Genomic DNA, 72,089 nt, shown 5'->3' with positions numbered 1-72,089 from the left:
GAGGAGAACGTGATGGATCATCCATTCAGCACTTCTGGTCGAAGATTGTTCCCAATGCTGCAGCTGTTACTTTTGCATGGCTGTGCTGGGCTCCTCCATCATTGAGGATGGGGATATTTGTGGAGCTTCCTTCTCCAGTGAGTTGTTTCATTGTCCACAATCTCTCACGACGGGATGTGACAGGATTGCAGAACTTCAATCTGATCAGTTTGGTGTGGGATTGCTTAGTTCTGTCTATAATTTGCTGATTTTGCTGTTTGGCATGCCAGTAGTCCTATTTTAAAGCATTGCCAGGTTGTCACCTCATTTTCAGGTATGCCTGGTGCTGTTCTCTTGCATTCTTCATTGAACCAGGGTTTATCCCCTGGCTTGATGGCATTGGCAGAGTGGAGGATAGGCCTGGCCATAATGTTATTATTGTGTTCGAGTACAATTCTGATGCTGCTGCTAATGGCCCACAGCGCCTCATGGATGCCAAGTCTTGAGTTCCTTGATCTGATTGAAATCTATCCAATTTAGCAAGGTTGTAGTGCCACACAACACGATGGAGATCATTGTCAAAGTGAAGGCAGTAGTGCGTCTCCACATTGACTGTGCTGTGGTCATTCTTACTGATACTGTCATGGGCAGATGCATTAGTGGCATGTAGGTTGGTGAGGATGAGTTAAAACATGTTTTTGCCCATGTTGATTCCCTCACTACCTGCCGCAGAACCAGTCCAGTATCATTTAGGCATCGGCCAGCTCGGTCAGTAACGGTGGTACTGAGGCACTCTTGCTGATGGGCATTGAAGCGCCGCATCCAGAGTTCATTCTGCACCATTGCCACACTCAGCGCTTCCTCCAAGTGATGCTCAACATGGGGGAACAGTGATTCATCAGCTGAGGGAGAGTGGTTCATGCTAAGCAGCAGGAGGTTTCCTTGTGTATCTATAACTTGATGCTGCAAGACTTTATGGAATTCGGAGTCGAAGTTGAGAACTCCCAGGACATCTCCCCACCAACCACCCACCCCCCCACCACCACCCCCCCCCCCCCCACCCGACCATATAACAATATGCCGCCACTTCTGCTGGTTCCATTCTGCAGGTGGGGAGGGATGTATCCAAGGATGGAGATGGTGGAATCACGGATAATATCTGGTAGATAGAATACCATGAGGATGACAATGTCAGGCTGTTGCTTGACTAGTCTGTGAGAAAGCACTCCCGTTTTGGCACCAGATGTTAGTGAGGATGACTTAGCAGGGTCGACAGTTATGCAATTGTTTCCAGTGTCTTGTCCAGTGCCTGGTGATCCATACGGTTTCAATCAATGTTTGTATCAATTGAGCGCTTTGTTTCAACTGAGTGGATTGCTAGGCCATTTCAGACAACATTTAAATGTCAACCACATTTCTGTGGGACTGGAGTCATATGTAGGCCGGGCCAGGTAAGGATGCCAGGTTTCTTCCAGGAAGGACATTAGTAAACCAGATGGGTTTTTACAACAACGGACAATGGATTCATGGTCATCATTAGACTTTTAACTACAGGTATTTGTGGAATTCAAATTTCATCATCCACCCTGGACTATCCCCAGTGCATTAATCTGGTTCTCTATGTCAAGAATCGAGTGACAATACCACTACTCCATCACATCCCCTAAAGGCACACAGGTAGAAGCAAAGTACTGCAGATGCAGGAAATCTGAAAGAAAAACAGGAAATAATGGTGACCATGAAACCATTCTCGATTGTAAAAAAACACCGCCCCTCCCCCCCTGCCCCCCATTTCACTGGAAGAAAATATGTTGTTATTATCTTTCCTGGCCTACACGTGACTCCTGACTCACATCAATGTTGTTCACTCTTAAAAAATCCCCCTGAAAATGGTCAAGTAGGCCTTGCCAGTGACTCAAGAACATCCCAAGAATGAATTGTAAACAGACAGGGAAGCACACACAGAAATGCTCACATATACACACACACTCCACACTTGAAAACACACAGACTGAAGCCAAATACGGGAAATCTGAAACAAAAACGAAAGATGATTGAAAAAAAAACAACAGTAGGTCTAACAGCATCTGTGGAGAGAAGTGCTAATCAGAATTAACGTTTCGAGTTCATATGGCTTGTCTTCAGATCCCTGCAGAAGAATCATATGTTATCGAAGCATTAACTCTTTTTTTGTTCTCTCGACAGAAGCTGTTAGACCTGCTGAGCTTTTCCAGCATTTTCTGTTTTTGTTGCATTAAAATCTCTCTCTCACTCTCACACTCATGCAAACAGAAAAACAAATATATACATGCAGACAAAGGGACACAGGCATGCACTCACACACGAACACGCCCTCTCGCCCACATACACAAACATGTTGACTGGAATATAAATAATAACAGATAGATGCAAACACACTTTCAGGCATACACACTTGAATGCTGGCACACAGAAACACATGCAACCACATACACGGAAACACACATATATACGCACAGACACACTCACACAGCACTCTATCTGGATCCCTCTCACACACTATCGATCAATGACACACAGTCTTTCCCAGACACGAACTCATCAGAGTCTCTGATGAAAGATTGAATGAGAGTCCCCAAAAGTGGTTGCGGGTCTTTCTTTTGAGTGAACCAGCACACTGGTTTTGTATCTGGCCTCAATGTGGCGTTTATAGACTGTTTCTGTCTGAATTTGCAGAGGCCACAATGTCGTGTGTCGGTAACTATACTGGGTACCGGGAGAGTAAGCCCGTATTTTCAACGTGTCAACAGTGAATGTCACAGCACATACATGCTGTTCCAGGAGAGATTGCTAATACTTACAGGGGCTGCCTGGGAATTCGTCAGTATTTACAGGTATTCTCTGGAGACTGTGTCAGTATTTGCAGGGGTTCAATGTGGAGCGTGTTAGAATTTACTGGTGGTCACCTGAGATTGTGTCATTAGTTGCAGGGGCTTCTGGGGAGTTTGTCAGCTATTACAGCATGACCTGGGTTGTTTGTCAGTGTTAAAGTTGGGTCTCCGAGACCGTCCCTATTAGCTGCGTTCCCAGGGGAATTTGTCAGCACTCACAGCGAGTAGTTGTGTTATGCTTATAGGGTCTAACCAGGGACTGTGTCAGCTTTCAAATCCGGTCCCTCTGGCGTGTGTCAGCGTTTGCAGCTGGCCCGCGGGAATTGTGGAATTATTTAGTGCATTTACAAAGTTAACCTGTCAACATTCACAGGGTATCCCCAGAGATAGTTAACCTTTCAAAATTCACAGCGTATCCCCATAGATTATATCAGCATTTGAGCGGTGTGTGAAGAGAATGTATGTACCTTACGGGGGTCTCTGAGAGTGTGCTAGTATTTATAGGGTGTCTGTAGTAGTGCGCCTGTAGTTATAGGTTTTCTCTCCGTTATAACGTGAAGTTGACATGTGTCAGGTGGACCAAATCCATTCGGGAAACTTGGCCGCGCTATCACAAACTGTTTTCATTTTGTCTTTATTACGAGATGCGTGCAGTGAATTCAGAAATAACATACCCAACAAAACCTTCAGAGATTTTACATAATAAATTGAAGTGCTTATTCACAAAATATAACAAATTTCAAGCACATAACGAGACTACAATTAATTTCCACTCTAAAAACTCCAAAATTCGAAATTAGCCCGACCCAGAAATGCACTTCCTGTAAGGGAACAGTCCAGGATGGATTTTAGATTGAAAACAGAACCAGCAAGTGAGCAGAATATTCACTTTATATTGGAGTTCCAAACGGCCATTACCCAAATTCACTTTCCTTGTATACAGGTTGATGTACAAATGCTGAGGACTTAATTACAGCTACTTCACACTCGGCTGCTGGATATCACATGGCATCCTGACGCCCTTTCATCCTCCTTTATATATGTTGCCCTCTTTGAATATGTGAATTACATTTTTCCCAGATGACTTTGAATCTGTATGTTCCTCTTTTATGCGTTCACGGGATGTGGGCTTCGCTGACTTGACCAGCATTTATTTCCCATCAATAGGTACTCATGAGAAGATTGTGGTGAGCTGCCTTCTTTACCCGCTGCATCCAAGAGGCGTAGGCACTGCCACAGTGGTTTTACGAAGGGAGTATCAGGATTTTTAACCAGCGAAAGTAAAGGTGCTGTTGTCCCGATTTGTCTGCTTTCCTTGCCGTTCTAGATGTTTGTGATCATGGGCTTCGATGGCGCTGAATAAGAAGCATGGTGAAGTACTGCAGTCCATCTTTTAGATGAAACACAATGAGGCTCTTGTGCGACGGTGGTAGAGGGAGTGGATGTTGTGGATGAAATGCCAATCAAGTGGCTGTTTAATCCTGGACGGTGTCAAAATTATTGAGCATTGTGGGAGCTGCACTCATCCACGCAAGTGTGGAGTTTTGCATCATACTTCTGAGTTGTGCCTTGTAGATGGCGGACAAGCTTTGGGGAATCAGGAAGTTAGTTAATTGTTTCACGGTATCTAGCCCTATCTATTCTAATCCCATTTTCCAGTACTTGGCACGTATGCCATGGCGTTTCAAGTGCTCATCTGAATGCTTCCAAAATAATCTGAAGGCCCCTATCTCCACTACCCCCTCAGCCATTGTGTCTCAGATGCAAATCCCCTTCCTGATAAACAGAAACCCTCAAATCCCAGCAAATCCTCCTGTCCCTTAATTAAATTCAATGCCCCCTGGCTATTGACACTCCTGCTACGGGGATCATTTTAATCTTATCTACTCTATTTCCATCGTAATTTTGTATACATCTATCAGATCAACCTTATCTCACCTCTCTTCAAACCTGAAACGCTGCAGCCCAGGTAACATCATGGCAAATTTCCTTTGCACTCTCTACAATGCAATACATGCTTCCTATTTTATGGCGACCAGCATAACAGCACTCCAGATGTGGTCTGACTATCATTTGACACAGTACCAACATTACCTCTCTGCTCTTACATGTGATGGTTTGGCTAATAAATGCAAGTATCCCTTATGCCTTCTTAATCACCTTATTGGCATGTGCTGCAGCCTTCAGGGAAATGTGGACATGCACACCAAGTTCCCACTGATCGTCCTTAATTCCTAGGCACCTATCATTCATTCTGAATTCTCTCACTGTGTTCGCCCTCCCAAAATGCCTCACCTTACACTTCTCAGAATTAGATTCCATTTGTCACCGCTCTTCCGATCTTACCAGTCCATCTATATTGTCCTGTAATCTAAGTTTTTCCTCTTCTCTATTTGCAGCACCACCTATTTTCGTGTCATCTGCGACCTTACTGATCATGTCTCTTTTATTCACCTCTAAGTCATTAATTGACACTGGAAACAGCAAAGGCCCCAGCGCGAATTCCTATAGTAAACCACAAGTTCCGTCTTTCTATCTCTATATCTCTCGATTTGCCTCGTTTCTACCTTTCTATCTCTCTGCCTTTATCCTTCGCTTTCTCTCACCATCCCCAACCATTACCTCTCCTTCTTTCTGTCTCCCCCTGTCTCTTTCACTCTCCCTCTCTTCTATCTGTTTCACAGTCATTGTCTCGACCTGTCTGCCTATCTCTCTCTCTGTCTCTTCCATCTTTCTCCCTCCCCCTACCCCTGCATTTGTTTTTAACAACCAACAAACATGATGTTGCCGTGATGCATCATGGTGGTGGACTGTTCGTACAGGTCAACTAGAGGGGATGGATGGTGAGGGTGTGTTTCTTTCCCTGCGCACCCACCCGCCAATCCTGCTGGAAATATTAAAGTAAATGAGAGATTTCTGCAAACTCTGAGTGATTCACTTCCCCCAATGACTGCCCTTTCAGACACTGCATCTAGGAATAAAAACCAGAAAAACCTAGAAACTCTCAGATATTAAGTTTTTCGCATGATTAATTGAATTGAAGAATTGTAGTAAAGGTATATTTCAACACATTCTTCAACTGTTCCCTGAACTTAGTTCGGGTCACGGAATAAATGGCGGTGTCTGTGCAGGAACACAGGAGCTAAAGCATGAAGGGCAAATCTTGAACATAAAGAATACGGAAGTACAGAATATTGCTCCAAATGATGCATCCTCCTACGTATAGAATAAACCATTAACATTGATCGTAGCATGATGAAATTGGCCGGGATAACAAACAGCAAAATGACGGATTTCCTTTGGCTCTCCATCTCTGCATCTCTGGGATTCTTCCCGCTGCTGTGACCCTGGAACCTCCTGCGGCCTTTGCTGGTCACTGAAATGTGTCTGACGCCTAAAATGTTGAGCTGCTGAAACAAGACAAATGGGACCCCGGGGTTACAAATGTTGTGTAAGAATTGAATTATGATCCAAACGAGAGATTGTATTAAGATAGATTGTTACGCCACAAAATCAAGGGGTGCTCATCAGCTGGTACCCACCCAGTAACATGACATAGAAGAAACTGTTTTTCAAACAGTTCATCACAGTCTCTGTTTCCAGCATCACAGCTGCTGTTTTCTCATTGACATTTTTATCTTTCATCTTCTGGCAGAAAAGGGCAACAATCGGTCAAAGGTGCAAGTGATGGTGAAACATGCAGAACAGTCAGTGGCTGCATAAAGCAGCATGTCCTGAATGTTACAAATGTGGATGGACATCAGGAAATAAACCTGATTCCAATAAAAACAGTTGGAATGTCTCTCAATATCAGATCGAATATAATGACCAGTCAATCGGCCACTGCCACAAGTAACACAATTGGAGAAACCGCAATCGTTCCTGAGTTCACTGTGGAAAGAAAAATAAGCCAGGAAATTATACATCAAGCTGGCAACATGTTAATCAGTTTGATTCAGGAGTTACTGAGATGTATTAAGGTACTTGTGATATATTTCTGTAAAGAGGCCTGAAAGAAATAACGGGATGGTCTTTGATGCAGTGGAAGGAATCAGAGCTTAAATAACAAAAACACTTGGTCAGAGAGAGGCGAGGCATGAATGACGGGGGCGACAGAGGTGATGGGGCTAACCAGGATTGACAGTGGATCCACGGTTTAAGGAGGGGACCCGAGTGTTGGGTGAAGTAAGTAGTGGCTGTAACCTGTGTGGGCAGGAGCCAAGCGTGACGGGTGTGCGACCAGTAGATTGTAAACGTGGGATAAATTCTCCTACTTTCCCAGATTTGCTAGATGTTTTCTGACACTGAATGTTTTAAACCCCACACCCTCCCACCACCAACCACACCCCCCCTCCCTCCTCCGCCACGCCCCCAGTTCTGTGTTTTTTAAGAACAGGTTCAAAGCAGACTTTCTTGTAAATATAAATTTCAAATGAAGGAATAAACATTTATTTTCAGACAAAAACCGAAATGTTTAAGAACATAGGAAATGCGAACAGGAGTAGACCATTCGGCCCCTCGAATTTTCTCCAAATTTCAATAAGGGTTTGACTGATCTTCTTGTGTTTCGATTTCCACATTCCCATATAACCCGCTCGCTTAACAAGAATCTATCGAGTCCAGCATTAAATGTTTTCAATGACTCCGCATCCATCATTTTCTGAGGCAAAGGATTCCAAAGTCGCACAACCTTTTGAGTGAATAAAAAATCCCCTCAACTCTGTCTTAAAAGTCCGAACCCTAATTTGAAAACCGTGCTCCCTAGTTCTGGGATCACCCAGAAGAGAAAACGTCCTTTTGATGTCCACCTGGTCCAGGCCGTTCAGGGTCATGTATCCTTCAATAAGATCACCCTTCCCTCTTCTAAACTTCAGTGGAAATAAAGCCAGTCTGCCCAATCTCTCCTTATAAGACAACCCACTCATCCCATGTATCAGTCCAGTAAGCTTTCTTTTAAACACATCAAAAGCATCAGCATCCTTCCTCAGATAAGGAGACCAAAACTCCACACAGTAATTGTGATGCAATCTCAACAATTCCTTGTATACCATAACCATATCATCCTTATTTTTATCTTCAGTTCCTCTCTTTTTGAAGAAAATAATTCTATTAGCCTTCCTAATTACTTGCCTTACCTACATACTAACGTTTTATGACATGTACTGGAACACATAGATCCCTCTGCATCTCAGGATTATGCAGCCGTTTAAATGCAACAAACACTTATTACTCCAACACACAGACACTCACATAAGAACTCTGATTTCCAGAAATGTAACATGCATTTTGATTATTGGAAGTTTAGAACAGAAACAGGTCACACCTTTGCACTACATGTGGTAATGGTTGAAAATTTTGCAGGCCTGAAGTTTCTAGATGAAAATGAGGGATTTTTTTTTGAATTGTCGACAGAAGTGTGCTTGTCCTTCTGCAATAAAGACATTTAGTAGTAAATAAAACGTATCAAACCTTTTCACTGCCTGAACTGGCTGCTGAACACTGTTCTTTTTCTCCCTCCATTGGAATCTCTTGCCTCGGTGTCTTTTTTCCTTTGTACAAGTTACTGACTTCCGGACATTCACACAAAATGTCAGCTATCACTTGCCCATTACCAAGTTTTTTTTTTCATCATTAACAGTCTTGCTGCACTCTGGCCATGGTGCCAGATTCCCATTCGATGCTCATGAACATTCCCGTTATGAACAACTTCTGAACAACTCCTGAACACTCCCAATATTTACCCGGGAATGTGACGTAACCGTAACACGGGTGAGGGGACGGGGAGCCGCAAGTGATGGGACAGCCAGTAATGACAGGAGCAAGCTGGATTAGCACTGTCCCCACACCAACAGTACTCACACACAGGAAACCAGACTGTCCAAGAGACAGCAAAGAGGACTCTTCCCTTCGTGTGGGACTGACACAGACACACACATGTGCGCACACACACATACATGCACGAGCGCACACACACACACACTCATCCACACACACACACAGGCACAAAGGCGCAAGTACACATGTCCGCACAAACACACACAGGCACAAGTACACACACAAACGCACACACATGCACACATTCACAGGCACAGAAACACACTCAGGCACACACACACATTCAAGGAATTGCACAGACACACAGATTCCAATCACACCAATGTAAGAAAAGCAACCTCAAACACAAACAAACAGACACATACAAAACGCACACGACACACACACACAACACACGCAAAATCAAACACAGTCATGCAACAAAAAAAAACACAGACACACACATAAACGGAGGCGATAGCGTCGTGGTGCTTTCAATGGACTGGTAATCCAGGGACCGAGGCTATTGCTCTGGGGGCCCAGTTTCGAACTTGAACTCAAGAAATACCTGTAATTAAAAGTCTAATGATGACCATAAAGCCATTTTCGCTTGTCAGAAAAGCAGCACAATCCTCGCTCAGTTCTCTGGATGTAAATATACTGCCCTGACCTTAACTTGGGCTTCATGTGACTTCAGACCCACAGCAATGTAGCTGATTCTTAAAAATGCCTGCTTGTAAAGGGAAATTAAGGCTGGCAAGTGATGCCCAGAACCCATGATGGAATAAAAAAAAGACATACACACAGGGCATCACATGCTGAAATGCTCACATATTCAAATGCACTCATACACATAAAACATACTCTCCTCCCTCTCTCACACACTCATACACGCAGAAACAGATATATGATAGCACACAGGTATGAGACTCACAGGCATGCACTTACACACGAACACACACTCTCGCCCACATTCTCAAGCATACACATTAGAAAGCTCATAAAAACAGAAAGAAGCACGAAGGCCTCCTTGCACACACATTTTCACAAATATGCACCTGAACGCAGGCACACAGACAAGGATGCAACCACATACATACATGTAAACATACTTCTTATTCATACTCACACATTCACCCATGGGCTCCCTCTCTCTAACACATAAACTCTCACACATTCACACTGTCTCTCTCACACACAGATTTATTAGTCACTGGTGACAGATTGAATAGTGGACACCTCCGCCACAGGTGGGTTGACGCTCACGAACACTCGAGGAGTATACATTGCTTGACTAGGTGCCAGTGTAGGTCACTGAACACATGATGATGAGGAAACAGGCCTTGCTGTGAGTTAGGAAATGAACAGAAGAGGTTTGGTGACGTCAGGTTTTTGGAGGTTGGAATGTGGGAGGCCAGCCAGGAAAGTGGGGGGATAGTCAAGTCTCTACATAACACAGGTATGCATGAGGGTCCCAGGAGTGGATGAGTTGACATAGCGGTGAATTCAGCTGTTATTGCAGAAGCGGACTTAGGCTTTCTTAGTGACGGTCTGAATATATGATAATAAGCTGGTGAACAGTCTGTTTCAGCCTGAAGTAGTTACAGGGAGAGGTATGAAGTTGACAGTAGGGAACAGAGTTTGGTGTGGCACAGAAAACAGAACCCTAGTCATCCCAATAGTTATTTAGAATGACAGATGTTTGAGATATTCCATGTTGGGAGGGTGAACATGGACATACAATACAGGAAAAATTGTGACAATGTATGAAGCGTGGATGGACAGAGAGACCTCAATATTTGTGAACAGAACTCAGCAGTTGACAGCATAGGGTAACAAAGCTGTTCATGAAGCATGTGAAATCCTGGGCTTTTTAAATACAGGCAGAGAGTAAATAATACAGGAAGTTATGGCGAACCTGAATCAAGGCCCACCTGGCATTTTCTGTGAAGAATTGGATTCCACACTTGAGGAACGGTGTGAAGACACTGAAGGGGTACAGAAGAGATTTCCTAGACTTGTTCCTGGGACGAGGGACATTACAGTTATGTGGATAGGCTGCAAGAGCTGGGCTTGCTCTTCATAGGGTAGAGGATATTGAGAGAAAGCTGGATGGAGGCATTTACATTATGAGGGGTTAGATAAATTAAATAGCGGTAACCTATGTCAGATCCTGAGGGTTCCATAAGCAGGGGACATATATTTAAGCCGACTGATAAAAATAAAGGGAATGAGATGGAAACATATGTTTGGCTTAGGGGGTAGTTTGGATTTAGAATGCACTGTCTGAGACAATTGGGGTTACAATGTAACTAGCATAGTTGATGAAGGGGAGCCAGTGGATGTGGTTTATTTGGGCTTTCAGAAGGCTTTTGACAAAGTCTCCCATAAGCGATTGGCACGTAAATTTAAAGCGCATGGGATTGGGGTTAGTGCATTGAGATGGATAGAAAACTGGTTGGCAGACAGGAAACAAAGAGTAGGAAGAAACAATTATTTTTCCGAATGGCAGGCAGCGACTAGTGGGGTACTGCAGGGATCAGTGCTGTGACCCCAGTTATTAACAATATATATTAATGCTTTAGGTGAGGGAGTTAAATGTAATATCTCCAAGTTTGCAGTTGACACAAAGCTGGGTGGGAGGGTGAGCTGTGAGGAGGATGCTGGGATCCTTCAGTGTGATTTGGATAAGCTGAGTGAGTGGGCAAATGCATGGCAGATGCAGTATAATGTGGGTAAATGTGAGGTTATCCATTTTGGTAGCAAAAACTGGAAGGCAGATTACTATCTGAATGGCTATAAATTGAGAGAGAGGAAAGTACAACGAGACCTACGTGTCCTTGTGCACCATTCGCAGCAGGCAGTAAAGAAAGCAAATTATATGTTGGCCTTTATAGCCAGAGGATTCGAGTACAGGAACAGGGATGTCTTGCTGCAATTGTACAGGGCCTTGATGAGACCACACCTGAAATATTGTGTGCAGTTTGGTCTCCTTATCTGAGGAAGGCTGTACTTGCTACAGAGGGAGTGCCTGATTCCTGGGATGGCGGGACTGACATATGAGGAGGGATTGAGTCGATAAGGATTGTGCTCGTTGGGGTTCAGACCAGTGAGGGGGATCTCATATAAACCTATAAAATTCTAACAGCACTAGGCAGGGTAGATGCAGGAAGGATGTTTCCGATGGTGGGGGAGCCCAGAACCAGTGGCCAAAGTATGAGAATATGGGGCAGACCATTAAGGACTGAGATGAGGAGAAATTTCTTCACCCAGAGAGTGGTGACCCTGTGGAATTCGTTACCACAAAACGTAGTTGGGACCAAAACATTGTACGCTTTCAAGAAGGAGTTAGATATAGCTCTTGGGGCGAAAGTGCTCAAAGGGTAATGGAGAAAGTGGGAGCAGGCTATTCAGTTGTATGATCAGCCATGATCATAATGAACGGTGGAGCAGCATCGAGGTGCCTAAAGGCCTACTCCTGCTCCTAGTTTCTAGGCTTCTATGACGAAATTGTCCTATGTCCTCATAGAGAGTGAAGAGACTGGGCCTGGATTCATAAGAGTTTCAAATAATGAGATATGACCTTATTGAAGTGCACAAAATTCTCCCAGGGCTCAATAGGCCAGATGCAGAAAGATGTTTGCCCTGGCTACGTGGGTGACGGGCAGGGTAGAATCAGAGGAAACAGTCTCCGAATAAGAGGTGGGGCATTTATGACTTAGATAAGAGGGAATTTCTTTGTTCGGAGGGTAATGAGTCTTTGGAATTCTCCACTCCAGAAGTCCATGGAGGCTCATTGAGTATGTTCAATCAATCGACAGGTTTTTCAATATTAGTGGTATCAAGGCATATGGGGATAGTGCGGGAAAATGGTGCTGAGGTAGAAGATTAGACATGATCTCGTTGAATGACGGAGCAGCTCCAAGGGGGCGAATGACCTACTTCTGCTCCCTGTCTTCCATTGGATTGGCCCACGGTTTTGCTCGGCAAGATATTGGAGAGGTTTTCCATTGCCTTATGAAGGCGGCTGAGTGGGAAACTCTCCTGCTCTTACTGCCTGCCAGTAGAGCATAAAGTCCTGAAGTGGGACAGGAACCTACAGCTTCTGGCTCAGAGGCAGGTACGCTCCCCACTGAGTTTCTGTCAGCCAAGGAAACGGCCCTGTGTGTGAGTGTGCGTGACTTCTAGCTTGTGTAAGTGAGTCGCACTGCAATGCGGACTGATAACCTTCAAATGGTTTTAAGTGTAATTTCCGCTTGAGAAGATGATGGTGAGCGGCCTTCATTCAATGCTATTGTCCAGGCAGACACACAGTGTTGTTAGGAAGGGGTTCCACTAAACATATACACATGAATTAGGAACAGGAGCGGGCTGTTCAGCACCATGAGCCTGCTTGGCTATTCAATAAGATCATGGCTGATTTAACCATAACCTCAACTCCACCTTCACAACTACCCCTGATAACATTTGCTTCACATTGTCAAGAATATATCCACCTCTGCTTTAAAAAATATTCAATGGCGCTGCCTCCACTGCTCTCCGGGGCAGAGAGTTCCAAAAACTAACAACCAACTTAGAGAACAAAATTCTCCTCATTTCTGTTGGAAATAGCAGATGTCTTATTTTTATACTGTGTACACTAGTTCCATTCTCTCCCACAGGGGGAAACACCCTCGCAGCATCCATCCTGTAAAATCCCCTCCAGATCTTAAATGTTTCTATAAGATCACCTCTGATTCTTCTTATCTCCAATGGATACAGACCCAACCTCCCCAAACTTTCCTCATAAGGTGACCCCCCCCATCCCAGATCTCACTCGAGTGAACATTCCCTGAACTGCTTCTAAAAAGGATTTATATCAGTTCTTAAACAATGGTTTCATATATCCTATCATTATTTTATACATCATGTTATTTTATAATTCATATCATGTTACATATCATATATTCTTTCCTAAATTAAAGTTGGGACTACAATTCAAATGTACATCTTTGCCTATAAAACAATATGGGACAATGTGAATCCTCCTCCAGAAACCCAAGCCCTTTCTTTCTCCAAGTGAGGTACAGACCATGAGTTAAGCTAAATGCCTGGGCAATTTTATCAATCACAGTGGGCGCCAAATCTATAAACACGGCTCTCGGAAAATGTTGACTCGCCCCCGTCTCACTGAAGAAGGTGTTGAAGGAGTCGTCTCCTCCCCTGTTGCTCCTGCAACTGCGCATTTTCCCGTCAGGTTTTATCCGGTGCTCCAGGCTGTACAGCTCCCAGCAAACGTTGCCGATCTGCACACCGGCCTGGCCAATGTGGAGTGAAAGACACTGGCGCTGCAGTGGAGAGAACATTTGATTTTTTACCTGGGTTATTGTGGGCAGTGCTTGATCAGCTCAGTGGGAGGCTGATAGGGAAATGATGCACAGATGCTCATTTACTGCCTGTCCGCTCCACCAATACTGATCCGCGGACAGTTTGTGCCCACCACCACGTTAAATGGCCTGTCACACTCCGTCCCTTGCTCTGCCCTTCCAGACCCCCACTAACTGTACACTGCCCCCTTGCCCTGCCTGTGAACGAGGTCACTCTCATCTTTGGTCGCACTTACCCGCGTGCTGTGTAGTCAGTGCGTTTCTCCATATTCCTATGCCGGGTTCACTCATTCTGTGCCCTAACCCGTTTATCATTCACGGCCTCACTCTCCCTGTACTTTGTACATCATGGATCTGCATCTTTCTCACTCTCTGTACCTCAAAGCTTCCTTATAGGAAGATAAAACTTAGGAGCTGGAGTCGGCCATTTCGACTCTTCGAGCCTGCTCCTCCCATTTAAAAGATCATGCCCGGTATGTATGTGGCCTCAACCCCACCTTCCTGTCCACCTCTCCCCATAATCCCCCAGTCTTCTCCATCAAGAATTCATCTTGAATAAATTCAATGACGCAGACTCCGTGGCTTTCCGAGAAAGAGTATTGGTTTCCTGAACTATTCTGAGGCCCCATGCATTCCATCAGTCCTCCGCATCATTCAGAATCGCAAGCAGCCTTCACTCCTCCCAATACCTCATCAGTCGATGCACCACCCCATCTTTACCTCGGTTCCCACATCATTCAGTTTCTTATTTAAATCATTCGTCGGATGAGGGTTTTGCTGTCTAGGCCAGCATGTGTTGCCCATCCCTTATTGCCTCTTGAGGAGCTGCAGTCCATGTGGTGTATGTACATGCACACTGCTGTTAGGGAGGGAGTTCCAGGATTTTGATCCAGAGAAAGTGAAGGCACGGCCGATATATTTCAAAGTCAGGACAGTGAGTGGCTTGGAGGGGAACTTCCGGCTGGTGGTGATGCCATGTGTCTGCTTTCTTTGCCCTTCTATGTGGTAGCGGTCACAGGTTTTGCTGGTGCTGACTAAGCAGCCTTGGTGAGTTCCTGCAGTGCATCCTGTAGATGGTACGCACTGCTGCCACAGTGTGTCACTGGTGGAGGGATTGAATTTTTATCGATGGGGTGCCAATCCCGCAGGCTGCTTTGTCCCACATGGTGTCAAGCTTCTTCAATGAAGTTGGAGCTGCAAATGTCCAGACCAGTGGATAGTATTCCTTCACAATCTTAACTTGTGTCTTGCACTTGCTGGTCAGACTTTATGGAGCCAGGAAGTGGGTTGCTCTCTGCAGAAGCCCTGCCTCTGGCCTGCTCTTGTTGCCACAGTATTTATATGGCTGGCGCAATTCAGTTTCAGGTCAATGGTGACCCCTGGGATGTTGATAGTGGGGGAAGTTGTGTTTAATTCTGTGGACCACACTTCAGGAAGGGTGTGAAGGTCGCAGAGGGAGAAAGCAGAAAAGAGTCATCAGAATGGTTCCAGGGATGTGGAGCTTCAGTTGCGTGGCTAGATTGGAGAAATTTGAACTGTTCTCCTTGGATCCTGAACATTGTGGATCATTAGTTCAGGCCACTGGATTACTACTGCAGTAACATAACCGCATGCGACTGTACAACAAAAAGGTTTCACTTTCATTGTCACTCCTTCCATTACCTCTCATCATTTACAGCCTCAGGCGCACTAGCTGCCCTTCCTCTTCATTCCATCCCACCCAATCTCTTTTGGACTCTCCTGGGCTGTGAGGCATGCGGTCCTGAAGGAGAGAGGGAACAGGGAATGAGGCGCAAGCGTATTGCCAGCAACTGGTGCTGCAAGCAGGCGTGCTGGCTGAAGCCCGGCAGGGGGTGGTGTGTCACACAAGCCCACAAGGCCGAGCTGGGCATGTCCATGGAGTGGACATACACCATCTTGCTGAACTGCTCTTGTTGCGTATGGAGAAATCACCGCCCTCATTCCTCCCGTGGGACAGGAACCCTAGGTCACGCCCACTCTTACGCCCACGGCTTCCTATTGGTCGCAGGCGATAATCCTCACAGTCTGCTCGAATCTTATTGGCTTCTGAGCGAATGAGGGGCAAAAAATCCAGCAATCAATCACTGATGCATCCAAGCAACCAGGGTTGTAATCAATGATAATCCAACACATACGGAAATAGGAATTAGGAACAGGAGCCTGGCCTTCGTGCCTGCTCCTGCCATTCAATAATAATCTCATTGTGGCCTCAACTCTACATTCCTGCCTCCCTCCGATAACCTTTGACTCCCTTGTTAGTCAAGAATCTATCTACCTCTGACTTAAACATATTCAATGATCCAGGCTCCACCGCTCACGGGGGAAGAGAATTCCACAGACTAACCGCCCTCTGAAAGAAAAGGAAATCTCCTCATCTCCATCTCAAATCTGAGATCTCTGAGTTATTAACTGTGCCCCCTTGTTCTAGTGTCTCCCACAAGGGGAAACAACCTCAACATTCACTTTGCCAATACCCCTCTAAATCATACATGTTTCAATAAGATCACCAAGTGTTCTTCTAAACTCCAATGGATACAGTCCCAAACTGACAAACCTTACCTCATAAAGTAACCCGACATCGCAGTAATCAGTCAAACATACCTCCTCTGAACTGCTACAAATGCAATTATATACTTTCCTAAATAACGAGACCAAAACTGTGCACATTGCCCCAGATGTGGTCTCACCAACGCTATGTACAATTTTATCAAGTTATCCCAGCTCTTATATTCCATTGTCCTTGAGTTAAACTGTGACATGCCATGTTCTCCTAATCATTTGCTATAAACCCATCACATTCCATCTGCGACACTCCTACACCCATCACATCCCCGTAGTGACATTCCTACACCCATCACATCCCCGTAGTGATATTCCTACACCCATCACTTCTCCTTAGTGACACTCCTACACCCATCACATCCCCGTAGTGACATTCCTACACCCATCACATCCCCGTAGTGACATTCCTACACCCATCACTTCTCCTTAGTGACACTCCTACACCCATCGCCTCCCATCAGTGACACTCCTACACACATCACATCCCTGTAGTGACATTCCGGTACCCATCACAACCCCTCAGTGGCAATCCTACAGCCATCACTTCACCTTAGTGACACTCCTGCACCCATCACATCCCCTCAGTGACACTCCTACACCCATCACATCCCATCAGTGACACTCCTACACCCATCACATCCCCTCAGTGACACTCCTACACCCATCACATCCCATCAGTGACACTCCTACACCCATCACATCCCATCAGTGACACTCCTACACCCATCACATCCCATCAGTGACACTCCTACACCCATCACATCCCATCAGTGACACTCCTACACCCATCACATCCCATCAGTGACACTCCTACACCCATCACATCCCATCAGTGACACTCCTACACCCATCACATCCCCTCAGTGACACTCCTACACCCATCACATCCCATCAGTGACACTCCTACACCCATCACATCCCATCAGTGACACTCCTACACCCATCACATCCCATCAGTGACACTCCTACACCCATCACATCCCATCAGTGACACTCCTACACCCATCACATCCCATCAGTGACACTCCTACACCCATCACATCCCATCAGTGACACTCCTACACCCATCACATCCCATCAGTGACACTCCTACACCATTCACATCCCATCAGTGACACTCCTACATCCATCACATCCCATCAGTGACACTCCTACACCCATCACATCCCATCAGTGACACTCCTACACCCATCACATCCAATCAGTGACACTCCTACACCATTCACATCCCATCAGTGACACTCCTACACCCATCACATCTCATCGGTGACATTCCTACACCCATCACAATCCATCAGTGGCACTGCTACACTGATAACATCCCATCAGTGATACTCCTGCACCCAGCAAATTCCATCAGTTCACTCCTACACCCATCACATCCCATCAGTCACACCCTGCACCCACCATGTCCTTTAGGTTAACCAGCGCTCTCTATAGGATTTTGATCTGCAAACATTGACCACACTCTTGACTACATGTCAAAAAATACCTTATTGGGGTTATGCTTGAAAGGAAGAAGGGAGCCCATTGTTGGCAGTTGGTGTGAGCTCAGCAACTCGATTCTGGTTTGAACAATGTTTGCTTGACGAAGCACATCATATGACTGAGGACTGTTTCTTCATTGAGACATATAAGGGACTTATAAATGCTGCTTCACCCATCATTATTGTGTGTCAAGACAGTCCCGACATGACACTAATCCCCACTGAACTATTTTCATAAAAGCAAGATACAAAATTTAACCACTCAACAAGCCCAAGATTTCCACTAACTGTTCCTACCATACAGGGATGTAGAACTTAATGCTCCCATTCCTCTTTTTCCAAGGATTACATAGGTAACTCAGCACCAGAAATAGTCTATCTGGCCCCTCTGCTCCTTGCCAGTATTCCTGTCGCAAACCAGCCTCCTCCCACCACCGCTTCATCTCTCCGTATCCCCATATCCTTATATTATTTTCTCCCTCGTGTGTTCATACAATTACCCCACCCCTTCCTTCAATGCATCAACACTATTCAGCTCAACCACTCCCTATGGTACTGAGTTCCACATTCGCACCACTCTCTGGGTTAAGACGTTTCTTCTGAATTCCTCAATTGAACATAATAGTGAGTATGTGATATTGATGGCCTCCTAATGTTCTGGTCTATTTACCTCACCAACCCCTCTCTCCCCACGACATAAGTGTAAACATCTTCCCTAAGTCTACCCTGATGATCATCTAGTTGTCGTTTTATGGTGTCAACCATCAATCTTTGTGTTTCCCAACTCATTGAGAATTTCCAGGAAGACTGCCGTGAAATATATGACAGCATGAACAACCTTGCAGAATGTGCAAGCAAATGGCAAATCAAGTTAACTATGGATCTGGATAGAATATTGCAACAGGAAGGCGCAACCACTCCTTCACAAATAAGACTCGTAAACGGTGTAGAGTAAAGGAATCTCGGGTGACAGATTCCCAAAATATTAACAGCTATAATACGAAGACAGAGGGTAGCAGTTGAAGGATGCTTTTCTGAAGCAAGAGTTGTGACTAGTGTTTTTTCCGCAGGAATCAGTGCTGGGACCTTTGCTGTTTGTAGCGTACATAAATAACTTGGAGGAAAATGTAACTGTGCAAATAAGGAAGTTGGCAGAAGACCCTAAGTTTGGAGGAGTTGCAGATAGTGAAGAGGATTGTCAAAGGATACAACGCCATATAAATCGCTTGGAGACTTGGGCGGAGAAATGGCAGATGGAGTTTAATCCGGACAAATGCGAGGTAGTGCATTTTAGAAGGTCTAATATAGGTATGAATTATGCAGTAAATGGCAGAACCCTTAAATGCATCGACGGGTAGAGGGATCTGGGTGTACAGGTGCACAGGTCACTGAAAGTGGCAACACAGGTATATAAGTTAGTCTGGAAAGCATATGGCATTCTTGCATTCATCGGTAGGGGTATTGAGTATAAAAGTCATGCTGCAGTTATATCGAAACCTGGTTAGGCCACACTTGGAATACTGCGTGCAATTCTGGTCGCCATTTACCAGAAGGGTATGGAAGTGTTGGAGAGGGTGCAGAGGATGCTTACCAGGATGCTGCCTGGTCTGTATGTTATTAGCTATGAGGAGAGGATGGAGAAACTCGGATTGTTCTCACTAGAGCGACGGAGATTGAGGGGCGACTTCATAGAAGTTTACAATATTATGCTTGATATGGACACACTAGATAATCAGAAGCTTTTTCCCAGGGTGGAAGATTCAATTACTAGGGGACATAAATTTAAGGTGAGAGGAGAAAACTTTAGAGGATATGTGCAAGGCAAGTTTTTTTTGCAGAGGGTAGTGAGTGTCTGGAATTCGCTGCCAGAGGAGGTCGTGGAAGCAGGTACGATAGTGGTGTTTAAGAGGCTGCTTGACAAATACATGAATAGGATGTGAAAAGAGGGGTACGGACCCCGGAAATGCAAAATGCTTTAGTTTGGCAGGCAATATGATCGGCGCAGGCTTGGAGGGCCGAAGAGCCCGTTCCTGTTCTGTACTTTTCTTTGTTCTTTGTATAATCACAAAAAAGCTTTGCAGTTGATTTTGAGACAAGTACAAATGAAAAGTAGAGTAGGTGTTTAGAAATTATATAGAACCTGGGTTAGGCCTCACTGGAGTACTGTGCACAATTCCGGTTTCCACAACACACTTGGAACACTGGGCACAGGTCTGTGCTCCATATCACACTCGGAATATGAAGCACCGTTGTGGTGGTCTTCATATCGCACTTGGAATAATGTGCAGACCTCTAGTCTCCATATTACAAACACATTTTGGAGGCGCTGGGGAGATAGAGAGAAAAATGGGCGATTGAAACAACATGTCAGTTTTGCTATCAGGAAAGAGTCAACAAACTGGAGTTTAAGTCTCGCATTGGAAATGTTTAAAGATAGAGATAGACATCTTTATAACTAAGAAAGTGTTTGTCAAAAGAGGCGGATAAATGCTTCCACTTGGGCTGGGTCCTGGCAGAGCATGGTGGGGGAAACAAGTCCTTTAAAGGTTGGACAATAAATGCCAGCGGAGACCAGTTGTGTGGAATGGCCTGTTCCAATGCAGTAAATGCTTTGTAAAACTGCAGACATGATGAACCAACAAGTGTGAGATGCTAATGCAGACAGGACTAAGCTGCATACGCAAAGCTTTAAGGCAAGATGATTTGTGGCAAGTGCACAGCAAAAGAGGATTCAATGTAATCCGCAAACAGCCAAGATTGGAATAATTTTGCATTGTTCTGGCCTTGGCCAACGTTCCTCCCTCAAACTGTCCTCCACAAAAAATTAACTGGGCATTTCTCCCAGTTACACCTCTCTGGCAGTGCAAACTGGTCCAAGTATCTACTTTATGCTGAAACATTTACTATTATCATATAAACACAATAAATTGTTCAAGGTAAAGGCAAAAGAACAAAAGTGAAATTTCTTTGCACACTATCCTCTGTCGGGTTTGAACCTTTCAAAAATGGGTCAGGGGTCTGATTGCTCCTGTGGCTCTATCCCCAGCTGGCTGCATAGGTTGTCCAAGGTCCTAGCCTCCCAGGTTTGAAGCTGCATCGCGGGGCGGTCAAAGCAGCTCAGGGTGACCCAGGGTCCTTATCTGTACTCTGGTCCACCTCTGGCTACTGAGCTCATCGGACATCCATCCCCAGGAGTGCTGATGGTAAGTGGAATTGCTTCGAACTTGCCCCGTTTCGGCATGAGTTCTAGCTCATGGGAACTCATACACCAACTTGGAAAAGCACATTGCCAAGGCTCTGCTGCTGAGAATCTTTCATAATCTGCCTGTGGGGTGTTCAATGTCCACCTCCTGCAGCTCATCTGTTCCTTTTCCAGCAAGGACCTATTCCCCACAGGCTCCAATAGGGAACTCACTGTCTGTTGTGAATGTCTCTGTGTTTGACAAGTTTGCCCTCTTCCTCCATTTTACCTGCACTCCAATTTGGTGGACATGGAAAAGTCCACACCTGATGCTCCAAACTCGCTGGGCCTGTCATCCAGTTTAGTTTCCCTACTTGGTAGACCATCGATACTGCCAGAAGGGCTCAAGTCTGCAGTCCCCCTAGTGGCTGTAAAGCCAACTTGATGTAGTGTGGCCTGGCCTATTTCAGTGACCTGCCCCACTGTCCAGGGGCAGAGATGCTCACACGCGCTGGGGACTTGATGGGAGAGGGGAGGGGAGGAGAGTGGTCACCGTCTCTTCGGCTGTTGGGTGGCCTTGCTCCAAAGCAGCCCAATCTTAACCCCTGCCGGTAGACACTTACAACTTGCTTGCAGCCACACCCCAACCAGCGAGTGGGCCATTATTCGCGGGTGATTTAGCAGACGACACTGAATCAGCGACGGGAAATCCTGTGTATCTTCAATCTCCGTGGGATGTCATGCCAATATTGTTGGGCACACTTTCGCCTCATCCCATGGGTCACAGAGACTATGAGGAACCTGTGAGGCCATCTAGCGGGCCGCTTGTATGTCCAACCCAGCCAACTGGGTCGAAAACCATCTTTTGAAAAGTCATCATGATTCGATTCGTTGTCCAGCTCACATGGCTCCCCTCGCTCAGTTGGCTCACTGGAGCACCTGAGAAGTTATCTTCTCCTCAGCGTCAGATCGCGTTAACACAACGGTGACTTCCACCTGCTAGGCGGGAACTTCCATCTTCCCGATCTCTGGTGCTGCCTCCTCAGGTGCCGTGGCAGCTGAGTTCTTCGCCTCGGTGTCGCGTTGGGCCGGACTTCCCCCTGGCTCCGTTTTCATTGACCACCGGCCTTTCCAGCTCATTGACCAATAGTGAAACAGGGACGGAATTTATTTTTCCAAAAACAACTCATGGCCTCAAAAACAAAAAGATAATCCATCTTGACATAACTCTTGATGACAGTGGTTGTGGGGTTGGTGGTGTGGGGGGGCAGTGGGGATGGGGAAAATGCAATACTCACCCGCAGTAGCTGCTGCCGCTGTAGACAGTTGGCAGGTAGAACATCGATACAATGGTAAACATTCAGTGAACGGGTGTAACTATGGAAGCGGGCGATGCAGGTTGGTGTTGACACACTTGGTGGGTGCCTTGACAACACGGGACTATGTCACAATGGCTTCGCGCTGGACAGTGTGACATCAGCACGAATCACATTTCCCCAACTTCAAGTCTTGAGTGAAGAGCCAGGGATCAAAGTGCAGGATTCTGCAAATGGAAAAATATAAATAAAGTTTTGCATTTCTTCAGCAACTTTCACCATTTCAGAATGTCCCCAAAGGAAAACCAATGGATTCCCTCTTAATGAGTAGTCACTGTGGTAACGGAGGGCTGCAGTGCAACTGGGTTGCAAAGAATGGCTTTGGAGCTAAATCTAAGCCTTTAATCCAGTCGGGTATTTGAGGAGGAAATTCTTCACTCAGAAAGTGGTGGGAATGTGGGAATAGCTCCCAAAGGGATTGGAGATGAATGGTGACGATAAACGCAAGGGGGGTGGGGGTGGGGGTGCTGGATAAACGCATCAGGCAGAAAGGAATAGAAGGATATGGGGATGGGGGGGATGAAGTAGTGGGTGGGAGAAGGCTGGTGTGGGAAGGATCACCGGTATGGAGCAGAGGTACCGAAAGATCTGTATCTGGGCAGCCAGCCCTGTGAAATTCTCTGAAATAGATCAGTGGCATCATTAATGATCTCTCTGATACACAAGCACCGTGCCTTCGCTTCGCCACACTCCATTCAATCATCCCCAGTGAGGGATCCCCCTCTAATTGAATTCAGACACCCCCTTGTGTGGCATCCCTCTCCAGTTCATCTCTGATACATCCCCCGTACTGGATCACTCTCCAGTTGACCTCAGAGACTCCCCAGTGTGGGATCCCTCTCTAGCATATCAGAGAAACTCCCCAGTGCAATTCCCCTCTCGAGTTGATCCCTGACATCCCCCAATCTGGGGCCCCGCACTAGTTGATCTCTGACTCCCCACAATGTGGGTTCACAGTCTCGTTGATCAGAGGCATCCCCAATAAGGGATCTCTCTCTACTTGATTTCAGGCACCCACTAGTGTGGCATCCCTGTCTCGGTAATCTCTGATAACACCCCCACCGTGTGGGATCGTTCTCCAGTTGATTTCAGCCACTCCCCAGTTTGGGAGCACTTTCTGGGTGATCTCGGAGACTGCACAGTGTGGGATCACTCTCCAGTTGATCACAGACACTCCCCAGTTCAAGGCCACTCTGTAGTTGACCTATGAAACCTCCCAATCTGGGGCACCGCCCTAGTTGATCTCTGGCTCCCCACAATGTGGGTTCACTAATGAGTTGATCAGATACATTCCCAGTGTGGAATCCCTCACTAACTGATCTCTGACACAGCTCCAGCCTGGAATCCCTCTCTAGTTGATCTCTGACACAGTCCCAGTGTGGAATCCCTCTCTAGTTGATCTCTGACACAGCCCGTGTGAGATCCCCCTCTAGTTGATCTATGACACAGACCCAGTGAGGAATCTCTCTCTAGTTGATCTCTGTGAACTGGTTGGATCTTCCGCTGTTGCGCAGGCGCGGTCGCTGCCCGACCGTTTACTTTCGAATCGACAATCTTGCGCTGCTCTTCCCGCCACCCGCATCCGGACATGCGCAGTCCCACTGCTGCCGGTCACGCACGCGCAGTCCGGCCGCATTCCTCCACGATGTGTCTCTCTCTCGGTCCCGCCTCCTCAACCACTGCACGTGCGCATTGTCTTCCTTCCAACACCTTCCGGCGCGGAAAGTGTCCTTCCGCGAGCTCAGGGGTTCGCCGTCTCCAATTCCCGCCCTTCGCACGTGTTATCCCGGCTGCTCCTCCCCTCCCCTCCCCCACAGCCCGACGACGGTCCGCGCCCGTGCAGCGCGATCGCCTGTTGTCCGCGCCGCTTCAAGTCACACGGAGTTGAAGCGTTAACTGTGTTCATCTCCCCAGATGCTGTCAGACCTGCTGAGTTTTCCAGGTATGTTTATTTTTTTGGTTTAAGAGTCCTCAGGTATTCCCAGCATGAAGTTTAATCCGGGCTCTCAATTCACTCACTCACTGGACTGTTTCCCGCATCCTGAACACGCTTTCCCACTAACTGGGCAAGGATTGTGGAAAATATTATATTAAACAGTTTACAGAGACACAGATCCCACCGGATCAGACATCAACAGCCTGTATATCCTGGCGGTATCGCTCCCCCTGATATAAGAAGAACGGTAGCCAGTAAGAAAGAGCCAGTCCGTCAAACATCAGATGAGAGGCACCCTCTACATGGTCATACACCTACATCCAGCCGCCTAAAGTAACCGAAGAGCTTCATGAACAGTGTTGTTCCATTACAATCAACCCCATCTGAAGCCCACATCACCTTGTGGAAAGACCAGCTCGCCAGTCTCGAACAAAACCCAGCGATGGAAATTCTACTGGATGAAAGTCTTCCCCTAGGAGCTAATTGCAACTGGGCAACCTGAAAGTGCCTTAACAGACTTAGGACTGGTGTAGGTCTTTCAAAGGTGTCATTAAGCAAATGGGGACAGACAACCAGCCCGACAACTTGTGAATGTGGAACTGAGCCACAGGCAATGCAACATCTCCTGCAATGCCTGTCGCTAGAGTAACCCTGCACTGTTGCAGATCTTGCCAAATTCAACAACAAGGCGCAAAAATGTGTCCAGTTCTGGCTGGGCCATGTATACACTGTCCACGGACACGATAACAAGAATCATTTCCCTGGTTTGTTGTTGTGGAGCATGGAGGAGGCCTCGCCTGGAATTGTTTCAAACTCACTGTAGATTCATTCTCGAATCAGGGGTCACCCAGACCTTTGGAGAGATTTCCATCGTGTCTCCCGTGTCACAAAGTCTTTGAGAAACTATTGAGCTCATCCAGCTGGCCACTTGCGGATGACATGAAAATTGGTGGGTTGGTAAATAGTGAGGAGGACAGCCTTAGATTACAAGAGGATATAGTCGGGCTGGTCAGATGGGCTGATCAGTGGCATATGGAATTTAATCTGGATAAGTATAAGGTGATGCACTCGAGCAGGACAAACAGGGAATGCACAATGAATGCAAGGAACCTGCGATGAACCGGGAATCAGAGGGAGCTTGGTGTTCATGTCCACGCGTCCCTAAAGTTAGCGGGGCAGGTAGATAAGTTGGTTAAGGGGGCATACGGGATTCTTGCCTTTATTAGCCAAGGAATAGAATATAAGAGCAGGGAGGTTATGCTGGAACTCTATAGAACACTGGTTAGGCCACAGCTTGAGTATTGCATGCTGTTCTGGAGTCTGCATTGTAGGAAGGATGTGGTTGTACTGGAGACAGTGCAGAGGAGAATTAACAGCTTGTGCCTGGGGCGGAGAGTTTTAGCTATGAAGAGAGATTGGATACACTGAGGTTAATTTCCCTACAGCAGAGGAGATTGAGGTGGGGGGGGGAGGAATGACTGATATGTATAGAATTATGAGGAGCATAGATTGGGTAGACAGGAAGGGACTTTTCGACTTGGTGGAGGGAACAATTACCAGCGGGCATAGATTTAATGTAAGGGGCAGAAGGTTTATAGGGGATGTGAGGAAGAATTTGTTTTCACCCAGAAGGCGGTGGGAATATGGAATTCACTGCCTGGAAGGGTTCTAGAGGCAGAAACCCTCATAATATCTATGAAGTGTTTGGATGTGCACTTCTGATGCCCTGGCATACAAGGCTATGTGCCTAGTGCTGGAAAATGGGATTAGAATTGCCAGGTACTTGTTTGACCGGTGCAGACTCGATGGTCTGAAGGGCTTTCTTCTGTTCTGAAGGTCTCTATGATTTTATGACTTGTATATCCAAAGGTATCGCCATCCCACAGGACCACAACCCCCCACTTGACAAGTCACAATGACCTATTTAATTTGTCAATGGAACCGTGACCATCTCACTCGGCTCGACTCCCACAATCCATCTCCCTGGAGCTTTTTTTTCATCTTCTCTCCAACTCCAAATTCAGATCCAGTTACAATAACATGTTTCCTGCACCTGATTGGCAGGAACTTCCATCCTCCCAAACTCAAAGGCTACATGCCGAGCCACCTCGGCAATTGAGGCTTTTACATTGTTGACATATTGGACCAGGTTTCCACCTGTTTCCTCTTCATTGAGCACCAGCTTTGCCAACCCGTAAACCATCAGGGAAGTATGGATGGAAATTATTGTTTCCCACAACCTTCCATGTCTCCAAATGTAAATGAACAATGTGGTCATGATCATGACTGACAGTGCTGGGATACAACGTTGACCCACAGTAGTACCTGTCTGCAGAAACTGGTGGCAAACAGAGCCCACAGACACTTGGAGGCAGAGCTTGTGGACAACACAATCACTGGGAACAGATGCACGGGGGCAAAGAAAGAACACGGTCAACAAATTATCAGAGGCAGAGGAACAGGGCGAATGTGGAAGAGAAGAAATCAAAAACTCCATTCCCTAGGAAATGGCGATGAGGTTGAGGATACATACGAGATTGGAACTAGACAACTGAATAACATTTATAGACGTGACTTTTCCTGGACAGAAGTAATTTACACAACTACTCAGACCTGGATGAGATGGGAAATACGCTCACAAACATTAATCCAAAGCTTAATGCCAGAGCACAAAGAAATGTTAAAACGTTCAGGCTAAAACCAGGAAATATTTGCTGAATGTTTGAAAGGGAATGGTTCCCTGAATAAAGATGCAATGAAACCCAGGAAACTTACTTTGGTGGTCTAAGGGGGAACTGATATTTCAGAGCTGGGGACGAGCAAAGAGAAAGGGACTAAAAGGAAGTGACATTAATTAAATTTTATATGCCACTGAAACAGATGGACCTGCTATCCTGGGGTTGAGTAGTTGTGAAAAGCTGTATCTGATCGCAACAAATCAAGAAATGAATGAGGCGTCACTGAGGATTGAAAATAATACATTCATTGAAAAAGCGTCCTCCAAGCAGATGAAAGAAAGATCTGGTCCAATTGGACCCAGAGTGTTTAGATAAGATATGTGAATGCTCTGAATATTTTGAGTATCACATGATGATTGATCCAGAGAATATCACTGTTTCATACCCCATGTAAATTACCAATAGAGCTGAAAGGAAAGCTTGAAAGTGAGCTCCAAGAGATAGAGAGAAGAAAATAATTACCCAAGTCACCGAGCCTCGAGGTTGGTAAATTGAAATGCTGTGAGAGAGAAGGCAAATTGGCGAGTAAGTATTTGCCTGGATCCCAAAGACCTAATTCAAACAATGAAGAGCACTGACTATGTTATTCCAACAGTGCAAGGGACCATGCCAGAACTGGCTGGGGCCAAAGCTTTCAGCAGCTTAATACCAGATATGGTGACTAGAACGTGAAGCTTGATGAGGAATCTTCACTCCTGAGATCATTCAACACACCCTTTGGGCGGTTCCAATTCCGTCATCAATCATTTGCTCTTAAAGTGAGCACGGATGTGTTGGAGCAGAAATCAGATTTAAACAGGGGATGCCACGGAGCAGTCAGCATAACTGATACCCAGCTCTATGTGTGAATCATAGAATGGTTTCAATACAGAAGGAAGGCATTCGGCACTGGATGTGAAAGTACGCTGCAGAAGCAATCTCACTACTGCCAATTGTCCACCCTTTCCCCGAAACCCAGCAAATATTTTCCCTTAAGCTTCCCGTCCCATTTCCTCTCAGAAACCATGATTAAACTTTGCTCCACCTCTTTCTCGGACAGAACATTTGAGACCCCATTTCCTCACCGTGTTAAAGGGGTTTTCCCCATGTCATCTTTGCTTCTTTGGCAAACAAATAAACCCAAATCCATCTGATTTTCGTCCCTTCTGCCAACTTGAAGAATAACTATCTACTCTGCCTCAATCAATCATGATTCAGGTCACATCTACCTAGTCTCACAAGCTTCTCTTCTCCAAGAGCAACGCCAGCTCCTCCAATCCATTCACTTAACGGAGGTCCCTCATCGCTGAATCCATTCTCTTCTAATCTCCTTTACTCACTTTGGTCTCCTGACATAACGAGGGTAATGCTTGCACTGCAGGCATTTCAGAGATGCTGATTCCAGTGATGAAGTTGTCTCATGAACAAATTTTCAGCCCTTTGAACTGATGCATATTGGAGTTCAGCGTCGCCTTGGAATAGGTATAATTCCGAGAGGCTTTGAACGGGTGTCTGCTGGGAGGATATTTTCCTTTGTGCCGGAATCAGAACTAGTGGCACAATTTAAGAATATGAGTCAGGCATTTAAGACGGAGATGATGAGGGATTCCTTGTTTCCCTGATTCCTTAATTCCCTTCCCCAGTGAGCAGTGGAATCCGGGTCATTGATCATACTCAATGCTGAGATCGGCAGAGCTTTTATTGACAAGGGAACAGAGGGCAATGGGGGGACAGATATCGAAATGGAGCAAACATTTGGAGTTAAGGGCACAATCTGGTCAGCGATGACCTTATTAAATGGCGGAGTTGGATCGAGGGCCCCAGTATCCTTCTCCTGCTCCTATTTCTAAAGCCCTTAATTGCTTTTAATATCTGAAATCTTTCAACAGGAAAAGACTTAAACTCTCTCACACCACAGTTGATGTGATAAGGACGGATATAGTGTGGGGAATGGAGAGTAAATCTGTTGTGCAGCGTGAATGGTTCTTTTTGTTGTTGAGTTTAGGAGCTGAAGGTCATATTTGAAGACATTTCCTCCTGCCTCTGCCAACTGATCTGGGCTTTGGGAAGAGGGAGACTGCGCTTGGTGTCATTTCACCTCCTAACGATACGTGCCGCTCTGAACTTCGCCTGGCCCTCCTGTGTCTTTCTGGTCCTCCCAGTGTTAACTCTTGCCCACCCGCTGTATCCAACGCTGCTCTTTGTCGGACCCTGGCCACAGTTCGGCAGCAATGGCTTCCTGGGTTCAGTGTTTTATTCCCGGCATTTATTTTAAATCGACAAAGAGAAAAAAGAATCGACGCTTCAGAATGGAGAAGGAACTGGAACTCTGACCCGTCGAGGAGCTAAATAATAATAATAATAGTGATAATAATTAAATGAAAAATGAGAATCAGCTTCCTGTTAAACAGGCAATATTGTTGCGCATGTGCAGTCGGATCATTCTCCCAGAGTGCAGTGCGGCCCTGCTCACTGATAGAGGGCTTTCCCATCCGTGGCGGATTGTGGGAATAGCGCCCGCCATTGCACTATCATCAATTAGGATAAATAGAAATCCTTAAGGTGAGTAATGAGTTAAGTCATTCGGACAGTGAGGAGGCCATTCGGGCATTGGAGTCTGGCCGGCATACAATAAGATCATCGGGTTGATTTTCTACCTGAAAACACTCACCCTTGCACACAAACACGCACAAAAACAGACTCACTCCCAGACGCTCGGGATATTAACGTGCATAAAACACAAACACAAACAAAAAACACATCCACATAAAACACATACACACAAACACACATAGACAAACACAGGGTAAGATGGAGCAAGTGTGTGTCTGTGTGTGTGATAGTGCGGTGCGAATATATTACTTTGTTTCTGAGAGCCTGTGAGTGTGTGTGTGAGTGAGTGTCGGAGAGTGTGCATGGGAGAGCTTGTGAGTCAGTATGACTATGACTTTGTGTATTTGTGATTCAGGAAGTATGTGTTTATGTGTGCGTTAATAGTGTGTGCCTAAGAGTGTGTCATTTTGAGATTACGAAAGTGACTTTGTAATTGTGTGAAAGAGTGCCTGATTGTGCGAATGTGTGCCTGTGTATGGTGGGACAGCAGGGTGTGAGACATTTAGATTGCTTGAGAGAATGTGTGAATGTGCGTGTGAGTGAGAGTATTAGACAGGGAGAGTGTTTCTGAACGTGTGTTTGTTATTGCCTGTTGATGCACATGAGTGCTTCTCTGCAAGAGTTTGTGAGTGAGTGTGATATGTGAGTGCGTACAAGTGTGAGAGCTGATAGGTTTTTGTGAGTGTTTGTGACTAAGTATATGAATCTGTGTGTGTGCCTGGTTGTGAGAGATAGAGAGTGAGAGTGTCAATGTGTGTGAGACATTGAGTGTATGATATTGTGACTGCGTGGCAGAATCTGTGTGTGTGTGCATGTTGTGTGTCTGTGTGCATGTGAGTCTGAGGCTGTGTGAGTGAAAGTGTGTTTGAGGGTGAAAGAGAATGTGTGGCATTGTGACAATGTGATAGTGAATGAGTATTTGATTCTGGGAGTGTGCTTGTCTGACGAAGTGAGTGTGTGTTTGAGATTAATGTGTGAGTGCTTCTGTGAATGTGTGTGAGGGAGTGAGTGAATGTCTGTGTGAGAGAAAAAATGTGGAATACAGAATGTCTGTGAGTGTCTGCCTGTGTGAGTGTGTGCATGTGTGTGTGTGAGATAGAGAGAGAGAGAGATGTGGACTGTGTGGGATTGTGTGAGCATGAGGTTTCGTGAAAATATGTGAGAGAGAATCTGTGTGTGAGTGTGATTGTGGGGAAAAGGTGAGTGTACGTTAGTCTATGATGTGTGTGTGTGCGTGTGTGTGTGTATGTTTCTGAGAGAGAGAAGGTGTGACATTTTCACAGTGTCAGATTGAGTGAGCTTGGGATTTGAGTGTGTGAGTGAAAATGTGTCTGTGAGTGGATGTGTGTGAGGGTCAGTGTATGAGTGTATGATACTGTGACTGATTGCAGGCGAGATAGTGGATATGATTGAGAAAGTGTGTTTGACAATTTAATAGTGTGAGATTGAGTTAATATCTATGGCTGCGTGTTATTGTGTGCGTGTTTGTGTATGTGCGTGTGTGTGGGTTTGTGTGTGTAATTGAGTGAGTATGTGTTTGTGTATTTGTGTGTGTGGGTTTGAGAGAGAAGCCGGGATTTTCCACGCCGGGCTTGAGAGTTCTCATTCCTTTTCCTATTTTTTGTTCTTGAGCACACTCCCTATATTTAAGGGGACAGCCCAGGCTGGGTTTATGCCGCCCAGAAGCTTGTGCACACAGGGACGAATCAGCCTTTGCTTGAGTGCTTGTGAGCCTTGTGTGAGAAGCCTTCTCTGGATGCTTGTCATTAGCCCTTCACACATGCCCCGGTTGCAAAGCTTTAGCCAAACGACATACTCCGGGTCTACTTCAGCTGTATATCGCTGCAGAGTTCACCTCAGTGATATGACTGCTGCTGGAGAGTTCATCCGAACAATTTAACTACTGCTGGAGAGAATACCCGAGCTATGTAGCTGCTGCTGGAGAAAACACCCGAGCGATGTGACTGCTGCTGGGGAGACAAGTGCTTGAGGGTCCATTGGAGAGATGGCTGATATAATCGGCACCATATGGTGCTCAGGAAACCACCATGCCTAAAGTTTTCAATTGTTCCCAATGTCCATGAGCTCTTCCAGGTCTCCATCCTGTTTAGTCCTGAAAAGTAGGTCCGTGCATGTTCCGGGCCGGCGAGATTTCACGCTTTCAAGCATGTGGGGCGGGCGGTCGGTGGCTGGGAGGGCGGTAATTGGACAGAATCGGTTGAAACTGGCATGTTACACTACAAATATGGGCTTTTCATTCTAATATGCGAAATACATTCTTATCTATTTCGTTACAGAGTTACTATTCAGAATGAGTTCATGTATTTGTGCAGGTGTAACAATGATTAATTTAAAAAATGCCGTAAAACCCCAGTGATAAATATTAAATTCATACAAAATGAAGGATTCCATTCAGATCCCCTTGCTGCTGTCCATATAATTATTTCCTGTAGCTTAAATGTGTCCCATGTTGAATGTTTAACTTGCAAACTACGTGTATAAATCCAGCAGCCTGCTGGTCCCAGCTGCACGGCAGCATCAGTTGTGCCTCGGGTCGAGTTGCGCACGGATTCCTTCTCTCTTTGGCACAAGATCAATATCTACATTTTTGAATATGTAAGTTTTGAAATCCAAGAATTCGAAGTGTTTACAAAACTTTAAACGGAATGTATCTTTGTAAGAATGACACACATTTACAGACATTTACTTGAGAAATTCGGCTCAGTTCTCCAGGAGTGAGTTCCATTAATTTGACTAAAGTTTGCTGCAAGGATAGTGATCTGCCCTCAGCATTATGTACATCCAAAGTGATACATTTGGTAGATTATTTGAGGACATCATCGGTGATGTTGCTTTCCAAATATCACGAAAGAAAATGTTTCAATGTTTTTGAATCATATGATGTGCAAACAGATTTGCTGCAGTTTGTATTACTGCTTCCTCTTAATAAGCTGCTGATTGGTCTAACAGCTTTTCTGTTTCTGTCGTCAAAAGTTTTCATTTTTACCAATTAACTAATTGTGAACATATATTTATTTGAAATTATTATCTAATGCAAACAGTTATTTTGTAAGACATATTTTAGTTTAAAATTAATGTGATATTTGTGCCTTTACTGTTGCAAATTTGTGAAGATAAAATTTGCAGTCCACTTTCTGTGAGCATTAGAACAGAATCCTTTTACGGAATGGGCCATTTTAATCTTGACATACCTCAGCGTCTCAGAATGTCTTAATTCAGTCCTGTAACTGACATACATAAGACACGTCTTTGACTGCTGAAGACCTGGCTATTTCCTTGTATTTCTATTCAAAACTTACTGACTTTATATTTCATGTCATTGAGCTTATTTCAGAGCTGGAAAACGTTAGGCAATTAAGAGGTTTAAGTCAGGGCGAAGACAGGAGGAAATGGACACAATGAATGTCTGTGATAAATTGGAGAAAGGAGAATGGAAACTGTTAAAACTCTAATTTTCCAAAAAATTATATACTTTATTCATCAAACATGTTAAGGTGCAGTACATGACTGTTACATAATGGCAAAATAATGCGGATGCTGGAAATCTGAAGCAAAAAATACATGCTTGGAAATTCAGCAGGTCTGACAACATCTGTGGAGAGAAAGACAATATTAGTGTATCGACTCAGCATGACTACTCTTGGGATCTCTGAAGAAGAGTCATACGGACTCAAAACTTTAACTCAGTCTTTCTCTCCACACATTCTGTCAGACCTGTTGAGTTTTTCGAGCTTTTTTTTGGTTTTTGTACATGACTGTTCCATTTGGACTAATAGTGTATAAACATTCAATCTGTTTTGATGCAGCATGCGTTACTCTGATAATTTTAAACACACTTTCAAACTGGTTAGGCTTATAATTCTCATTTCACAACAAGCACTGCGTTGTAATTTTTTTTACACAGATCTCAGATTGACGGCAGAACATTAACATGGTATTTCCTAAATAAAAAATATCGTGTGTCCTGCAACAACAATCTCTCTCTCTCTCCCTTTCTCCCTCTCTCTCTCAATCCCACTCTTTCACTCTCCCTCTCTCTCTCTCCCACACACACACAGGAAGACGAACAGGCTGACAGACACAGGCACCTACACAAAACAGACTCACCTTCAGTGCTGTCCCACTGTAGGATGCTGTCATGTTCACAAGGCACAGAAACACACTGCGTACATGCACACACACACACACACACACAGATCGACAGACAGAGAGATATACACTCTCTCTCTCACACACGCGCACATATATAAAGAGACACAAACGTACAAGTGGACAGATACATAAATAGATGCGTGCACTCCGATAGGCACGCACAAACATACACAAACACCTACACATGCACACAAAAATCATACATGCAGATAGCCACACACACAGGTGGACATATACTCAAGTATGCACCCACGCACATGTACGCACGCACGTGCACATAGACGGACAGGCACTCAGACAGACACAGACGCACACAGCCACAGACGTGCACAAACACACTAACACACACACACACAAAAACACATAGATGCTAAATAATTAAGATCAATTATACACTCTAGCATAAATTGACATTTGGTTGCTAAGTTGAGTTTCAGACCCTATGCAGAGGAATACAATTGTATGTGTTTCTTTTATTGGGCATAATAACTAATCCACAGGGTATAATGTTCAATCTGACTTGTAAAAGTTAACTTGATAGCCAAGACACAGCCGGGTAAATTTAATGTAAATCTTCAATTGGTCATGAAAACTAATATTAAGGATGTAAAGTAAAGCTAATTGTTGTATTGGTCTTGAAAACATTACATGGGGAGAAAAGAAAGGTATATCGGTATTTCAGCTGATAAGCAACTAAATCAGAAGATTTCTGAACTGTGGGGAGCATAGAATAGCATTTCAAAAGGGCATGGACAAGTTAGTGGAATGGGTAGGCAGGTGGTAGATGAAATTCAATACAAATAGATGCGAAATGATTCATTTTAGTAGCGAGAACATGAGAGACAGCACAAAATGGAGGATACATCTCTGAAGGGGGTATGAGCAGGGGGACAAGCCATTGAAGGCGACAGTATATTTTGAGAAATCAGTAACTAAAGCAAGGCTGTATTTATCGTAAAATAGAGTATAAGTGCAAGGAAGTTAGTTCAACTTGTATAAATCACTAGTTTGGACTCTAGTTGAAGTATTACATCGAGCTCTGGGCAATGAATGTGAAGTTACTGTATAGAGGACAGATAAGCTTCATGAGAATGTTTCCTTGTTTGAGCTTGGAGAAGTTACAGGGATTGGTGTTGGGTCCCTTGCTGTTTGTGGTATATATAAACGATTTAGAATTGAATGTACGATGGTTGATCATTAAGTTCGCAAATGACACAAATATTGTTGGGGTGGTAAATAGTGCCTAGGATAGCCCCAGATTATAGGAGGATATAGACGCGCTGGTCAGATGGGCTGATCATTGGCAAATGGAACTTAATCCAGATAAGTGTGAGGTGATTCAGTTGGGCAGGACAAGCAAGGCACGGGAGTACACGATGAATTGTACCTGGGAAGTGCCGAGGATCAGAGGGACCTGGGTGTGCATATCCTCAGGTCCCTTAAGGTAGTGGAACATGTATACAAGCTGGTTATGAAGACATATGGGATACTTGCCAATATTAGATGAGGCATAGAGTATAAGAGCAGGAAGTTTATGCTTGATCTATATAAAATGCTGGTTAGGCCACAGCTAGAGTATTGCGTGCAGTTCTGGAATCCGCATTATGGGAAGGATGTCATTCCAGTAGAGAGAGTGCAGAGGAGATTTACCAGGATTTTGCCTTAGTTTTAGTTTTTAACTTTAGTTATGAAGCGAGATTATATAGACTGGATTTTGTTTCTCTGGAGAAGAGCAGATTGAAGGGGGACATGATTGAGTGTATAGAATTATGAGGTGCATAGATGGGGTAGACAGGAAGGAGCTCATCCCCTTGGTGGAGGGATCCATAACCAGTGGGCATAGATTTAAGGTAAGGGGCAGGAGGTTTAGTGGGGATGTGAGGAAGAATTTTTTCACCCAGAATGGGTTGGGCATCTGGAACTCACTGCCTGAAAGGGTGGTTGAATCAGAAATCCTCATAACATTTAAGATAGGTTTGGATGTGCACTTGCGATGCCAAGGCATACAAGGCTATGGACCTGGTGCTGGAAGGTGTGTTTAGAATAGTTAAGTACTTGTCTGTCCGACGCAGATTCGATGAGCCGAAAAGGGCCTTTTTCTGTGCTGTTGAAGTTCTGTTGTAGGGTCATGAGGACTCGAAACGTCAACTCTTTTCTTCTCCGCCGATGCTGCCGGACCTGCTGAGTTTTTCCAGGTAATTCTGTTTTTGTTTTGGATTTCCAGCATCCGCAGTTTTTTGTTTTTATTTTTAAGACAGGAAGAATACCCTGACTGGCCTACGTGACTCTGGGCAAAAAGGCTGCAGCTCCCTGATTGGATGAAGTGACTGTCAGTCAGCCAGTAGGTCACCTTGACTGGCTCAGGTAGCTGTCATTCAGCAAGCGGTTCTCCCTGAATGGCTGAGGTGGCTGTGGATGAACATCTGATGCTGCTCCATTGGCTACTGCGCCTTTCAGTTATGAGGCTGATTGGCCTGATTGGCACAAGCAGCTGTAAGTTAGCGGTGGCGATCCCTGATTGGGTGAGGTGACTGTCAGTCATCATGCGGAGCTTCCTCATTGGCGGAAGCACCTGTCTGTCAGCGGCCGGAACTCTCTGATTGGCCGAGGCGTCTGACAGTCAGTTTTTTTTCTTCATTAATTGAATAATTGATGTAACCGGATAATTCACCGCTTTCTTCATCTGCTCTCGGAACTTGGACTGAGTCACAGCGTAAATAAATGTGTTTGTGCAACAACTTAAATTCAGCAGCATCAATCCAATTTGTTGTAAGACATATTCAGGATAGGTGAGGTAAACTAACCCTCTCACATCCAAATAGAAGAATTTTATAACATACACCGACCACAGGAGGATGAATATGCCGGATATGGTGAAGAGTAAAATCATAGACTTCCTCCTGCTCTCCATCTCTGGGTCACTGCGATTCTCTCCCTTACTCTGAGCCCTCAGTCCCTTCCGGACTCGACTGGTCACTAAAATGTGTCTGACTGTCAGAGCGTTGATCAGCAGAATTAAACCGAATGGGAGCAATGGGGTTAAAACCGTTTGAAACCAGAAATATCCAACCCATCTGGGATCAGTAAAAATGCTTGGCTTTGTCAAACAGCCCCACGGTACATTGTCAATTATCTGTCCAGGTACCAGTGTAAAGTATTGGGGGATGTTTTTTAAACCGAGCAGGATACCGGTTGTCGCTAGAACCACAGCCGCAGTTTTCCCGGTGCAATATTCTGTTTTCAGCTTCGGGCAACGAATGGCCACAAATCGATCAAAGGAGAAAGTGACGGTGAACCAGACAGAACAGTCCAGGGCTGCAACCTGCAGGACACCGCGAACACGACACACAGGAGTGAGGTGCAGGAAACTCAGTGGGAAATAATAATAATTGATCTTGTTCAGCATGACGTTTGTGATAATGACCAGTAGATCCGCCGTTGCCATGGCCACCAGGTAGCGAGTGGTGCAGGTGGAGAGGCCGCACTTTCCCCGGGACAGGATCACAATTCCCAGTAAATTAACTGTCAGAGAGAGGGGAGAAGTGCCTGGAAATTATTGATTCAACATTCTCCATGTCTGTCCCTCACAGGGAGGACAGGATTTCAGCACCAAAACAGAGTTTGGTCACAGGAGGACAGGCAGGCGACTGGCTGGTGAGTATTTCACCTTTTAGCTTTGTTTTTAGATTGAAATTAGCAGCTGAGTTACAATCACTTGTTGATTATTATTAAATTTAGTAATTTAAGGATAGGGGGAAATTAAACAAACAATAAAGGAGAAACAACAAAAAAGATCCAGATGTGAGCGGGTGTTTAAAGAGCAGGAGTTTACCTCTGAGGGAGCGGAGCGGCTGTATGAAGTGTGTTGCGGAGTTTACCTGTGAGGGAGCTGAGCGGCTGTATAGAGAGCGATGCGGAGTTTACATGTCAGGGAGCCTGTTCTCACACAGGCACTGGGTGGTCCTGGAATTCGAAAGGAGTGATGTCAGGACAAGGGAGAGAGCTGGTTTGTAGTTAGTGAGTAAGGTGCTTTCATTTCTCTCCATTTTGAAACTACATTACAGTAGGTAACAGTCACCGCATTTGACTTTATTTTGCCAGAAAAAAAGCTAAATCGTTTTTCATTTGGCTTAAGTTTAGAGAAACAGTTTTTTTAAAATAAAAATCAAACAAAACGTATGGCAAAGGGACTCAGTCATGTGATTTGCATGGGGATTCTTCGACACGCATTGCATTGTGAATGACCACATGTGCAGGAAGTGCCACTGGATTCACCAGCTTGAGCAATGGGTTTCAGAGCGTTAGCGTCAGCTGGAGACACAGCGGTGCATCAACGAGGCTGAGAGTTAGGTGGATAGAAGATTTTTAGATGTGGTCACTCAGCAGCTTGAGGAAGTGCGGGAATGGGTGACCACCAGTCAGAACAAGGTAGGCAGGCATGTAATGAGGACAGCCACAGGTATGTAATGAGGAAAGCACCAGGCAGGTAATGAGGAAACTCTGTTTTGCTGTGTTGGAAAAGGGTAAGGGTGAATGTTGCTCTGGAGAGTGTAACCAGAGTCAAATTCCAGGCCCTGTGGGTGTCTCAGCTGCACAAGTGAGGAGGGGTAAGAGTGCAAAAGCAATAGTGGTAGGAAAGTAAATAGTGAGGGGTGCAGACAGGAGCTTCTGCAGCCGTAGATGTGACTCCAGGATGGTGTGTTGCCTCCCTTGTACCAGGGTCAAGGATGTCACAGAACAGTTGCAGGGCACTCTGAAGAGGGAGGGAAAACTCAGAGGCTGTGGTTCACATTGGTACTAACGACTTAGGCAGAAAGAGGGATGATGTCCTGCAAAATGAATTTAGGGAGCTAGGCAGCAGATTAAAAAGCAGGACCTCAAAGGTTGCAACCTCTGGATAGCTCGCTTGTCACGTGAAAGTGAGTATAGGAATATGAGGATAGAGAAGATGAATGCGTAGCTGAAGAAATGTTGTGGGTGGGGGGGCCTTCTGGTTCCTTGATCAGGGTATGTTTCTGGCCAGTGATAGAAGCAGATCATCAAAAGATGTCAACGACAATAGTACAATAGAACACATAGGTGTTAAAATTAAAGTTGGTGATATTATCTAAACGAATGTGCTAATTAAGAATGGATGGTAGGGAACTCAAGGTATAGCTCTAGTGGGTTTTTTTTATATATAATGGAAATAGGTGGGAAAAGGAAAATCTTTATAATTTATTGGAAAAAAAAGGGAAGGGGGAAACAGAAAGGGGGTGGGGATGGGGGAGGGAGCTTACGACTTAAAGTTGTTGAATTCAATATTCAGTCCAGAAGGCTGTAAAGTCCCTAGTCGGAAGATGAGGTGTTGTTCCTCCAGTTTGCGTTGGGCTTCACTGGAACAATGCAGCAAGCCAAGGACAGACATGTGGGCAAGAGAGCAGGGTGGAGTGTTGAAATGGCAAGCGACAGGGAGGTTTGGGTCATTCTTGCGGACAGACCGCAGGTGTTCTGCAAAGCGGTCGCCCAGTTTACGTTTGGTCTCTCCAATGTAGAGGAGACCACATTGGGAGCAACGGATGCAGTAGACTAAGTTGGGGGAAATGCAAGTGAAATGCTGCTTCCCTTGAAAGGAGTGTTTGGGTCCTTGGACGGTGAGGAGAGAGGAAGTGAAGGGGCAGGTGTTGCATCTTTTGCGTGGGCATGGGGTGGTGCCATAGGAGGGGGTTGAGGAGTAGGAGGTGATGGAGGAGTGGACCAGGGTGTCCCGGAGGGAGCAATCCCTACGGAATGCCGATAAGGGGGGTGAAGGGAAGATGTGTTTGGTGGTGGCATCATGCTGGAGTTGGCGGAAATGGCGGAGGATGATCCTTTGAATGCGGAGGCTGGTGGGGTGATAAGTGAGGACAAGGGGGACCCTATCATGTTTCTGGGAGGGAGGAGAAGGCGTGAGGGCGGATGCGCGGGAGATGGGCCGGACACGGTTGAGGGCCCTGTCAACGACCGTGGGTGGAAAACCTCGGTTAAGGAAGAAGGAGGACATGTCAGAGGAACTGTTTTTGAATGTAGCATCATCGGAACAGATGCGACGGAGGCGAAGGAATTGAGAGAATGGGATGGAGTCCTTACAGGAAGCAGGGTGTGAGGAGCTGTAGTCGAGATAGCTGTGGCAGTCGGTGGGTTTGTAATGGATATTGGTGGACAGTCTATCACCAGAGATTGAGACAGAGAGGTCAAGGAAGGGAAGGGAAGTGTCAGAGATGGACCACGTGAAAATGATGGAGGGGTGGAGATTGGAAGCAAAATTAATAAATTTTTCCAAGTCCTGACGAGAGCATGAAGCGGCACCAAAGTAATCATCGATGTACCGGAGAAAGAGTTGTGGAAGGGGGCCGGAGTAGGACTGCAACAAGGAATGTTCCACATACCCCATAAAGAGACAGGCATAGCTGGGGCCCATGCGGGTACCCATAGCCACACCTTTTATTTGGAGGAAGTGAGAGGAGTTGAAGGAGAAATTGTTCAGTGTGAGAACAAGTTCAGCCAGACGGAGGAGAGTAGTGGTGGATGGGGATTGTTCGGGACCCAAACCTCCCTGTCGCTTGCCATTTCAACACTCCACCCTGCTCTCTTGCCCACATGTCTGTCCTTGGCTTGCTGCATTGTTCCAGTGAAGCCCAATGCAAACTGGAGGAACAACACCTCATCTTCCGACTAGGGACTTTACAGCCTTCTGGACTGAATATTGAATTCAACAACTTTAAGTCGTAAGCTCCCTCCCCCATCCCCACCCCCTTTCTGTTTCCCCCTTCCCTTTTTTTTCCAATAAATTATAAAGATTTTCCTTTTCCCACCTATTTCCATTATATATAAAAAAAACCCACTAGAGCTATACCTTGAGTGCTCTACCATCCATTCTTAATTAGCACATTCGTTTAGATAATATCACCAACTTTAATTTTAACACCTATGTGTTCTATTGTACTATTGTCGTTGACATCTTTTGATGATCTGCTTCTATCACTGCTTGTTTGTCCCTATGGCGAAGTTGTATCTGTACACGTTGGACAGGTTGCACCTGAACTGGCACAGGAGCAACATCTTTGTGGGGAGGTTTGCTAGTGATGTTGGGTTGGGGTTGTGGGTGGAGGGTAAAACTAATTTGGTATTTTTATGTAATAATGAGTGAAGGTACAGTAGAGGATGGTGCACAGCCTATTATAGAAGAGGAACTAAGTGAGTCTGGAAGGCAGAGCAAACGGAGACCTGTTAAGGCACAGGGGAATAATGCAAGGCTGGGTCGCTGCTACTGTAATGAAAGGAGTCTTAAAAGTAGGGGAGATGAATTGAGGGTGCTGATTAACACATGGGAATATGATATTGTTGCTATCACAGAGACATGGTTGATGGTGGCGCAGGACTGACAGCTCAATGTTCCAGGGTATAGAGTGTTCAGGCATGACAGGGGCTGATGGTGACTTGGTGGTGGGGGTTTAAAATGGAAGTTGGCATTGCACGATTGATCAATAAGTAAATTAATGCCATAAGGAGTGATGGTATTTTAGAAGGTTCCTCAAATGAGGCCATCTGTAGAGAACTTAAATACAGTAGGCAATCACTTTGCTGGGGTGCACTAAATGCCTCCAAAGAATCCGGGGCGGGGGGGGGGGCGCTAGAGGAGCAGATATGTAGGAAAATCTCAGAGATGTGTACAAGGCTAATATTAGTAGGAAATTTCAATTCACCAGTGTTAACTTGGATAGTCTTAAGTGTGAGAGGCTTCGATGTGGTGAAATTCTTAAAGTGTTTGAAAGAGAGCTTTTTGAGCCAACGCTAAAGCCCTACGAGAGAAGGGGCGGCACTGGACCTAATCTTAGGGAATGAAGCCAGGAAAGTGGTATAAGTGTCAGTGGGGGAAAGCATTTCGGAGACAGAGACCATAGTTCTTGGGGTTTTAAGGTAGTTATTGAAAATGACAAAGATGGCTTGTAAATAAAGGTCCTGAAATTGGGGAAGGCCGACTTCAATATTTTTTGACAGGATGTGGCCAAAGTGGACTGGGAGCAGCTAATTGTAGGAAAGTCTCCAACAGGCCTGCGGGAGTCATTCAGAAAGGAAATAGTGAGAGTTCAGGGCCAACATGTTCCCGTAGAGGTGAGGGGTAGGACAAACAATTCCAGGGGATACTGGTTGTCAAGGGATATAGAGGATTGGATAAGGAATAAGAAAAGTGACTGGTGGTAGATACAGGGGGGTTAAAACAGCGCGGAAGCCCTGGAGAAGCATAAAAAGTGCGTGGTGGGGGGATGGGTGTGGTAGTTAACAAGTAGTTAGGAGAGCGAACAGGAGACATTACCAAACACTGGCGGGAAAGGTAAAGCAAAACCCAAGGCATTTTATAAATATATTCAGGGCCTGAGGATAACCAGGGAAAGAGTAGGACCCATCAGGGAACAAAGTGGCAGATTGTGCTGTAACCGAAGGACATACTTTTCATCTGTGATGAATGTGGAGAAGGACGATGTAGGTGTTAAAATCATGGAGGGGGACTGTGATATACTTGAACAAATTAGCATTGAAAGGGTCGAGTTATTAGTAGTTTTTACTTGAAAGTGGATAAATCCACAGGCCAGATGAGATGTATCCCAGGCTGTAATATGAGGTAAGGGAGGAGGGTGCAATGGCTCTGATGCTTATTTTCAAATGATCTGTCCATTCGAGGGGTGCCAGTGTACTGGAGGAGAGTGAGAGAGGAGAAGCGGGGCCATTAGCAGTGAGAGAGTGGGAGAGGAGCAACGGGTCCATTAGCAGTGAGAGAGGAGAAGCGGGGTCATTAGGAGCGAGAGACTGTGAGAGAAGCTGCGAGAGAAGCAGCGAGGCTGTTAGCAGGATTTGAGAGGCGAGGGGGAATCACCCAGAATGATGTTGGAATCTGCAGCACACTGCCTGAGGGGGTGGTAGAGGCAGGAACCCTCACAACATTTAATAAGTATTTAGATGAGCACTTGAAACGGCCTCGCATACAGGGTTAGGGGCCAAGAGCTGGTAAATGGGATTAGAATAGATAGGTACTTGACGCCTGGCACGGTCATGATGGACCGAAGGGCCTGATTCTATGCTGTATAACTCGGATACTCTGTGACCCTCTGACTCTATGAGTGAGAGAGGAACAGAGCAGGCATTGAGAGTGGGAGAGTGTGAGAAACAGCGGTGCCATTAACAGTGAGAGAGAAGAAGGAACATTAACAGTGAGACAGTGCGAATTGAGTTAACGACCATTGGGGTAAACAGAGAGAGTGGCCACAGAGCATTACTGAGCAGGGGGAGAGGAGAGAGCATGAAACCAAGAGATCATTAAACCTATTAGCTGAAGTAGGCTATTCGGATAACGAATCTGTTCAACATTTAATGAGGTCATTGCTGACATGATAATCTTCAACTCCACTTTCCTTCCATTTTGCAGAACCTTTTGTTACCTTTTTAATTAAAAATCTGCCTCTCTCAGCCTTGAATATAACGAAAGACTCAGCCTTCAACGCCACCAACAGTAAATAATCCACAGACTCACTACGATCTGAGCAAAGAAATTCCTCCTGGCCTCTGTGTTAAATAGGCGACCCCTAACTCTGAGATTATGACCTCTGGTCCCTGACCCTCCGCAAGGGGAATCAACTTCTCAGCATCTACCCTGCCAAGCTCCCCAAGAATCTTATTTGTTTCAATAAAGCTGCATCTCATTCTTCCAGAATCCAGTGAGTACAGGTATAATCTACTCAACCTCTCCACAGAAGAAAATCCCTCCACACCCGGGCTCAATCTAGTCATATTTCTCTGGGCTGCCTCTAATGTCAGTATATACTTCCTTAGATAAGGGGCCAAAACTGTTTACAGTATTCTAGGCATGGCCTAACTTATGCTGTGCAAAATATTAGCAAGACCACCCAATGTTTTCCTCCATTCCCTTGAATAAATGGCAACAATCCTGTCACCTTCCCTATTACCTGCTGAAATTATATGTTTGTTTTTTTGGGGAGGATTCATGCAGGCAGACTCCCAAATCCATCTGTGCTGCAGCGTCCTGCAGTTTTTCCCCATTTAAATAATATTCAGCTCCTCTATTCTTCGTGCCCAGTGCATAACCTCACATTTTCCCACGTTATATTCCAGCTGCCAAGTGCTTGCCCTCTCACTTAACCTATCTCTACCCCTCTGTGGAAACTTTGTGTCATCTTCACCACTTGCCTTTCCACCTACTTTTGTATCACCCATTAAAAAGAGATCATTACAGAGTCTGGCGAGAGGTGATAGACCTTGAAAGAGCAGAGAGGGAAAAGTGCACGAGAACAGCTAATTGGTGGGTATGTGTAGTCATTAAAGTAAAAGTGAAGTCTTTAGTTTGTTTTGAGGTCTGCAGGGTACTTTTCCTCTTAAAAAAGCTTCTTAAGTATAAATTCGGTACTGTTGTGCAAAATAATAATAACAATCAAGTGCTTCTAGGGGGAGATTAATCAAGTGTAACGAGCAGGGATGCTAATATAATTGGTTAATTAATTAATTAAAATACATTAGTGATGGCAGGACAGCTAACGTGTAGCTGCAGAAGCACGTTGGCCTGTTGGACACCAAGGTGATCCAGAGAGAGCACATCAGTAGCAAGAGTTTGCAGCTCGAGAACATTCGGATCCGAGTTAAGGAGCTGGTGTCTGAGCTGCAGACATTGCGCCACATCAGGGAGGGGAAAGTTACCTGGACACTTTGCTCCAGGATGTGGTCACACCCCTCAGGTCAGGAAATTCACATTTGGTCTGGGATCAGAGACAGGAGGGTCTGACTGCAGGTGATGTAGGTCTGGGGACCAAGGGGGTCGCGTTCGAGGGGCCTCGGCCCCTGCAACTGTTCAACAGTGGCTTGGTTCTTGGAAGATGTGTGGTCGAGAGCGGGGATTGCAGGGAGGATGAGCAAACTGACCACGGCACTGTGGTACGGTGGTACAGGCAGCCATTAAAGCTGGGGGTGGAATTAGGAAATTCGGTAGTGGTAGGGGACAGTATATTTGGCGAAGGGTATTGTTCATTGCATGAGTTCCGAAGGCTCTCTTTCCTGCCTGGTGCCAGGACATCTCCACAGGGCTGGAGAGGAACTTGGAGTGGAGGGGATAAATCAACTTGTCACCATCCACGTTGATGCCAGTGACATTGACAGACCTAGAAACGAAATTCTGCTGAAAGAATTCGAACAGTTAGGTGCTAAATTAAAATGCATAGCCTCTAAGATAAAAATTTTGGGATTACTACCTGAACAACGGGCAAACTGCCATAGAATAAATAAAGTCACGGATTTAAATATGTGCTCAAAGTTTGGTGTAGGAAAAATGAGTTTCAGTTCAAGGGGCACCGGCGCCAGTGCTGGGATAGGAGGGAGCTATTCCGCTGGGAAGGGCTTCACTTTAAAGATGCAGATTCCAACGTCGTGGTGAATTGAGGAACTAGGGCTCTAGAGAGTATTTTAAGATAAATAGGTGGGCGGGATTTCTGGTGAGGGGATATGTAGGTTTAAGAAGAAAAAATGATGTGGGAATTTTGCAGGGCAGCTATTTAGATAATGCCTCCAGAATATGACAGAAAGGGACAGAGCTTAGAAACATAAAAAACACAACAGCAAATTGAGTCAAGTGGGGAAATGGTAAACAAGTCAAAATTGATGCCTCATTACTTAATTGCTGGCAGTATTCAGAAACAAACAAATAAATTAAAGGCAAAAATAGAGGTTAATGAGAATGATCTTATAGCCATTACGGAGACCTGTTTACAAAGAGATCAAAGCTGATAACTAATTATTCAGGGGCATGTGATTTTCGAAAGGACAGGCAGGATGAAAATGGTGGTGGGATTGCTTTTTTCGATGAGATCAAATACGTTGGATAGCAAGAGATTATTTTGGATCTGCAGATGTAGAATTCACATGGGTAGAGGTAAGAAATAACAAGGGGGTGAAGACAGTGGTGGGTGTAGTCTACAGGGTGCCTAGCAGTAGCTATCCCATAGGAAAGCAAATAAGTCAGGAGATAGTTATGACATGAAAAAATGGAAGTACATTAATCATGGGTGACTTGAATCTCCATGTCGTTTGGGAAAATCACATTGGCAGATGTAGCCACGATCAGGAAATCATAGAGTGTATCTGGGAGAGTTTCCTAGAACAATTTGCTGTGGATCTATTCAGCGATCAGTCTACTTTGGATCTGTTAATGTGTAATTAGGCAGGTTAATAAATGATCTGAGTGTAAAAGGTCCCTTGGGAAAAAAGTGACCATAACATGGTATAATTTAGCATTCAGTTTGAGAGTGAAAATGGGTCTGAAACAACTGTGCTAAACTTACAAACAGATAAGTACAAAGGAATGAGGGCAGAGTTGGCTGGAGTAGACTGGGAAAGGAGTTCAACAGAAAAGACGGTTGATGAACAATGGCAGACGTTTAAGAAAATAGTTCATGACTCATATCAGCGATATATCCCTGTGAGGAATTAGGATTGTAGAATGGACATAATCAACCATAGTTTACCCAATAAGTTGAGGATAGAATCAAGCTGAAAAAGAAATACATACAATGTGGCAAAGATTAGTCGCAAGCCAGAATTATGATTTTTTTTAAACCAAGAAAAGGTAAACAAAAATACATTAAAGACTGGGAAAATAAACAGGACTCCATGGGCGTAATGACCTCCATCTGCTCCGATCTCTTCTGGCTTTATAAAACAATCAAAAAGAACATTGGAACACAGTAAGAGCGATGCCGAATTGCTAAAATATCAGGAACGGGTTGACATCTGTTTCTGTTCAAGCAGCTCAATAGAAAATGGAGCTAAATCCAGACATTTAACGTCATACACTCACTACCAAATATCTTCAACCAACATCAAAACGCTTCCTGTTGTCAAACGATACATAGAGAGATAAGTAGCAGGTCTTATAAAAATGTTACGTAGCAGCTGCTTTAAATATACAGGATAATGAAGAGAGAGGCTTAAGTGAATTAATGCCTCTTAGAGAATGAGTCTGTGAAAATGAGAATGGTCAACCAGGAAATGGTAGAGGAGTTGAATTAATGCTTTGCATCAGTCTTCATGGTAGACGACACTAATCACATTCCAAAAATACGAAATAATCAGGGGGAAAATGGGGGAAGGGAATAAAGAAATAATCATCACTAGAGAAAAAGTGATCAAGAAACTAATGGAGCTAAAAGCCGATAAATCCCTGTTGGGTTGCATCCTAGGATATTAAAGGAAGTCTGCCAAAGTAACAACCTTATTCAAAAAGGGAGGGAGAGAAAAGGCCCAGGTAACTACAGGCCAAATAGATTAACATGCACTGTTGGGAAAACGTTAGAGTCTATTACAAGGAACGTGATAGCAGAGCATTTAAAATACACAATATAATCAAGCAGAGTTAGCATAGCTTGATGACGGGGAAACCGTGCCTGACAAATTTATTTAGAATTATTTGAGGAAGTAAAAAGCAGAATGGATAAAGGGGAAACAGGATATGCAATATTCTGATGTTTCCAAAAAGGCATTCAATAAGGTACCAGACACACAGCTGCTTAATAAGATAAGAGCTCATGGTCTTGGGGGTAGTACACTAGCTTGGATAGAGGATTTGCTAACTAATAGAAGACAGAGAGCTGAGATAAGGGGGGCATTTTCAGAATAATAAACTGTAAGCCGTGGAGCGCCACAGGGATCAGTGCTGGGACCACAGTTACTTACAATATAAATTAATGGCTTATATGATGGAAGTGAATGTACTATCGCCAAACTTCCAGTTATCACACAAATTGGTGCGAAGGCAAGCGATGAGGAAGACTCAAAGGGCCTACAGGGGCATATAGAAATGTTAAGTGAGTTGGTAAAACTTGGCAGATGGCATATATTATCGGAAATCATGGGTTTATGCACGTTGCCAGGAAGAATAGAGGAGCTCAATATTACTTAAATGGAGAAAGACTGCAGAAAGCTGCAGCAGAGAGGGATTTGGGAGCTCGCGCACATGAATATGAAAACGTTCATTTCAGCAGGTGACAAGGAAGGGAAATAAATTGTTGACTTTAATTTCAAAGGGAATGGATTATAAAAATGGGGAAGTCATGCTAGAAGTATACAAGGCACTCACTTAGAATAATGTCAACAATTTTGGTCCCGTTATTTGAGGAAAGATATGCTGGAAGTGGAGGCAGCCCACAGAAGGTTAAAGGCTGGTGCCGGATGTGGAGGGACTTTTTTCACATGGGGAGATTGATTAGATTGGGCCTGTACTCATTGGAGTTTAATAGAATGAGAGGGATTCTACACTCGATGCAATTCTGCACTGCCAGATATAACCATAAATCAATGCTGTTTGGGGTCATTTATTCCACTCTGGTTACTGACCCACACTCAGTACAATTTGACACTAACAGATTCAGTGAGTGAAAGAGTGCTGACTGGGGACAGGTATTCCACTCTGATTAACAACCCACACTCAGTACAATTCTACACTGACAGATAGACCCAATAATACATGTTTACTGGGGACAGGTATACCACACTGGTCACTGACCCACACTTAGTACAATTTCACACCAACAAAAACACCCAGAAATATAGGGTCACTGGAGTCAGGTACTCCACTCTGGTTACTAACCAACAATTAGAACAATTTGACACTAACAGGTACAGTCAGTGAAAGAGTTGTGACTGGGGCCAGGTATTCCACTCTGATTAATGACCCACACTCAATACAATGCTACACTGACATGTAGACCCAGTAATACATAAACAATGGGGCCAGGTATTCCACTCTGGTTACTGACCCACACTTAGGAAAATTTGACACTTTCAGATACAGTAATTGAAAGATTGGTGACTGTAGTCAGGTATTGCACTGTGGTTACTAACCCACACTTAGGAAAATTTGACACTAACAGATAAAGGCAGTGAAAGATTGGTGACTGCAGCCAGGTATTCAACTCTGATTAGATAGACCCAGAAACATATCGTCACTGGAGTCAAATTTTCCAATCTGGTTACTAACACACATTTAGGACAATTTGACATAAACAGGCACAGTCAGTGAAAGAGTGGTGACTGGGTCCAGGTATTACACTCTGATTAATGACCAAACTCAGGGTGATTTTCCTCTGACTCCCACTAAATATTCCTTCTGAGATTTTGCCTTCACTAAGGTCTACTTTAACATTGCACAATTTTCCACTGAATACTGGGACATAATTCATCAGAGAGCCTGCGAGTTACAAGCAAAGGTTTATTTTCATTTGACAAAATTGAATAAAGTCGCAGAGACATTCAATACATTTTAATTCAGCAAATTATATCGCTGATTCAGTGTGTCTATGACAGTGAGCACCAGATCAGCATGTAATATTTTCAGTCACAGTTTAAAATGATAGAGCCACTCTCATACAGATTTACACAACTTCAGTAGGTATGGTCACTCACCAGGAACACCGAAAACAGCAAGGATTGTGTAGACTATTTTCTCAGCTTCATCAATTGGTTCCATAGTTTCAATGCGAAGTGATGTGTCCCTTTGTGCTGCTGGTAATCTCTCCGCCTTAAACGCTGAGGTGATACACTCCCAAAGCCTTTAATTTATACCCTGTGGGATCACCTCAGGGACGTTGAAATTGCAACACTGTTCAAATTGTTTTTTTAAAATATATGAACAAACAGATAATGACTTTGATTTTAGTGATACAAAATGTTTATTTTTGAATGGAGCTCCCAGGATCCAAGGGCTGGACTTTACTTATCAAATTAAAAAAGAGCTTGTGTTCACCCGGATAATATGCTGTCTACTCAATCACCATCAGTCCCTGAACTAGATCTCCTATTGTTTCAGCGATATCTGTCACTTTACTGTAACCATATATTGATTAAATTCCATATGTTAGACTGCCTCTCTCCACGCTGTTCTATTATACCCTGTGGTGTAACTGTCCTCTTTAAATGTGGACATTCAATTGTGCGATTTGAGTGAGTTAAGGGTGACAATTTATTACTAAATTCAACTAATAAAATATCTGGAAATATTCAAAATCCCTCAAAATTTGATTCCACACCACAATCAAATGCGAATCTATCTCACTATTAATCTCTCTCTCTCCCCCCCGATATCGGTCTCTCTTTTTCTCCGTGCACATCTCACTCTCTCCCTTTTGCTGTGTCTCTTCCTTTCCTCCTGTGTCGCTCTTGAACTCTTTATCTCTCTCTCTGTTTTTTACGCTCACTGTCTCTCTCATTACCTCGTTCTTCATCTTTCTCTCTGGCTCTCGCTCATCCTGTCTATTTTTCTGCCCTCTCACTTCCCCACTCTCTCTTTCTGTCCCACACACTCTCTCACTCTCTCTGTATCTCTATCCTTTTGGTTCCCTCCCCCTCACTGTCTCTCTATCTGTCTAGCTATCTATCTATCCATCTATATATATCTATCTCTCTATCTATTTCTCTATCTCTCTCTCAATCTTTGTTTCTCTCTTTCCTTCCCTCTCTCTCTATGTCTCTGTCACTCTATCTCTCTCCACCTCTCTCAGTAACTTTCTATGTTTTTCCAACTCTGTCTGTACCTCTCTCGCTGTGTCTCCATCTCTCACACTGCCCTTCTCGGTGTATCATTCTTGCTGCCTCTTTCCTCTCTCTGTCTCTCTAACCCCCTCTTTCTCTCTATCTCTCCCTCTGCCTGTTAATCCCTGTCTCTTCCTCTGCCTCACACTCTCGCCCTCCTTCTCAGTCACTCTCTCTTTGTCTCTCTGTTCTCTTTCCCTCTTTCACTTTCGCCTTCTCTCTCTTCCTCGCTTGCTAAACTTTCATTTGTCTGTTTCATTGCCTGTCTCCCTCTCTCTGCCTCTTTGTTGCCTCTGCTTGTCTATTCCTCTCTTTCCCTTTCTTATTTTCTGTCACTTTCTCTCTCTCTCACTCTCTCCCTCCCTCTCTTTCTCTCACACCGTGTCTCACTCTGTCTCTCTCTTTGCCTCTATGTCTTTTCTCTCCCCTTCTCTTTTGCAATGTCTATCTCTGTCTGTCTCTCTGTGTCTCTCCCGCTATTTATCTAACCCTCCCTCTCTCCTCCTCCCTATGACTCCCTCCCTTTTTCTTTCCCTCCCACCCTATGTAACACATTCTGTCTCTCTCCTCCTCTTACTCTTAATTTATTTGCCTCTCTCCCTCTCGCTCATTTACTCTGCCTCATCCTCTCTTTCTCTCCCATCAACTCTCTCCTTTCAACCTCCCTGTCTCTCAGCCTCTCTCTCTTTCCATGTCAGTGTCTATGTATGCGTATGTGTGTGTTTCTCTGTCCCTCACGCCCGAAACTTACCTTTGTCTCTTTCTCTCTCTTCTCTCTCTCTCCCCTTCTATCAGTCTATCTCATACTCTGTCTCTTTCTCTCTGTCTCTCTCTTTCTGTCTCGCTCTCACAATTTGTGTCTAACCCTGTCTCTCTCTATGCCTCTCTCGCTCTTTTCACTGCACCTCTTTCTCAACGCTTTTCTGTCTCTCTCTCCCCTCTCTCAATCCCTCTCGCTGTGTCTCAAAATCTCACTCCCTCCATATCCCTCTGTCTCCTCAACTCAATGCATTTACGCATCTCTCTCTATTCTTTTTCTCTCACAATCTCTATCATTCTCTCTCAATCTCTAACTCTCTCGCTCCATGTCACACACTCTGCCTCTCTACTTCTCCATCTTTCAATCTCTCATTCATTCTGTCTTCCTCCCTACCTGCCTCACCCTCTTCTTCTCTCCCAGCAACTCCATATTTTTCTCACCTTCGATCGCCTTCTCCCTCTTAGACCTCTCTCTTTCTGTGTGGGTGTCTCCGTGTGTGTGTACATGTTTCTCTCTCTCTGATTCCTCTGCCTCTCACAACCTAAAATTCCATTTGTCTCATTCTTTCCATTTCTCTCTCTCTTACACACACACACACACTGAGTGTGCATGTGTATGAGCGTGTGTCATTGCATCTCCCTCTCTCTCACGTTTCTCCGTCTTTTTCAATCTGTGTGTGTACCTATTTGTCTTTCTGCCCCTCTTGCTCTCCTTCTCAGTTCAATTCCCTCAAACGGACATTCAGTCTGTCTGTCTGCCTGTCTATCTATGTATATATCTACCTGTCAATCTAACTATCTATATACCTATCTATCGATCTGTTTATCTACCTATCTGTCTATTTGTGTATCTGCCTACCTGTCTTTTTGCATGTCCATCTGCCTTCCTGCCTGCCTACCTGTCATCCAATCTATCCATTTATCTATCTATTGTTGTCTTCATGTTTTGCTGCTTTCTCCTTCTCTCGCTCTATCTGCCACTCTCTCTCCCCTCTCGCACACTCTGTTTGTCTGTCTGCGTCTCCCAATTTCTCTCTCTCTCACTCTCTGTGCCTATCTCACCCTGTCGCTATCTCCCAGACTTTCCCTCTCGCTCTATGGCTCTCGCTGTCTCTTACTCTTTCTCTTTACTCTCTCTATGTCGCTCCCTCCCTCTCTATCTCCCTTGAGCATCTATCTCTCTCTGCTTCAGTCTCTCGCCTTCCTTCTCAGTCTATCTCTCTTTCTCTCTCTGTTCGCTTTCCCTCTCCCAATCTCGCTTTCTTTCTCTTTCTTGCTTGCTAAAATTTCATTTCACTATTTCAGTGTCTATATCTGCCTCTCCTCTGCCTCTGCTTGTCTATTTGCCTCTTGCTCTCCCCTTCCCTTTCTTTCTCTCTTTCACTTTCTTTCGATCTCTCTCTCTCCAACTCTCTCTCTGTCTATCCCTCACGTTGTCTCTCTGTCTCATTCTCTCTCTCACAATGTGTGCCTATCTCGGTCTCTTTCTATGCCTCTCTCCCTCTTGCTCTCTCTCCACATTTCTCGACCTGTGTTGCTTTGTCTCCAACTCTCAATCTCTCCTCCTCCCTCTGTCACCCTCTCTCAGTGCGCTTCCCCCTCTCTTTCTATTATCTCTCTCAGTAACTCTCTCAGAATCACAGAATCACTGTGCAGAAGAGGCCCTTCAGCCCATCGAGTCAACACCAAAACGTGAGAAACACGTGAACTACCTACCTACTCCCATCTACCAACACTTGGTCCATAGCGTTGAATATTATGACGTGCCAAGTGTTCATCCATGTACTTTTTAAAGGATGTGAGACAAACCGCCTCCACCACCATCCCAGGCCGTGCATTCCAGACCTTCACAACCCTCTGGGAAAAAAGTTTTTCCTCACATCCCCTCTAAATCTTTTGCCCCTCATCTTGAACCTATGCCCACTTGTGACTGACCCTTCAACTAAGGATAACAGCTGCTCCTTATCCACCCTGTCCATGCCCCTCATAATCGGGTACACGTCAATCAGGTGCTCCCTCAGTCTTTTCTGTTCCAATGAAAACAACCCAAGCGCATCCAACCTCTCTTTATAACTTAAATGTTTCATCCCAGGCAATATCCTCGTGAATTCCCTCTGCACCCCCTCCAGTGCAATCACATCCTTCCTATAATGTTGCGACCAGAACTGCACACAGTAGCACAGTACTCCAGCTGTGGCCTCACCAAGGTTCTATGCAACTCAAAGATGACCACCCTACTTTTGTAATCTACACCTCAATTGATAAAGGCAAGTGTCCCGTATGCCTTTTTCACCACCCCACTAACATGCTCCTCCGCCTTCAGATATCAATGGACACACACGCCAAGTTCCCTTTGTTCCTTAGAAATTCCTTGTGTCATGCTGTTCATTGAATGCTTCCTTGTCAAATTACTCCTTCCAAAGCGTATCATCTCACACTCTTCAGGGTTAAATTGCATCTGCCACTTATCTGCTCATTTGACCATCCCATCTATTTGTTACTGTAGACCTAGACACTCAACCTCACTTAAACAACCGGCCAAACTTTGTCATCTCTCTCTCTTTCACTTTCAATCTCGCCCTATGTCATGCACTCTGCATCCCTCCTTCTCCCTCTTTCAATCTCTCATTCTCTCTGCCCGTCTCTCTCTCTGCTTCATCCTCTCTCTCCCAGCAAATCTTTCTCCCTTTCGATCGCCCTCCCTCTTTCAGTTCTCTCTTTTGCTGTGTCTGTGACCATGTGTCTGTGTGTACATGCTTCTCATTTTCTGTCCTCTGCCTCTCACACTTTAAAATTTCCTTTCTCTCTATCTCTCCATTTCTTTCACTCTCTTTTGTCTGTGAGTATGTGTTTGTCGGCGTGTGTGTGTATCTGAGGGTCTATATCACTCACTCTCACATTTCTCTCTCTTTCAATCTGTGTGAGTATCTCTGTGTTTCTCTCCGCCTCTTGCTTTCCTTCACCGACCCTCTCCCTCTATCTGCTTTTCTGCAGGTATGTCTCTCTGTCTGTCTATCTATATATCTATCAGTCTATGTGTCCATCTATCTACATATTTATCTCTATTTCTATTTCTCTCTCAATGTCTCCCTCCTTATTTCACTCTCTCTCCCCCTCTAGCGCACTCGCTCTGTTTTGTCTCTCTCTTTCCCTCTTTACCTGTGGAATCCCTCTCTAGTCGATCCTCACACAATCCCAATGTGGAATCTCTCGCTAGTCGATCCCTCACACAATCCCAATGTGGAATCTCTCTAGTCGATCTCTCACACAAATCCAATGTGGAATCTCTCTCTAGTCGATCCTCACACAATCCCAATGTGGAATCCCTCTCCAGTCGATCTCTCACACAAATCCAATGTGGAATCTCTCTCTAGTCAATCCTCACACAATCCCAATGTGGAATCCCTCTCGAGTCGATCCCTCACACAATCCCAGTGTGGAATCCCTCTCTAGTCGATCCCTCACACAATCCCAATGTGGAATCCCTCTCTAGTCGATCCCTCACACAATCCCAATGTGGAATCCCTCTCCAGTCGATCCCTCACAATCCCAATGTGGAATCCCTCTCTGGTTGATCCCTCACACAATCCCAATGTGGAATCCCTCTCTAGTCGATCCCTCACACAATCCCAATGTGGAATCCCTCTCTAGTCGATCACTCACACAATCCCAATGTGGAATCCCTCTCCAGTCGATCCCTCACACAATCCCAATGTGGAATCCCTCTCTAGTCGATCCCTCACACAATCCCAATGTGGAATCCCTCTCTAGTCGATCCCTCACACAATCCCAATGTGGAATCCCTCTCTAGTTGATCACTCACACAATCCCAGTGTGAGATCCCTCTCTAGTTGATCTCTGACACAGCCCCAGTGTGGAATCTCTCTCTTGTTTTTCTCTATGGAAGGGTTGGATCTCCCGCTCTTGCGCGGAGGCGTCGCTGCCCGACAGTGTATTTCTGAATCAACAAACTCGCGCTGCTCTTCCCGCCACTCGCATCCGGGAATGTGCAGTCCCACTGTTACTGGCCACGCATGCGCAGTCCAGCCGCAATCCGTCACGATGTTACAGAATTACCTGGAAAAACTCAGCATGTCTGGCAGCATCGGCGGAGAAGAAAAGAGTTGACGTTTCGAGACCTGCTGAGTTTTTCCATGTAATTCTGTTTTTGTTTTTGTTTTGGATTTCCAGCATCCGCAGTTTTTTTGTTTTTATCACAATGTTACAGTCCCGCCTCCTTAACCATCGCACATGCGCAGTGCCTTCGTTCCAACAGCCTCCGGCATCCGCGAGTTCACCGGTTCGCTGTCTCCAAACCCGCCCTTCGCATGGTTTATACCGCAGCTCCCGTCCTCTCTCACAGCCCGACGGTGGTCCGCGCCCGTGCAGCGCAATCCCCTGTCCTTCGACCCGCGCTCATCTCCCCACACACCCCGCTCGGCCCTTCCTCTTCCGCGCTTGCGCCAAGCGCCCCTGCTAAATGTGTGCCATGTTCCGCCTTCCACACCGGTTTTGCGCACGCGTGCAACTTTCCATTCCCGGATCTGCGCACGCGTTGCTATTTGCTTCTCCCCCCCCCCACACTCCTCCATCCGCGCATGCGCTCTCTACTCGAACAAGAGTCATCAGGTGAAAGGAAAAAACTGCGGATGCTGGAAATCCAAAACAAAAATAAACAAACCTGGAAAAACTCAGCAGGTCTGACAGCATCTGCGGTGAGGAACACAGTTAACGCTTCAAGTCCGTATGACTCTTCAACAGAACTAAGGAAAAATAGAAAAACAACAACTTTACATCATGAACTCTCTCCTCCATCCCCACCCCCTTTCCGATCCCCCCTTTTTCCCAATAATTTATATGGATTTTTCTTTTCCCACCTTTTTCCATTGTTTTTAAATGTATTTCTATCCATTGTTTTATCTCTACCTTTTAGCCTATTTCGATCCCATTCCCCCACCTCACCCCCACTAGAGCTATCTGTACCTTGCTCATCCTGCTTTCTACCCTTAATGTCACCTATTAGCACATTTCTTACATAATATCACAACCGTCAACACCTCTTTGTCCTTTTGTCTGTGACATCTTTTGGTTATCTCCACCTATCACTGGCCCTCTATCCAGCTCTACTTGTCCCACCCCCCTTAAACCAGCTTCTATTTCACCTCCTTTCTCTTTTTCCTTAGTTCTGTTGAAGAGTCATACGGGCTTGAAGCGTTAACTGTGTTCATCTCCGCAGATGTTGTCAGACCTGCTGAGTTTTTCCAGGTACTTCTGTTTTTTGTTTAAGAGCCCTAAGGTATTCCCAGCATGAAGTTTAATCTGGGCTCTCAATTCACTCTCTCACTGGACTGTTTCTGGCATCCTGAACACACTTTCCCACTAACTGTGCAAGGATGTCGTGGAAGGCACCAGGTTGTCCATAGATTCTACCATTATGGAAAATATATTAAACAGTTTATAGAGACACAGATCCACTGGATCAGACAGAATGAGATCCATTGGGTAACATAGGGCCAGATCCACTGTTTTAGGAAAAGTCAAATCTATTGGAGCAGAGCAAGTGAGATCCATTGGGTCCAATTGTGTCAGGCCTAACGTTTCTGATACTGTCAGGTCCACTGGATCAGACAGTTTAAGATTGTCTGGAACAGACAGTGTCAGATCATCTGGCTCAGACAGAGTGATATCCAGTGGTCCAGTTTGTGCCAGGTCCAATAGATCGGACAGTGTCAAATTCCATGGTTCAGACTGTGTCATGTCAACTGGAGCAGACAGTTTCTGACCTTCTGGTTCACACAGAGTGTGGTCCGCTGCTCCAGATAGTGCCGAAGCATTGAAACGATTAGCGATAGATCAGTATCAAGCAGTGTTAGAACCTTCGGTTCAGGCAGCGCTAAAGACAGTATCAGTTGCTTAGTTCAGACAGTGTCAGATACCCTACAGCAGGCAGTGTCATTTTCTCAGGTTCAGAGAATGTCAGATGCTCTGGTTACAGCAGGGCCAGATCCTCTTTTTCAGTTAGTGTCAGGTTTTCCAGTTCAGATAGTGTCAGGTAATCTGGATCGGACGGAGTGAGATTCAATGGTACAGACAGTGTATTGTGTTCTTTTTCACCCAGTTCCTCCTCCTCTGTTTCTGTATCAGATCCACTGGATCAGGCACTATCAGATCCACTGGATCAGAAATGTCAGAAAATGTCAGATCTTATGGCCCAGACAGAGTGATATCCACTGTTACAGACAGTGCCAGGTGCTCTGATTCAGACAGAAGGGGATCCAACGGTGCACACTGTGTCAGATGTTCTCGTTCAAGTTAAATCCTCTAGATCGGAAAGTATCATATTCGCTGATCCTGACAAGGTGAGATCCAATGGTGCATACAGTGCCTTGTGCTCTGATTCAGTCAGTGTCTCATTCTCATGTTCAGCCAGTATCTGATCATTTGTTTCAGCGACAGCCTCAAACCCAAAACAGTGCTGCGTGGGTAGGGTGGTGTGTGGGGTGGTGGGGGGGGTGGGGAAGCGTGTGAGGGGGGGAGTTGTTGGGAAGAGGGTCTGATATGTAGGCAAAACTCAGAGAATTTTAAATGTAATAGGGCAATAAAAGTAGGGGATCTCAACTTCCCCAATACTAATGGGGATAGTGTTAGTGTGGAATGCTTAGATGGAGCAGGTTAGGGGGGGCGGTGGGAGGGTGGTGGACGGTGACAGAAATCTTACGCATAAATTCCTAAAAGAGAGGGGGCGGTACTGGACCGAGTCTTAGGGAATGAAGCCGGGCAAGTGGTAAAAGTGTCAATGGGGGAGCAGCTCCAAAACAGTAACCATAACTCTGTAAGATTTAAGGTAATTGTGGGAAAGGGCAAAGATGGACTGGAAATAAAGGTCATGAATTTGAGAGGGCCGATTTCAAATTGACAAGACAGGATCTGGCCAAAATGTATTCAGAGCAGCTACTTGTTGGAAAGTCTACATCAAACCAGTGGGAGGCATACAAAGAGGAAATAGTAAGATTTCAGGGCAGCATTTTCCCATAGAGGTGGAGGTAGGACCAACAAGCTCAGTGCACTCTGGATGTCAAGGGATATAAGCAAAATAAAGAAAGCTCATATCAGACACAGAAGGCTGAAAACATTGGAAGTCTGAGAATAGGGTAGAAAGTGTAGGGGGTAATGAAAAATTAATTAGGAGGCCAAATAAGGGACAAGATAAAGGAAAATCACAACGCATCTTCTAAATCTACTAAGGGCAACCAGGGATAACCAGGGAAAGAGTAGGGTTCATTATGGACCAAAGTGGCAATGTGTGCGTGGAGGTGAAGGACGTAAGTGATGTTTTGAATTATTAATTTTCACTTGTGTTCACAAAAGGGAGGTGTCGGACATAGGTGTAGTGATCGGGCAGGGGGACTGTGATATACTTGAACAAATTGGTATTGGAAGCGAGGAGGTGTTAATGATTTTAGCGGAAATTAATATTGATAAACCCCCAGGCCCAGATGATGTGTTTCCCAGGCTGCTCTGTGAGCAAGGGAGGAGAATGGAAAGGCCCTGACACTAATTTTCCAGAACCTTTGGCCACAGGAGAGGTGCCAGCGGACTGGAGGACAGAGAATGAAAAACATTATTCAAGAAGTGTTGCAGTGATAAACCTGGTAATTACAGTCCAGTGAGTCTTACATCAGTGGTTGGGAAACTATTGACAAAAACAAATCTGAGGGACAGGATTAATCTCCACTTGGAGAGGTAGGGGTTAATAGGAGATAGTCAGCATGGCTTTCTCAAAGGGAGGTCATATCTAACACATTTCACAGAATTTTTCGAAGGGCTGGCTGGTTGTGTAGATGAGGGTAGTGCCATTGATGTAGTGAACATGTACTTCAGTAATGCTTTTGTCAAGGCCCCACATGGGAGAATGGTTAATACATTAAGTGCCCATGGGATCCAGGGCAATTTGGCAAATTGGAGCCAAAATTTACTTCGTGGCAATGGCAGAAGGTGATGGTCGAAGGTTGCTTTTGCGATTGGAAGCCTCTGTCCAGTGGCATACCACAGGGATTGGTGCTGGGAGCCCTGCTGTTCTTAGTGTACATTAATGATTTGGACGTGAATATAGAAGGTATGATCAGTAGCTTCGCAGATTGGTGGTGACATAATTAGTGAGGAAGAAAGCCTTAGATTCCTGGTCAATATATATGGGCTGGTAAGATGTGCAGAGCAGTGGTAAATGGAACTTAATCCTGAGAAATGTGAGCTGATGCATTTTGGGAGGCCAAACACGGCAAAGGAATACACAGTGAATACCAGGACCCTCGGAAGAACAGGGGATCAGAGGGACCTTGGTGTAGATGTCCATTGATCCCTGAAGGCAGCAGTAGAGGAATATAAGGTTGTTAGGATGGCTTACGGGATATGTGCCTTTATTAGCCAAGGCATAGAATTTAGAATCGGGAAGATTATGTTGGAGCTTTATAAAACGATATTTGGGTCACAGCTGGAGTGCTGTGTGTAGTTCTGGTCGCCAAACGTTTGGAAGAATGTGATTACACTGGAGAGGATGCAGAGGAGATACAGCAGGATGTTACCTGGGCTGAGAATTTCAGCTATGAAGAAAGGCTGGACAGGCTAGAGCTTTTTTCCTTACAGCAGAGAGTGCTGGGGGGGACCTGACAGAGGTAGGCAAAACTATGAGAGATAGAGATTGTGGAGGTGGGAAGAATCGTTTGCCCTGAGATGATGTGTCAATAACCAGGGAGCATAGATTTAAGGTAAGGCGATTTGAGGATTTTTTTTTACACCCAGAGGGGTTTGGAATCTGGAACACCCTGCCAGAGGTGGTGGTAGAGGATGGAAACTTCACAACGTTTGAGGAGTATTTAGATGAGCACTTGAAACATCACAGCAGACATGGCTATGTGCCCAGTGATGGAAAATGAGATTAGAGTAGATTGGTGCAGGTGGCCGGCAGAGACACGATGGGCTGAAGGGCCTGTTCCTGTGATGTACAAGTCCACAGCTATGACTCGTGACTCTATGGCACTTATTTAACCATTATCTGATCCCCTGGCTCAGCGAGTGCCTGAACCACTCATTCAGCGAGTGACTGATCCCCTGGTTCAGCGAGTGACTGATTCCATGATTTCGCTGATGGCTGATCCCCTGATTCAATCATTGTCAAACCCCCTGATTCGGCCAATGCCAGACCCTCTGGTAGAGACAGTGTCATATCCTCTGGTTCAAAAAGTGTCTGATCCCCTGGCTCTGCCAGTGTCTGATTCCCTGGTTGGACATGTATCAGATCATATGGCTCTCCCAGGCTCTGTTCCTCCAGTATTGACATAACCAGGAAATATATTTATTTACAGTACACACTGTAGTTATTTGCAGTAGAACAAGCTGTTATATACACCAAGGCTTTATTTATACCTTATTTTGGGAGAAGAATAAATTGATTTAGAAAGAAGGAGGAGGTGCAGGAGGTTCGTATCCTGGGGATTTCGGCTTCATTCAGGGTCTGGACAGCAGCAGTGGACTGTAACAATTATAGGAACAGGTTGCAGGCACATTGGGAGACTTGGAAACATTTTGGAGTTTCCAGGAGTAAGGTTGAAAATCCCGCTGTGCGATCTCGATGGTGGTGTTGCTCTTTATTGAATAACTCACCACCCGTTGTGCAGGAACTCAACGTGTCCAGGAATCTAAACCTGACTGCCATGATATGCAGGCAAGACAATAACACAACTGTTATTTTATCTGAGTTCTGATCATTCTCCAGTAGGACAATCAATGTGTCTTTAATTCTCAAAGACATTATTTTCGCTGCCAGACATTTCCAGGGGTCTGACACAACCACTGGGTAGCAGGACAGGTGTTCAGCAAATCCCTCAATAAACTTTCACCACTATGGTGATGAACTGCAGCACTGAAACCAGCGGAGCTCTCAACAGTCCAGTAAAGAAGGAGACCACAGTAACTGCCTGATCGTCTTGAGCTCTAAGGATCTGAGAAACAACTTTGTGAAAATTTCGGAGCAGACTGTGGGCTGCAGGTTTTGTCATTGCCCTGACCAGCAGAACAGATCAATTGGGGAATTAATAAATCCTCAATTTCTCTCCATTTGTTGAACCATATGCCTGTGTGTCTTGTTGCACAAAGTCTGCTAACATTTAGAAAGAGATCTGAAGACCAAGTGACCTTGTAAAATTATGCAAAGTTTTCTCATTTTAAGACTTTTGCTGTGCAAAGTTCAATGAAATCAACCAAGACTAAACATTGATGAGCCGGCAACTAATACATTAAATTACAGGGAATATATCCCGCTTTAACTTCATACCTAAAAAGAAAAACTCACTCTGAGTTTATACATTATAGACACTCTCTGTCATCATGTAGCCCTAACCTTAACGTCTGGCGCATTCCGGCTCTAACAGGAACCCTTTTCCCTTCTTCACCGAGGTAAAACAAAGTCTCTACCATTCAAGCCTTTGAACATAATCGACTGAAATTCCCATTGAAGATTCCCTCTGCTGGTTCCACCATCTTTAACTCTTCCCAGTCTGTGGTTCTAACGAGCTATCTGCTTGGTCATTATCTGAAAAGCAGTCCTTTTCTTCTGCATGGCATAGCACAGCCTGCTGTGGGTCTTCTTTCCCCTGACACTTCCAGTCTGACTGATTCTGAGGTTTTGAAGTCTGTACTCATCAAAGCACATGTTACTTCTTCCTTTGTGTCAAGGTGTTAAATCTCACCATTGACTTACAATAGGATCGAACCACGGCCCCAGATATCCATGTCAACCAGATCACAATGCCCTGTCTCCAGGAAGAGTTCAATTCATCTTCACGCCATCCTCCATTCCAGGACATTATTTTCTTGCTTTTAATTGGAAGAGAAAGCTTAGATCATAACTAACTTATAACGACCACGAGTCATGACAGTTGGCTGATTCAACAGCAGCATCACTGTTTTTTTGAAGTTCTCACTTGAAGCCCCACATAACAGAGTTTCAAACTCCATTGCTACGATTCAGTATCAGCAGCAAAATCATTAGCAGAGAACGATTAAGAAAGTTACTTCGATAAATAAGTTGTGTGATGAATATTATGGGGATGAATGTGTTGAACAATCCTGCCAATTCGTGTTTAATGAGAATCTCATGCAGCTCATTGCCAGGGATAATATTTCTCACGGATGGATTAGTTATTTTCCAAACAGCTGCTTAAAAGCACTGACTGCACAGTCTCTGCCCCTTTCCCACTGATTGTCATACGTGCTTGATGAACTTGTCTGAATGGATGGGAAAAGGAACAGGACACAACTGCAGCTGTGGTGTCTGAGGTCAAAATCGTCACACAATGTAGAACCTAGTGTTTCATCCCCTGGAAAGGAACAGACTCCAACTGAACCCTCAGTGTACCAAGTATGTCTGAGACCTGGTTCTGAAGGTCACTGTTTCGTTGTTAAAAGCTGATTTGCATTTACAAGCACAGTGGCTGCACAGGAAGACCTGGGGAGTTTGAATACTTTCTTGCAGAATATCCGTCCCACAAAGCTGTGCTATCCAGCTGAATACGGCCAACTAATGGCTCCTCCCTGTGTGGGTTTCGGCGCCACCGTGCAACTCCAAGCGCTCCTTCAATGATGTGAAAGTAGCAGCCAGTACGGTCCAGGGCTGTAGACGCTAAACTAGGGGGCAGCTGAATGTCGATGAGCAGCTTTGGATGCTCCCAGATTGGCTTCAGCCATACCCACGGCCCCCAACTCCCCCAACCCTGGCCGCCCACCAGCAGCAACAAAAACGGTTGAATCTGGCTTTACCTGTGCCACATATTCCGCGCTCTTGTCACTTCACTCCCACGTCAGGATGTCCCCAGGCCTTCGGGTACATTACTGCCTCATCTGCTATATCTCAAAGGCACTGACAATCCTGTGCTGTCATCTGGAAAGCAGCGTGTGTATGAGAGCGCCATGGGTGATTGGGATTCCCCACATTTCTCTTGAGCTGGGGAAATGATTTTCAGTGGATAGTCACTCTCCATTTTGACAAAACATGTGTTAAAGTCGTATTCATGCAATACTTTGTCTCTGTGTCCAAAGGAGGGGGTGTTCGACTTCTCTCATTTTCAGCATTTCCGCCACTTTTCCTGCAGGGATGTTTCTTCACGGGTTCCAGTTGGGAACTCACTATGGGCCGTGGGTGCCTCCGTGTTGCTGAGCAGTGAATCATCTTCCTCCATTTGATCTGCATTTCAGTCGGTGGAATGGACAAGACCACACCCGCAGGAAGCATTAACTCACTAACACCGTCACACGGAGCTGTTTCCTCTGCCTGATATGGGACAGTCACGATGGTGTCAGACACATGCAGACCTCCAACAGGAGATTCCACAACCCCCTACCCCACCAGTGCTTGAGAAACCATCTTGCTGTGGATCAGCCTGGCCCACCTCATAAAGCTGCTCTACCTCACACCAGCCCACTTCACGAGTCTCCACGGCAAGTCCCAGTCATCTATCGGAGGACGTTCTTCCTCCAAAGCATCTGAATTTTGATGCCTGTCTTTAACTGCTCTCAGCTTGACTGCAGCCTCCATCCCATTAGCACAAAGCAATCGGCCTCACCTCTTTCAACGTGTGCCATGCAATCTGGGGCGTCATTTCTGTGTTCCTTCACTCCAGCACCAGGAGGTGCCCCGATCGTTGGGCACGTCTCGGTCTGTGACTGAGATATTGAAAAATTCCCGAGTCCACCTGGAAGGCGTCTTGCCTATTAGCATGTGGTTGGTGAATGGAATCTGTTAAAATCCTATCTATGGTGGGACAATGGGGCAGTGGCTGCCAATGGGTTCCCATTCAGCTAGGACAACTAAAGCGTTGCTGATGAGGTTCCCTCTCGCTGTTACCGAGCAATGGCTGTTGGGGGGCGGCAGGTTTGCGTGGGGCTGCGTGCAGGGGGCGGAAGGGGCGGAGGTGTCCCTGCTATAATTTTCAGTATGGGAATTACTGTTTTCCGTTAGTGCCTCGGTGCCAGTGACCAGTGTATACTCTTCCTTCGTTTCCCTGGTATTGACAACATGGCAACGGAGCAGAGAAAGCATTTTGGACAGCAAGCAAAGAAATGGCTGGTCCAATTGTTCAACCACTGTCTGGCAATGCACAAGCTACCTAATATTTGGCAGAAGGCAAAGGTAATAGCACCATTAAAGCCCAGAAAATATCCCTCAGATCCTAAGAGTTTTCAGCCAATTTCTCTGCTTTGCCACACCAATAAGCTGTTTGAATGTCTGATACTCAACAGGATGGCACCATCTGTAGATGAGAAGATCATTCCAGAACAAGCAGGTTTCTGCCCCGGCAAATCAACAACAGGCCAACTGCTCAACCTCACACAACATATCGAAGATGGTTTTGAGCAAGGGACGGTAACGTGTTGTTTTAAATAGACCTGTCAGCAGCATCCGATACAGTGAACCATAGACATCTCCTCTGCAAGATGCTAGAGATGAAAAAAGATATTCACTTAACAGAGCTGTTAGAAAGCATGCTTCAGAATCGCTGGTTCTATGTTGAACTAGGTGGGTAGCGCAGCAGGTGGCGTATTCAGAAGAATGGTCTTCCTCAGGGAAGCGTGCTTGCACCGCTGCTGTACAACATCGACATGAATGACCAACCTATAGACGGTGTCACACGCTGTTTTATATCTGCTGATGACTTATGTGCAACTGCCAAAGGCATTGATTTTAACACCGTGGAGAAAACGCTTTCTGAGGCCTTGGAGGGACTAAGATCGTACTATGAAGAAAACCACCTTCACACAAACCCATCAAAGATACAAGTTTGTGCATTCAACCTCAGAAACCGTGAAGCCAAATGCCAGATTAAAGTAACCTGGTGTTTAGCAACACTGACGCATTGTGAGCACCCTATCTACTTAGGAGCCACCCTTGACAGATGCCTCACCTTCAAGAACCACATTGAAAGGACAAAGGGAAAAGTGAGCGCACGAAACAACATCCTGAATAAGCTCAGTAACACAAAATGGGGAGCAAGCTGGAAAACATTGCGAACCAGTGCACTTGCTCTTTGTTATTCCACTGCCGAATACGCCTGCCCTGCATGGGAAAGATCTACTCAAGCTAAGAAGATGGATGCGGTTCTGAATGCAAGCTACTGACTTATCACATGTTGTTTAAAACGAACAAACAGCAACAGCCTGTATATCCTGGCGGATATCGCTCCCCCTGATATAAGAAGAATGGTAGCCGGCAAGAAAGAGCGACTCCGTTAAACATCAGATGTGAGGCACCCTCTACATGGTCATAAACATACACCCAGCCGCCTAAAGTCATGGAAGAGCTTCATGAACAGTGCTGTTCCATTACAATCAACCCCATCTGAAGCCCACATCGCCTTGTGGAAAGACCAGCTCGCCAGTCTCGAATAAAACGCAGCGATGGAAATTCTATCGGATGAAAACCTTCTCCCAGGAGCTAATTGCAACTGGGCAACCTGGAAGTGCCTTAACAGACTTAGGACTGGTGTAGGTCTTTCAAAGGTGTCACTAAGCAAATGGGGACATACAACCAGCCCGACAACTTGTGAATGTGGAACTGAGCCACAGGCTGTGCAACATCTCCTGCAATGCCTATCGCTAGAGTAACCCTGCACTGTTGCAGATCTTGCCGAATTCAACAACAAGGCGCAAAAATGTGTCCAGTTCTGGCTGGGCCATGTATAGACTGTCCGTGGACACGATAACAAGAATCATTTCCCTGGTTTGTTGTTGTGGAGCATGGAGGAGGCCTCGCCTGGAATTGTTTCAAACTCACTGTAGATTCATTCTCGAATCGAGGGTCACCCAGACCTTTGGAGAGATTTCCATCATGTCTCCCGTGTCACAAAGTCTTTGAGAAACTATTGAGCCCATCCAGCTGGCCGCTTGCGGATGACATGAAAATTGGTGGGTTGGTAAATAGTGAGGAGGATAGCCTTAGATTACAAGAGGATTTAGACGGGCTGGTCAGATGGGCTGATCAGTGGCATATTGAATTTAATTTGGATAAATAAAAGGTGATCCACTTGAGCAGGACAAACAATGCATGGGAATGCATGATGAATGCAAGGACCCTGGGATGAACCGAGGATCAGAGGGAGCTTGGTGTGCATATCCACCCGTCCATTAAGATAGCGGGACAGGTAGATAAGTTGGTTAAGGCGGCATATGGGATTCTTGCATTTATTAGCCAAGGAATATAATATAAGAGCAGGGAGGTTATGCTGGAACTGTATAAAACACTGGTTAGGCCACAGCTTGAGTATTGCATGCAGTTCTGGAGTCCGCATAATAGGAAGGTTGTGGTTGTACTGGAGAGATTGCAGAGGAGGTTTAACAGGGTGTGCCTGGTGCTGTGAGTTTTAGTTATGAAGAGAGATTGGATAGATTGAGGTTAATTTCTCTGCAGCAGAGGGGACTGAGGAGGAGCATGACTGATGTGTATAGAATTATGAGGAGCATAGATAGGGATGACAGGAAGGAACTTTTCCCCTTGGTGGATTGATGAAGTACCAGCGGGTATAGATTTTATGTAAGGGGCAGGAGGTTTATAGGGTATGTGATGGAGAATTCTTCTTTTACCCAGAGGCTGGTGGGAATCTGGAATTCAGTGCCTGAAAGGGTTGTGGAGACAGAAATCCTCTTAATATCTATGAAGTGTTTGGATGTACACTTGCGATGCCCAGGCATACAAGGCTATGGGCCTAGTGCTGGAAAATGGGATTAGAATTGTCAGGTACTTGTTTGAATGGCACAGAATCGATGATCCAAAGGGGCTTTTTTCTGTGCTGTAGGCCTCTATGTTTTTATGACTTGTATATCCAAAGGTATCGCCATCCCACGTTCCCATAACCCACCTCTTGAAAAGTTACAATGACCTATTTAACTTGTCAATGGAACCGTGACCATCTCACTCGGTTCCAGTCACTCAGTCCGTCTCTCTGGAGCTTTTTTTCATCTTCTCTCCAACTCCAACTTCAGATCCAGTTACAATAACATGTTTCCTGCACCTGATTGGCAGGAACTTCCATCTTCCCAAACTCAAAGGCTACATGCTGAGCCACCACGGCAATTGAGGCTTTTACATTGTTGACATATTGGACCAGATTTCCACCTGTTTCCTCTTCATTGAGCACCAGCTTTGCCAACCCATAAACCGTCGTGGAAGTGTGGATGGAAATTATTGTTTCCCAGAACCTTCCATATCTCCCAATGTAAATGACCAATGTGGTCATGATCATGACTGACAGTGCGGGGATACAACGTTGACCCACAGTAGTACCTGCCTGCAGAAACAGGTGGCAAACAGAGCCCACAGACACTTGGAGGCAGAGCTTGTGGACAACACAATCACTGGGAACAGATGCACGGGGGCAAAGAAAGAACACGGTCAACAAATTATCAGAGGCAGAGGAACAGGGTGAATGTGAAAGAGAAGAAATCAAAACTCTATTCCCTAGGAAATGGTGATGAGGTTGAGGATACATACGAGATTGGAACTAGACAACTGAATAACATTTATAGACGTGACTTTTCCTGGACAGAAGTAATTTACACAATTACTCAGACCTGGATGAGACGGGAAATACTCTCACAAATATTAATCCAAAGCTTAATGCCAGAGCACAAAGAAATGTTAAAACGTTCAGGCTAAAACCAGGAAATATTTGCTGAAAGTTTGAAAGTGAAAGTGAAAGATAGAATGAAATGCAGGAAACTTACGCAGATGGTCTAAGGTGGAACTGATATTTCATAGCTGGGGACGCGCAAAGTCAAAGGGACCAAAAGGAAGCGACGTTAACTAAATATTATTTATGCCGCTGAAATAGATGGGACTGCTATCCAGAGGGTGAGCAGTTGTGAAAAGCTGTATCTGATCGCAGCAAATCAAGAAATGAATGAGGCATCACTGAGGATTGAAAATAATACATTCATTGAAAAAGCGTCCTCCAAGCAGATGAAAGAAAGATCTGGTCCAATTGGACCCAGAGTGTTTAGATAAGATATGTGAATGTACGGAATATTTTGAGTATCAGATGATGATTGATCCAGAGAATATCACTGTTTCATACCCCATGTAAATTACCAATAGAGCTGAAAGGAAGCTTGAAAGTGAGCAGCAAGAGATAGAGAGAAGAATATAATTACCCAAGTCACTGAGCCTAGGGATTGGTAAATTGAAATGCCATGCGAGAGAAAGCAAATGGGCGAGTAAATATTTGCCTGGATCCCAAAGACCTAATTCTAACAATAAAGAGCACTGACTATGTTATTCCAACAGTGCAAGGGACCATGCCAGAACTGGCTGGGGCCAAAGCTTTCAGCAGCTTGATACCAGATATGACGATTAGAACGTGAAGCTAGATGAGGAATCTTCACTCCTGAGATCATTTAACACACCCTTTGGGCGGTTCAAATTCCATCATCAATCATTTGGCCTTAAAGTGAGCACGGATGTGTTGGAGCAGAAATCAGATTTAAACAGGGGATGCAACGCAGCAGTCAGCATAACTGATACCCAGCTCTATGTGTGAATCATAGAACGGTTTCAGTACAGAAGGAGGACATTCAGCCCATCCAGCCAGTGAAAGTACACTGCAGGAGCAATGTCACTACTGCCAATTGTCCACCCTTTCCCCGAAACCCAGCAAATATTTTCCCTTCAGCTTCCCGTCCCATTTCATCTCAGAAACCAGGATTAAACTTTGCTCCACCTCTTTCTCGAACAAACATTCAAGACCCCATCTCCTCACGGTGTTAAATGGGGTTTTTCCTCACCTCACCGTTGCTTCTTTGGCAAACAAATTAACCTAATGTCATCTGATTCTCGGCCCTTCTGCCAAAGTGAAGAATAATTATCTACTCTGTCTCGATCAATCATGATTCAGGTCACATCTACCTAGTCTCGCAAGTTTCACTGCTCCATAAACAACGCCAGCTCCTCCAATGTATTCTTTAACATAGGTCCATCATTGCTGAATCCATTCTCGTCTAATCTTCTCCAATCAGTTTGGCCTCCTGACCAAGGGTAATGCTTGCACTGCAGGCAGCTCAGAGATGCTGATTCCAATGATGAAGGCGTTGTCTCAGGAACAAATTTTCAGCCCTTTCAAAGGTGCATATTGGAGTTCAGAGTCGCCTTGTAACAGGTAAAATTCCGAGATGCTTTGACCGGATGGCTGCTGAGAGGATGTTTCCCTTTGTGACGGAATCAGAACTAGTGGCACAATATAAGAATATGAGTCAGGCATTTATGACGGAGGTAATGAGGAATTTCTTGTTTCCCAGACTCATTAATTCCCTTCCCCAGTGAGCAGTGGAAGCCAGGTGATTGATTATATTCAATGCTGAGTTCGGCAGAGATTTCATCGACAAGGGAACCGAGGGCAATGGGAGGACGGATATGGAAATGGAGCAATGGTTTGGAGATAAGGGCACAATTAGATCAGCGATGACCTTATTAAATGGCGGAGTTGGATCGAGGGCCCTCATATCCTTCTCCTGCTCCTATTTCTAAAGCCATTAATAGCTTTTGATATCTGAAATCTGAAACAGGAAACGACTTAAACTATCTCACACAACAGTTAATGTGATAAGGGATGATATAGTGTGGGTAATCGAGATTAAATCTGTTGTGTGGCATGAATGGTAATTTTTCTTGATGTATTTAGAAGCTGAAGTTCATATTTGAGACACTTGCTCCTGCGTCTGCCAACTGAACTGGGCTTTGGGAAGAGGGAGACTGCGCTTGCTGCCATTTCACCTTCTAACCGCTACGTGGCGCTCTAGGTTTCTCCTGGCCCTCCTGTGTCTCTCTGGTCCTCCCAGTGTTACTCTTGCCCACCGGCTGCATCACCCGCTGCTCTTTGTCGAACCCCAGACACCGGTCGGCAGCAATGGCCTCCTGCGTTCAGTGTCTATTCTCGGCATTTATTTTGAATCGACAAAGAGAAAGGAAGAAGCGACTCTTTAGAATGGAGAAGGAACTGGAACTTTGACCCGTCGAGGGGCAAAATAATAATAATAGTGATAATAATGAAATGAAAAATGAGAAGCAGCTTCCTGTTAATCATTCAATGGCATTGCGCATGTGCGGTCGATTTACTCTCCCAGAGTGCAGTGCGGCCCCGGTCACTGATAGAGGGATTTCCCATCCGCGGGGGATTTCGGGAATCGCGCCCGCCATTGCACTTTCACCAGTAAGGACATAAAGAAATCCTAAAGGTGAGTAATGAATTAAGTAATTGGCACAATAAGGAGGCCTTTCGTGCATTGGAGCCTATCCAGCATCCAATAAGATTATGGCTGAATTTCTACCTGAAAACACTCTCCCTTACACACATACACATACAGACTCACTCCCACACGCTCGGGATATTAACATGCATGAAACACTCACACACAAAATAAACACATGGACATGAAACACACATACTCACACACACATTCACACACATAGAAACACACAGGTTGAGATTGAACAAGTGTGTATTTTTGTGTGTGTGTGATAGTGCGGTGCGAATATATTACTTTGTATCTGAGAGCATGTGAGTGTGTGTGTGTGTGAGATGGAGCATATGCGAGGGAGAGCGTGTGGGTCAGTTTGAATATGACTTTGTGTATTTGTGATTCAGGAAGTATGAGTTTGTGTGTGCGTATGAGGCGTCAATAGCGTTTGCGTAAGAGTGTGTCATTATCAGATTGCGAAAATGAGTTTGTAATTGTGTGAGAGAGTGCGTGATTGTGCAAATGTGTGTCTGTATGTGGTGGGGCAGCAGGATTTGTGGCATTCAGAGTGCTTGAGAGGATGTGTGAATGTGCGTGGGAGTGAGAGTGTTATAGAGGGAGTGTGTGTCTGAATGTGTGTTTGCGATTGTCTGTTGATGCACATGAGTGCTTCTCTGTAAGAGTTTGTGAGTGAGTGTGATACGTGAGTGCGTACAAGTGTGAGAGCTGAGAGCATTTTGTGAGATTGTGTAAGTATGTGAATCTGTGTGTGTGTGCATGTTGGTGTGTGTCTGTGTGCATGTGAGTCTGTGTGAGTGAAAGTGTGTGTGTGAGGGAGACAGAGAAAGTGTGGCATTGTGACAGTGTGCTATTGGAGGAATATTTCATTGTGGGAGTGTGTGTGTGAGAGGGAGTGAGTGTGTCATTGAGATTAGTGTGAGTGCTTGTGTGAATGAGTATGAGGGATTAAGTGAATGTCTGTGTGCGTGAGAGAAAAAAATGTGGTATACAGGGTGCTTGTGAATGTTGGTCTGTGTGTGTGCGCATGTTGTGTATGTCTGTGTGTGAGTGAGAAAGGGAGAGATGTGGACATTGTGGGATTGAGTGAGCATGTGATTTCGTGAAAATGTGTGAGTGAGAATGTGTGTGTGTGGAAAAGTGTGAGTGTACGTCAGTCTATGATACTGTGTGTGAGTTTGTGTGAGAGAGAAAATGCGTGACTTTTTTGACAGTGTCAGATTGATTGAGCTTGGGATTTGAGTGCATGAGGGAAAATGTGTCTGTGAGTGGGTGTGTGAGAGAGTGAGTATGTGAGGGCGAGTGTGAGTGTATGATACTGTGACTGAGTGCAGGCGAGA

Source organism: Carcharodon carcharias (genome assembly GCF_017639515.1).
Source record: "Carcharodon carcharias isolate sCarCar2 chromosome 35 unlocalized genomic scaffold, sCarCar2.pri SUPER_35_unloc_1, whole genome shotgun sequence".
Classification (NCBI taxonomy): Eukaryota; Metazoa; Chordata; class Chondrichthyes; order Lamniformes; family Lamnidae; genus Carcharodon; species Carcharodon carcharias.
This window is presented reverse-complemented; position numbering follows the sequence as displayed.